Source organism: Stegodyphus dumicola, chromosome 11 (assembly GCF_044657685.1).
Source record: "Stegodyphus dumicola isolate Sdum_Otavi_A_Nest chromosome 11, ASM4465768v1".
Classification (NCBI taxonomy): Eukaryota; Metazoa; Arthropoda; class Arachnida; order Araneae; family Eresidae; genus Stegodyphus; species Stegodyphus dumicola.
The window spans coordinates 47,193,147-47,265,235 of record NC_140778.1 but is presented as its reverse complement, the minus strand read 5'-3'; the positions used below and the strand labels follow the sequence as shown (position 1 = coordinate 47,265,235).

The 72,089-nt window shown below is 34.6% G+C and overlaps 1 protein-coding gene across 2 annotated transcripts; it reads left to right on the top strand.

Annotated features, from left to right (window-relative positions):
• Positions 1 to 16,686: 16,686 nt before the first annotated feature.
• Positions 16,687 to 45,153, top strand: LOC146993936 (uncharacterized). 2 transcript variants are annotated; one of them, XR_015043929.1, is made up of 2 exons: positions 16,687 to 19,661; positions 44,749 to 45,153. XR_015043929.1 is itself a non-coding variant. In XM_085826649.1 (1 exon), the coding sequence occupies exon 1, from the start codon at positions 17,779 to 17,781 to the stop codon at positions 19,588 to 19,590; it is 1,812 nt and encodes a 603-aa protein (XP_085682775.1). In that variant the 5' UTR covers positions 16,687 to 17,778; the 3' UTR covers positions 19,591 to 20,314. The 2 variants fall into 2 exon arrangements, 1 of the variants encoding a protein (XP_085682775.1); XM_085826649.1 differs by lacking the exon at positions 44,749 to 45,153 and having other exon boundaries at positions 16,687 to 20,314.
• The last annotated feature ends 26,936 nt before the right edge of the window (positions 45,154 to 72,089 follow it).

Here is a 72,089-nt window from a genome sequence, read left to right as displayed (position 1 = left end):
TTTATGGCCTATGGTAAAATGATAATATACTGGTAAGAGCTCCTAGTAGCTAAAGCCAGCAGTAAAGATATGATCCAAGATCCAAGTCATGCTACTGAAAACCCATCTGTGAGAATGCTATACATATGCCTGGGTAAAACAATAAATTTTTTTTGTTGACATCATGGGGTGCCACGTAAATGCTTTTGGCGACATGGTGCTTTGCTTCATCAATATATTCTGATGGCTTATCGGTGGAGGGGTACAAAAAAAAATCAACTGGCAAAATATTAGGTACTGTTCTATTTTATTAGGACCGGATTAACAAATTAATGCATTGTTAGGCATGTATATGCATATATGTGTATGTGTATACACATACATTCGTAAGATTCATGATGATAGTGAAACGTGTTTCGACTTTTATTGCACCACTTAGCGAAGCTCCACAGTCTTTCTATATATTATTTATGATCAGCTGTTGTTAGGTCAAGAAAATAAAATTTATGTTCCACAGAAAAATGTCTGTTAAGCTGGTATTTACCAGTTCCTGTCTTTTATATTTTCACCAGAAGTTTGAATAAATTGTCACTCCCACTTGTAGACGGTCGACAACATTTGGCATGAGTGTGGATGGCTCTCTATTTAGAAACTGAGCGAGAAAGAATTTTCCAGGTTTTTGGCATAACTTGTCATTTATATACAGTATTGTAGAAGAATCATACCAGTTTTGGTTTTTTGTTGTATGAACAGATTTTCCACTATGTTCAAAATTATTTCAGGGCCACTTGTTCACATGTTTGGTTGGTGCATCATATGCAGAGAATACAGCTCTCTCGTAAAAATGTTTCAGTGGATAGTCAAATTTTTGTAGTATATCATTCATTTTATGCTGGTACAAAAAGTATTCTAAAACCACTAAACTGGTTGTTAAAACATATACTTTTCTTTTATTTGTAAATTTTCAAGCTGCACCTCTAAATGCTTTCACTGATGTGAAATTTTATTTAATGTCCATTGTGTATTCGAATGTGATGTAAAATACGTGCATTTCTTGAAAGAAAGATATAGCAAGCATGTTCCTTACTTCTCAGTAAATTAAGAATTTTAAGATTAAAACATAAATAAAATTTATTAACCTTCCAGCACACTCGTATGGGCAAAATTTACGACAAATTCAGTTTTGCAATGCATTTCCATCTCATTAACCCTTAGCCTGTCGAGTGATTTTCTGCGAATCCCTTTAAAACCGTTGCTAGTTTTGGACCGAACTTCCCGTAAAATGTCGCGAAAATAACCCTAAACCTCTGAAAATTGTCAAGCAGTTCTTTTGTTATTTCCCATCCCTCCCAGAATTTTACTTCAGTGATTCCGCTAAGTGAGATTGATTACTAAATATTGTTCGGTGAGCTCTCAAGAGAATTACAAAAGGCTAGACTCTCCGTGATGACCGTCTTAATGCCGCAGGGGGTACAGCTGCGAAACTTAAAAGTTTCCTTCCCTTAAACAATCTTATCTCTACATATCTTCTCTACATATAATAAAAGAAAGAGTCTGTCTGTGTGTGTGCCCTTCGTTCGCGCTGCGCGTAAGCTAATAGACCTACGGCTACGAAATTTGGTACATAGGTACATCTACAGAAGAGCCAGTGCACCTCGAAGCGATTTTTTCGAAATTCGAATTCGAATTGTTTTTTTATTTCATGTATTGTGATGAAATCGTGTCATTTTAAAACATAATGGGCTATAGGAAAGCGAGATTTTACTCTACACACTCCATTTTCACATCGTCATGAAACGTAGGCACTTAGCTATTTTACGAACTTAAAATAAATTTCGTGTTTTAATAAATCGATTAAATACGAATTTATTGAACAAAGGGAGCTTAACACGTTTTCAGTGGGATTTTTTATAAAAAAGTTTATTTTTAAAAATGTACAGATTATTTTTCTTTGATTTTTAGACACGTTAAACTTTCATCCTTGCGAATGCTTTTACAAAAAGAATTTTGGAAAAATGATACTATTTTGTATTTTTAAAAGATTTTTTAAATAAAGCTTCCGAGTACACTTCTCACATCTCACATCTTTAAAAATGTGATTTTGGCAACAATTTTCCTGTCTTATTGTTGTTGATAGATTTTTGATGAATTCATTCTTTTAGAAATATGGGTTTGGCAACAATTTTTCATCGTATTTCTTATGTCACTGTTTTTAAGAAATTGGCATATTTCATTGTCATTTTTATATAAATATAATATATATATATATATATATATATATATATATATATTTTTTTTTTTTTTTTTTTTTTTGATAAAGTTGTTCTGTGGAGTAAAATTCTGCGCGGAATTTTATGTTTTTTGAGTTGCTTTCATGTTATTTTTTGCTTATTTCACTGTTTATAAGATATTGAAAAGGTTTGCATGATTTTTGTTCTTCTACGGAAAGTTGGTTAATTTTTTAATTAGGATAATTCATATTTGTATTAAGGCATATAGCTTATTTCATTGTAATTTTTTCCCTTGAAAACATAAGATAAAATATCATTAATTATACTTTGCTTTTCAGAATTTTTTTTTTTTTTTTTTTTCATTCCTTTATTTTATTTATTGCTCATTTCACTGTTTTTAAGATATTGAAAAGTTTTGACTGATATTTTTAGGAAACAAAGTTATTAACCTCCTTTATACCATTTGAGTTCTTAAGATTTTGCAAAGGGAATTTGGTTAATTTATTTATTAGGATAATTAATATTTGTATTAAGGGACATTGCTTATTTCATTGTAATTTTGTTATACGTAATAACTTTTTTTATGAAGTTATTCTGCAGAGTAAAATCCTACGCAGTTTTTAAATTTAACGTTTGGAGTTCCCTTCAGCCATTTTTCCGGTACATTTAAAAGCCAGACGAAGGCTCGCAGCGAAGCTGATAGTTTTCAAATAAATTGGTTTTAAAATTTACCGGGTTAAATTTTAAATTATTACGCATTTTTAACCTAAGTAACCTAAATCTGTATGTCACTGATTATCACCGGAATTTCAATGCAGACTGATTAAACTGCTATCACTAAAATTATATTCTGACAAATATCTGGTGCAACTTTCATTCCTTCTGAGATATTGCTGAAACATTTCGTATTATTTCCGATTTTCTGTATTTTTGTCAGTGGCGTAGCTAGAGTTTCCAGCGCCCGGGGACAACTGAAGAATTTGCGCCCCTTTCTGTGTGCCAAGAATGAAAAACATTTCATTAAAAAATTTCGTAGCGTCAATTTGGCGCCCCTTGGATGCTGCGCCCGGGGACAGATGTCCCCTCTTGCCCCACCCTAGCTTCGCCACTGATTTTTGTCATTAATTAAAAATCTTTAAAACCTTCAGCATTTTCCTATATTCTTCAACTGCATGCAACTATTAATTATTTTAAATAATTTCTTTTTTCCTTAATTATTACGTAGTTTTAAGAGAGTAATAAACGAAATATTTGGGTGTTTTTTAAGGGTGATAATATTAATATTAAATTTGCATTTTACTTTTTCATATACATTCAAGATATTCAGAAAGGGAATTATAACTTGAAACCGTTTTCAGTGTATCATAAATTTATTGATTCAAATTAAAAATTCTTGCTTTCCTGTCCAAGAAACACTAGTAAATTTTATCTGAAATAGGAAAGATGAGACATATTAATAACAAACAAAGCAATTAATTTGGAAGTCAAAGAACAAAAATCAGCGTTATATTTTCAAATTTTCACAGGACTAGTTTCGATGGTTTTATCGAACCATCATCTTCAGCTGCAAAAGCGCAAATGAACGAGATAAGATATAATGAAAATTAGATTGTGAAAATTTGAAAATATAACGCTGATTTTTGTTGTTTGACTTCCAGTTTAATGTTTGTTCGGCTTGTTATTGTATCTTAATTAAACAAAGCAATGTTGTTACTTATTAGCTTACAATATAATTTATTCAATATGGTATTTTTGTAAAGAAAGAGTTTTGTGGTACATTTGGTAAAGTATAAATAAGCATTTCATTTAATAATTATAAAAGTTATTAATTATTTAATAATTAATCATAAGAATATGAATAATTAAATATTTTTTCTCAGATATATTTTCCGGCGATATTTTTTTCCTAGGGATCCCAGCATACATTTTTGAAGCATTATGCTCTAAATAAATGTCTTGTTTGAACATAGCATTTATTGTTGACAAATCTCCAACCAAAGGAAATACCTTACTAGGGAGGATATTCAAACAAAAATTTTTATTAAAATAAATATTTTCGTTATTTTAATACTACTAATAATATACAAACATTAGTTTAAGTTCACTATAGTTGAGTGAATAAGATTGCTGGATGTTGGTAATTTGTTGTTGGCAACCGAACAGTTTAGCTGCTTGTGGTCTTTATGATTTTCCCGATGCGTAACGTGAATTCAAGCCAATTTTATTTAGAAAGTTGCCCACGAAGGTGTTCTCTTAAAGCAGATAACCCATGACTTCTTAAAAACTGTAAAATATAATCTGTGGATATTTTCCGTTATACGATAACACGAAGAAAATGATTTCCTATACGAAACATATGATCAGCGCTGTTATTGCCCGCCGTTTAATTAAACGCATCCATCTTATTCCTTACAATTAATTTTCTTTTTTAAAGAAAGTTTGATTTCAGTAAAATGTACTTTTTACAATGTGTCATTTTATTTTGCTCGTTTTTTATGCAAACATTCAAATTCAGATACATATTGCGTAAGTTCAGAAAGCCAACTAGTCTCCAAGCGGTAAGATAGCTGAGCACTGGTAAATTCTAGCGGCTGCATGGGATGTTTAGGGGTTTTTCATAAGTACAATTGATTGTGAATTAACAGTTTGTTTCCCACAAAAAAAAATCTACCCTGAAGACTTCCTTTCCCTTAGACAAATAGGTTCTGTGTGCTTTATCATAATCCAAAATCTTAAGCGTAAAAATCTTTTATCATAGCCGATGACGACGATAAAATATTTTCTAGCTGATGTGTCAAGTTAGCATAATTGTATATTTCTAACGAAAATTGTTTGGCTCATGCTACCCTATAATGAAAAAAAAGATTCAAATCGGTTTTTAGCTTAAACACTATTTTCATTATTAATTATATCACGAATTTTATCAATAGTATTCTTAGTATTAATTGCAGGCATGTATTCAAGAATATAATATACACAAAGCTGTGTCTAATGATTACGGTTAATTTTTATATAAAATTTTATAGTATAAAAATTTAGGTTCATAGGTCAGCCATATTTGAAAGAGTACTTGTGTATTATAAGAAAAGAGAGAGAGAAATTTAAGAATCAAAAAATTTACTACGAAGCAATATAAAAAGGCAATAGAATACAAAAGAGTACAATACTATTTCATGTTTTGTGGATATACTTGAAGACAGAAACATGTTTCAGCTGGATTCGTTCATCGGAGAAAATCTTTTCATATGAAGCTATTTTTTTTCAAATCTTTCACTATACAAGTAATACAAAAGCAGTATAGGAATTTCTTTTCTTAATACCCAACCGAAGAGCTAGGGGACATACAATGATTAACATACAATGGGTGCCTTGAATTATTTTGCTTTACATGTAGTTTCCTTATATATGTAAAACAAAATAAACTTTCACCCATTACAAGATTTCAAGAAGTCTTGCAACTCAAGCTTTCAAGCTTCAAGGTATTCAAATACGAACGCTTCTCAGCAAAGCCATTTGGACCGCATCTGCTTTGTTAAAGAAAACCTTTTGGGGGTAAAATCATCCACTTCATCGGGTTTTTCAAACAAAGGAGTCAGTGGTCCTGTTACTACCTGCTGACCTAGAGAAATTTCTCAGAAACTTTTGTCCGAAAAAAACGAGTTTTATATTTTTAAGAATTTCCATTCTGACAGCAAGATTTTGTTATTTTTCATATATAGATGAAAAGAAACTAATTTGTTTTAATAAAGAAGGAAAAAATTAATAAGCTTATTTAAATTTTTTAAACAGCACCGAGTAAGGAGACGAAATTTAATTTTCTTTATAAATATTTTTTCAGACAATACTTTAGGGTTTTTCAAATTGCGAGAATAGCGCGTTAGTGCATGCATTTTCAAATCAGATTTATTTAATTTATATATATGGATATTCCGAACAAGCACACTTTCGCACACATAAACTGTATATTAGTACATGCATAAAAATGAAATAAAATTTGAAAACAAGCAATTTAAAAACTACTGTATTGAAAAATTATTGAACATTTGTTTTTACCTCATTTTTTTTTTTTTTTCGTTATATACATTTACTTCAGTTTTTTTATATGCATTTACTTAATTTTATTTTGTTATATGCATCTGTTAGTCTTTTTGAAAATTTTTTAGATTTTTTGAGTATGGCAAAGGAAACGAGATCTATCAACCGAAAGCAATGAATGTCTCCATGGACGACTTTCTAAGTAAAACGTACCCATGTTCATGTTACACATAGGGAAAATCCCAAAATTCAACCAGTTCGTTTGTTTGGGTTCGAATATGAGTCGAAATAGCGATAATCAGATATCTTAGCCAGGAGGCCAATGATTGGGTTTGACAGATTTGGAAACCTAATAAATAGTATTTAATAAATATAATATTATTAAACGAATTGGATTTATATAAAGCAAATAAAATTCTTATATCGAACACAACTAAAACTCGATATAACTTACACTCATAAACTGATGTGTAATAACACTGATAAATTAAATACTAAACGGAATATACATTAATTCTACATAGATAATTTTTTGTAATGTATTTCGCTGGGAATGTCTGGCCGCAAAATCCTGATTATATATACCCTTATTTTAAGGTTATCACATATCTGATGGTTTGACTTTTACCTCAAAACACAAAGAATCCACAAAATTCAGTAAAATTAATAACTTTATTTCCATGTTGAAAATTCTCTGAATCTTTTCAAATATAAAAGCACACGCGCCAAGCAGTTTGCTTTAAATAAATATATGCAGCAACGAGAAGATGCGCTTTTGACAGCAACTCGTTTCGAAAATTGAAAATTTTTCTAAATGTAAGAGATTTGTCGCTTAAATTAATTTTTCATTAAACAAAAAAACAAAAAACAAAAAAAAATAGAATCGTATATTATTAAGAGAATTTTATTGATAATTCAGATTCTGAAAACAAGAAAATTGTTGTTATAAAAAACAAAGGTGTGGTGTATTTAATTATGGCAAAGCACAATAGGGCTATCTGCCTAAGGGAAGGGATGCCTTCGTGGAGGACTTTCTAAGGGAAACTGGCTCATATACACGTTACACATGGGGAAAACCACGAAAACACCCATGCAGCCAGCCCGTGCGCGGGATTCGAACCTCGGACCAAACTACCAGTGTTCAGCGACTTTACCTCTCGGCCGCTGGTGGGGTATAAAAAACAAAGAAAAAATAAACAACATATTTCATTCAACGGGGGCCAACTTTGGCGCATGAAATTATCAACATAAAAATATATGAAGCATGTTATGGATAAAGATTTATTTGATTATGGCAAAGTACTCGATGGTTATTTGCCTAAGGTGAAGGATGCCTTCGTTCGAGGACTGCCTAACGGAAATTGGCTTGCATACATGTTACACATATGGAAAACTAAGAATATCATCCTGGCAACCAGCCCGTTTGCCGGGACAGAACCGTTTGCCGGGACCCCGGACAGAACCACCAGTTGTTCCGTTAGACTCCTCTCAGTCGCTGGTGGGCTGTCCGATAACGAAAAAGTTCAAAATTTCATGTTAGAGGAAAAGTGGTAGCATAGTATAATTCGAAGTTATTGCCATTTCAGTAATGTGAAGGGATTTAAAGAATGTTTAATTATTTTATTTAGCTTATGACAAACTAAATAAAATAATTAAACATTCTTGAAATCGCTTCTCTTAACATACTGGTAGTTTGACCTGCATTCAAACCCCCGTGAACAAGCTGATTGCATGGGCGTTTTTATGGTTTTAACTTTTTGTAGTGCGAGATTGTTTCCCTTAGAAAATCTGTCACGAAAGCATACCTACCCTTAGAGAGATCGCCTTCACGTGCTTAATAATCTAACAAGCCAAACCAAACACAACCCGAGCGAGGACTCGTAATCAAGGCACGTCATCATGAAAAGCTAACTAAAATTGGCTCATATTCACATTAAACATGGGCAGGAAAAATTCGCTAAAACTGCTATGCAGGCAATCCATTCGTCAGGATTTGAACCCGCTTCAAACTATTTAGTATTCAACGATTTTACCGCTACTTCATTGGCGGCCTTTTGTAGTATCTATAAGAAAAGTAATCGCAAAGACACAATCATTGCGTACCGACGGATGAATTAAGTTCGGAATTTAAAGAATAACTTTCATCCGTGCTATTGCTGTTAGCATTGACATTTGGACAGATATTAATTTATTTTAAATTCTTTTAATGTAATTAATTAATTTATATCTTTAAATAATTGATCTTCTGCCTGTAATTTTTTGTGCGGAGTATATCTAACCCGTTCGTACACTAACTGTTTTAATTAATTTACACTCCATTAATTTTAAGAGATTTTATATCGATAGATTTCTTTCCAAAAATGTTTCAAGGATTACATATTTTTTTCTTTAGATTTCAAAACATTTTGGATTTAAAATCTTAATAATAAAATTTTTAAAACAAATATTTCTAGAAATTCCTTCGGCGCATTCATTTATTCCATTTAGTTTAAGTTTCGAGTAGAATATCTTCCTTTCAACATTCATATAATTTTTATATGTCAGTTCGCCATTTCTACGGATAATAGAGCCACACATACGAGTACAAAACTCAGGCATGCTGAAAGCACAGTTTTAACATTTAAGAATGTAAAAAGAAGAATATACCATTATAATAACGCGCATTTGAAATACGAAGGCAAACAAGAAAGCTGGTTGCAACATTTTATATTTTTTCCTGACGAATCAGAAATTGTAATCATTTTTCAATACAAAAATAAAATATTTGATTCTATAACATATAGGCATGAAGGCGTCCTCCGTTACAATTCTTATTTTTTCTTGTTTCTACTAAAATTCGACAATGTACTATAACAACGTTGGATCCTGTTTGACTTTCATTTGTATAAAGTACCACAAGGCAAACAGTTGTAAAACGATTTATCTTCTTTCGCAAACTATTAGTCGGCACACAGATAATACATACCTGCTGTCTGACAAAGATACTTCACTGTAAGGACTTTTTCCTAAAGGGCTCTTTTCAAAGAGACTTCACACCCTATTAAGACCTTTGTGTCAACTGACAGCCGCCTGCAGAAAGGTAGGGGAAGGAAGACCAGATCGCGTCGTCTAAACACGTCTTAAGCAATCTTCGTGAAATTCGGGCTTCGTGTATACACGTCTTAAGCATTTTTCGTGCGATTTGAAATTCGTGTAAAGACGTCTTAAGCATTTTTAAAGAAATTCAAAAAACGTTTAAATACGTCTTAAGCAGTTAAAGGGTTATCATAAGAACGTTTACTTATATTTGAATGTGATATCATTTGTACTCGTATTTTGCAATAATAAAATTAATATTTTATTTTTTAACAAATTTATTATCAATATTCACCCTCAGGGGGCTCACTTTTGTGAGCACGGGTGTGGCAATCCCGAGGTACCCTAGCCCTTCAGGGGATCATCTTCTTGATGAGACGGGTGTCACGATCCTGGAGCCCCAGTGATCTATCCTCTTTTCCGTCTCCTCTCCTCTTGGCTGGTACTTTTTCCCTTCCCTTCTCCCTTGTGGTTTCTCTCTACGGAGTTTGGGGCTCGTCACGAGAGGCTGGAACAGACCTTGTTTCTAGTTTTCGAGTGGCGAGAAAACTGCCCACGTGTTTGCCGTGCGTGGAGACCCGTGTCGCTGGAAAGGAGGGTCCTGGTAGTTGAGGGGCGAGGTACTGTCCCCAACACACTACTTTTGCCTCTGCTTCAGCTAAACGGGAGGCACCTTAGTCGTCCTCACGGGTGTCAATCGGCTGGTCACTAGTCCTTGTGTCAGTGGCTTGGGGTCAAGCTCTCGGGAGTACCTGCTTTCGGGAAAGCCGACTGTGGGGCTTCAGTTTGCGTATAGGTCCGGCTAGCCCTAACACAGGAATCTGTGTTCCCTTGTTGGGCTCCGTGGTGGGCGGGGCCGTCGGACCCGAATCTTTTCTATTTTCAATATGGCAAATTCACATATTTTTTTATTAAAAGATTTTGAAGTCACTCGAGTCTCTCAACCTAGTTCTGAAACGTCTACTACTAAACCAATCATTCAACCTAGTTCTGAAACATCTCCTACTAAACCAGTCACTCAACCTAGTTCTGAAACATCTACTAATAAACCAATCATTCAACCTAGTTCAGAAACGTCTCCTACTAAACCAGTCACTCAACCTGTCGCTCAACCTAGTTCTGAAAATTCTGCAAAAAAATTACGGGCAGATGCAAATAAAAAAAAGCATAACAATAGTCCCCGTTTCCTAGTAATCTCTAGTCCTTCTGGCGAAATGCATAATATGTCTCCTTTCGTGATTAACAAATACATCCAGTCTCGTATTGGTGAGCCGAGAAATATAAAGCGTCTCCGCTCCGGAGACTTGCTTATTGATACAAACTCAGACACCCAGTCTGCTTCTTTACTTCAGATAACTAAACTTGGGCAAGCGAATGTCAATGTAACACCACATAAGTCACTGAAGTATTGTCGGGGTGTAATCTCAGAATTCGACCTTCTGTATGTTTCTGAAGAAGAGATCGCTTCTGAGTTATCCGAACAAAATATCTGCGGTGTAAGGCGGATCAAGATGCGTAAAGAAGGTAAGTTGATAGACACGAAACACGTGATCCTTACCTTCAACACGCCTGATCTGCCTAAGAATATTAAGGCCGGATATCTAAATATTCCTGTAAGACCTTATATTCCAAACCCTATGCGATGTTTCCAATGCCAGCGTTTCGGCCATTCTAAGACGTCTTGTCGTGGCAGCCTCACATGCGCCCGATGCTCACAGATTGGCCACGATTCCGAAAATTGTACCGCTGCGCCTTCATGTATAAATTGCAAGGGTCAGCACCCAGCATTTTCACGCCTGTGCCCAAAATGGAAATCCGAAAAAGAAGTACAGACTCTTAAAGTTACCAGGAACATCTCGTATGCTGAAGCCAGTAAACTAGTTCAAAGCACACAGCTCCAATCAAACAAATCTTATGCCAGTGCAGTTAAAACAACACGTAGCATTGCCACCCAATTTTAGCCAATATTAGCTTTCTATGAAAATACCTCAGCAACTTCACAAGGGCTCATTCATATTAAAATTTGTATTTCACAGGATAAAAATTTGTTATTTAAATTTAGTGTGGGTGCAATATATTTTTCAAAACTATTCAGAACAAAGTTATATACACATTAAAAATTCTGAACATGCAAAAACTATAAAAAAAAATCTTCCAGTGGATCTTTTGTTTAATTTTAATACATGATAGTTTTTCCATCCAAAGATTATGTAAATAATTTATATTTAAACCAGATTCCTTTCAGATATATAATAAAATAATACAAGTTGTCACATTTATTACAAAATGTTCATAATTTTAAATTCGTTAATAATTCATTTAAATAATAAATAGAGAAACAAATATTAATTTTTTCTAATACAATGATGAAATTAAAGTCAAAACATTAATTATTAGATGAAATGTATTGCAAATATTAACAAAATTAATTTAAAACTCAAATCTCATATATTTCTCAGTAATTTAAAATAAACACAAGAGTATATTCGAAAGCTAAGATGTTAAAATGTTAATATTTGGTATGTATTTAGTTAGCATCTATAGTATTTTCAGAAAAATTTTTCTACTTCTGAAACTCATATTGCACATGTATGTTTCAGTTTATGCGCAGAAACACAGATCGTATTTTATTCTCGAGTGTCAAGATGTAGAAACACCTTTTTACTCGACTTCTGATAAAGATCGGGAGGGGGCAGAAATAGAAGGGTGAAAGGAGTGTGGGAGGCAAAGAGAGTGAGGTCCGCACTAGCGGCGGCGAAGAAAGCGGAGGTGTCAAGTTCAGTGTCGTTATAAGATGTAGTCGCGGGTGGTAAAACCGCAGAGTCAGTTTTACGTGAATGAGTCAATTAAGGTTGTGAATCCTATGTGGGGAGGATATGACAAGGGTAGCGATGTTTTTCTCTGGGACGCGGGGAGTGTCTGAGAGTGCTAATAAGGCTATTACTGTGGGTTTGAACTGAATAAAAGAAGTTGACCGCTAATCGTTTAATATACTCTTGAATAAGTTCCATTCGAAGGTCTCTGTGGATGTAGATGTTGGGAATATACCAAGGAGCATTGATATTTTCTCGTAAAATTTTATTTTGTAGAATTTGTAACTGTTTAATATTGGTTTTAGCTGCATGTCCCCAGATCGGTGCTGCATAAAGAAGAGCTGGGCGCAGTATGGAGCGATAAAGAATTAATTTGTTTGTAGTAGATAAGTTGCTTTTTCTACCAAGAAGAGGTCGCATAGTAGCTGTGGTGATTTAAAATTTTTGTACTACGGACCGGAAATGGGTTCTTAAGGTAAGTTTTTGGTCAAGGGTGACTCCAAGGTATTTGGTTTCATTAATCCAGTCGATTTCTTCGTCAAATATTTCAGGGGGTGGTGGATAGTATTTCATGTTTCCTTTACGGAAAATTATCGCCTTAGTTTTATCAGTGTTAATTTTAATCCTCCAAAGGGTAAGTCATTTTTCCAGTTTTATGAGATAGCTTTGGAGTTGGTTTCTTACGGCGATAACAGTGCAGGCTTTAGTAAGTATGGCAGTGTCATCGGCAAAGAGTGCAAGATGAACAGAAGGGTCTTTAGGGATATCTTGTGTATAAATATTAAAAAGGTACGGCGAAAGTGCCGACCCCTGTGGGACACCAGCATTGATTACTCTGGTGGTAGAGTATGCAGTACCGATTTTGATTCTGAATGTTCTGTTGCTGAGAAAAGAGGCTATTAAGCGAATAAAATGATCTGGAAAATTGAGAGTGATTAGTTTGTAAATAAGTCCTCGATGCCATACCCTGTCAAAAGCTTTCGCGATATCGAGAAATATAGCACCGGTCGGAAGCTTGCAGTTGTAGCCTTCAGTCATAATGTTGATAACTCTAAGAAGTTGGTGGCAAGTGCTATTATGATTACGAAAACCGAATTGTTCTTCTGGGAGAAAATTCATGGAAGGGTGAATTTTTTGGATGTGGAAAAGTAGGATTTTCTCAGTAACTTTAGACAGGTCGCTAAGTAAACTGATAGGGCGGTAGTTCTGTGGGAGAGTTGCATTTTGTTGCGGTTTAGCAAGAACAATTATTATAGCTTGCTTCCATGAGTTAGGAAAATGAGCGAATTTGATAATGTTGTTGATAATTTTAGTTAGGGGCAGGTAAGAGAGTTGATCGGAAGATGCTTCAGTGCTTTGGTCGAGATGCCATCGTGCCCTGGGGCTTTCTTCGTTTGTAAGGCGCTGATGGTGTTGGCAACGATGGTTGGGATAGTCAGGAAAGTGAAGTTGTACGGAGCAGGGGTGTTAAGGAAGTTATTGACCACCTGGTTGACCCGTTCAATATGGTTATTGTCGTACGGAGTGGGATTAAGAGTGAATGTATTTTCCATATAGTCCGCAAAAGATTTAGCTTTATCTTCTTCTGTATATGAAGTTCCACTAGGTCCATGGATAGGTGGAATAGGTTTATAAGGTTTCTTGAATTTGCGAGAAATGTCAAATAGGGAATTGTTCTCTAGAGCAAGGTTATTTAGGAAATTGGTCCATTTTTGGTTTTTGAAGTTCTTGATTCGTCTGTTGATTTCTTTTTGCATAGAGTTTAGTTCGTGTTTGAGCTGGGGATCCCTGGTGGTTTGCCATCTTTTGCGGATCCGGTTTTTCTCCTATTTCATATATCGGCAGGCAGAGGAAGGAAATGCTTGTTCACATGAAAAGTATTGGTGGCTTCCTTTAAAGCAGAATTGATGCTGTTGGTAAATTTTGAGACTTCGTGTTCTAAATCTCCTGTGTTGTTGATGCATGGGTTACCTTGTATGGAGTTATTCAGAATTTCAGAGTATTTGATCCAATTTGTAACTCTTATACTTCTGTCAAGTGAGGGGAGGTATTTATTAATGGGGATTTCAAATACAATGGGGTTGTGGTCGGAAGACAGGGCTGAAATTACAGAGATATTGCATCTGTTAGTAATGTTATTTGAGATGAAGAAGTCAATTGTGGTGGCGCTATTGTACCCGTGGTGGCGCTCGTCTGGAGCATGAATGTTATAATTATTTGATTGAATGAGCTTAAATATATCATTTCCTTTTTTGTTAGCAGGTTCTCGGTTCCAACAGGGCTGTTTGGCGTTGAAGTCCCCTCCGACAATGGTAGAAGTATTAGAATTAAGGAGGTGAATCAATTCTTGTGCGCTGGGATTATTATTTGGTGGGATATATATATTCGAAATTTTTAATTTTTTATGTTCTATTACAATTTCTATTGTTTTACTTTCGAAACTGGTACTGGAATTAGGAATTTGAGCGTGTTTTATGCTCCTTTTAACAAATGTGATGATGCCACCGCCTCTTCCTGTCTCACGATCAGTACGGTAGGTGTTATAATTAGCATAAAGTACTTTGAGTGCTGGTTTAAGGTGAGTCTCTTGTATGAGTATTACGTCAGGTTCAATTTCAATAATGAGGTTCGATAATTCATCTTTTTTATGGTAAAGACCGCTAGCGTTCCAAGAGAGGATTTTTATGTTGCATCTGTTCTTGGATTTATTAGCATTAAAGATGATTTCCTATTTTTTCAATGATTTCGACTACTGCGATTATTTTATCAAGAGGGTTAGAATTTCGTTTTGAATGGAGGTTTGAGCGATATTTTCGTTACTGTTTGATGTCAGCGGAGGAAAGTTTTGTTTTCTCTTAGTCCAGGGATTGGTTGCTGGTGGAGGACTGGGTTGGAACTGAACTTGTTTGTTTTTTGGTCTGGCTGGGCAATTTGAAAAGGGTGCTGGGTGAGGACCTTTGCAGTGATAACATATGGCTGGCTGGTCGCGACTACGGATGCATTCTATAGGTTTGTAATTGCCTCCGCAACGGACGCAAACCCAGTCTCTGGTGCAGAGCAGGGAACTGTGAAAAAATCCCTGGCATCTATAGCATTGTGGAGGGCCAGGTTTCTTGCGTAATGATTCTATTGTTACGTTCATATAACCTATGCGTTTGATTTTGAATACTTCCTTATTTTCTTCTGATTTTGGTATATGTACTAAGAAAAGCGGCATTGGTTTGTTTTCTTTTCTGTTTCTTAATAGTGTTATATAGTTAACTTTAAATCCTTTGTCAAGAAATTCTTGAGTGATGGTTTGGGGATCTGTGGTGATGGGTAAGCCTCTTATTATGACTTTTAAAACTTTATCTTCGGGCAGTAAGTAGGTGTGGGCTTTAAGCTTAGTTTCTTCGACTATTTTGCGAATGAATCGATGTGAGTCAGAGTCTGCAGGCTGTATTTCAAGACGGCGTCCTTTTAAGGTGCCAGTTATCTCTTTTCCGGTTTGCTTGTTTAAGTTTTTTATGAATTCATCCGCTTTTGGTACGTCATCTACGACAATAATTGGCATTTTATCAATTCTGCTTGTTTTGGGGCTGGAGTTTGGTTTTCTATTTGCGGGAATGGTGTCACTTTTGTTTGGTTGGTCTTTTGGGGTGGTAGTGAGCTGAGTGGCTGATTCATCTTCGTTGTCCAAATGCATGTCGTCTATTTGGTTCTCTAATTGTTTATATCGATTGCTGGTTTTGAGGGAAGGCTCCTCATCGGAGTCAGAATCCGTTTGTCTATGACGCAATTTTCTTTTTCTTTGTTTTTTGAAACCACTAGTGGATTGAAGTATGTCGCAGAAGTTTTTAATCTCTTCAAATTGCTTAGCGAGCTTTTCGTTAGAGGGTTGTAATTCGTTTATTTTTGCATTGGCCATCTCGTTTTCCTGCATACGCAGTTGATTAATGGCTTTAACAAGGAGAAAGTTTAGTTCTTTTTGATCACTAGCGGACAAAATCACATTTGTGTCGTTACGGATATCTTGGATATCTTCCACCAAGTATCTGGTAGTTTCGACGTCATTGGATAAAGTAATTTTGTGACTTAATATTTGGAGAGGGTTGGGTTCATCGAGATGTCTCATGTGAGGATTTTCTGAGTTTGGAGGTGAGTTATCCATGTTTATGTTATTAGTTACAGTTATGTTTGTTGTGTCATATTGATTAATCATGTGAGGTAAATAAGTTGGAAAAAGGCCTAACTATCAGCACGGTAAATAAAGAAAATCAGAAGAAAGAATAAAATACGACCTGTTTTATCCAGCGAAGGGTGCAGCAGTGGTAAAGGCGACGCTTTTGCGAGGCGAAAGCCGAAGAAACAACCTAGAGCCCGTGAGGCGAGGTACAGTAGCGGGGGTGGTAGCAACGCAAGGAAACGGAGAGCGAAGCGATAAGACGTCTATCTCGAACGCTGTCCCACCTCGGAATGAACGCAGAAATTTACTGAGCGTTTTGGGGCGTATCTTTGATGTGACATCATGTTACACGTAGCCCGGTGTCACGTGACCTCCCTGCGCGTTTGGGGATTTAGCGCCGACCTTCAGGAACGTGCACGAACTCAGTTAATACACAATAATTTAATATGTTCGTTATAGTGTAGATTTTTTATGGCAACAGTGATTTTTTTTTATATATTGCTTTGAGTGTGGTAACGCGCGGAATGTAACCTTTCTGATATGTTTAGAATGCTAAATGAGTTAAGTTCTTTGTTAATTAAAAAGGTTTTATCTGCGAATTATATTACCATTCCTCCGAAGTTAGTCAAGAAATTGATTAATTTCAAACAGGATCCGTCGCCTTAATCATCTTATTGCTGACATTGTCAAATCCAGAGCTTTTTCTGTTTTTCCTCTTCTCCATATAGCTAACAACCTCTGACGGCATAATTAAGGGGGTGTTGTTTGTGTTTGTTCTTGAATTGAATTGCGTAATGAGGGAAGAAACTGAGTGTTTTGTTTGATCGTGATAAATGTTGTGTGTGCGAAATTAAGAAGCACATTGAAATGAAGTTAGTTTCTGTAAAGCACTTTTGAATAAACAACTGTTAAACACTAACTAACAGATCTATAAGAATCAAAACTTTATATCTTAATAATAAAGGGTATATGATATCTATCCCTTAAATTCACTGGTAAGTACGTAAATGTTGTTGAAGAAGAAATCGTATTTCTGTGAAATGTAATAAATTGATTTTTTTTCTGAACCATTCCTGTTAGTCAGATGGAGCTAATGCAGTACGGATTTTACCCAATACAGTAGATATGTCCCATGTTAATAATTTTATCAACATAATTACATGTGACATTGAGCACTAGTGGATAATAGTGAGAAGTTTTGGACAAAATTCAGTTACCCATCCCATTTTACATCCGTGCAGAGCTTAAAATCTTCCTGATCTATGTAGCCCATTGTATGAAATCAAAGCTTACAGTTCGGTCATTCAGACAAAAGTCCAGTTTAAAGAAGTATATCCTTGTCTCGTGTGTGAAGTATGTAAGAAATCGTTTGAGAAAAGCTGATTTAAAGATGCTGATGCATATTTGTGCAGGAAAGAAACCTCATATGTGTGAAGGATGTAAAAAGGTGTTTGTTCAGAAGGGTCATATAAATTAGCATATGCTTATTCACACAGGAGAGAAACGTCATATATGTGAAGTACGTAAGAAGATGTTTACTCAGGCTGATTTAAACAACCATAATGTTATTCACACAGGACAGAAAGCTCACATTTGTGAAGTATGTAATAAGATGTTTACTTCAAAGGGTAATTTAAACATGCATATGCTTATTCACACAGGAGAGAAGCCTTATATGTGTGAAGTATGTAAGAAATCGTTTAGTCAAAAAGGTAATTTAAAGATGCATTTGCGTGTTCACACGGGAGAGAAGCCTTATATGTGTGAAGTATGTCGAAAATCATTTAATCGCGAACGTAATTTAAATATCCATATTATGAGCATTCACACTAGAGAGAAGCCATATGTGTGTGAAGTATGTAAGAAGACGTTTAGTTTAAAGGCTATTTTAAACAGCCATATGCTTATTCATGCAGCAGAGAAACCTCATGTGTGTGAAGTATGTCAGAGGATGTTTACTCGAAAGAGTAGATTAAACATGCATATGTGTATTCACACAGGAGGGAAGCCTTATATATGTGAAGTACGTAAGAAGATGTTTACTCAGAAGGCTGATTTAAACAACCATAATGTTATTCACACAGGACAGAAAGCTCATATTTGTGAAATATGTAATAAGATGTTTACTGGAAAGAGTAATTTAAACATGCATATGCGTATTCACACAGGAGAGAAGCCTTATATGTGTGAATTATGTAAGAAATCGTTTAATCAAAAAGGTAATTTAAAGATGCATTTGCGTGCTCACACGGGAGAGAAGCCTCATGTGTGTGAAGTATGTAAGAAATCATTTAAACAAAAGGATAAATTAAATAGCCATATGCATATTCACACAGGAGAGAAGCCTCATACATGTAAAGTATGTAAGAAATCATTTAATCGAAAGCATAAATTAAACATCCATATTAAGCATATTCACACGAGAGAGAAGCCGCATGTGTGTGAAGTATGTAAAAAAGCATTTAGTGGAAAGGATTGTTTAAACAAGCACATGCGTATTCACACAGCAGAGAAACCTCATACATGTGAAGTATGTAAGAAGATTTTTACTCAAAAGTGTACTTTAAACATGCATATGCTTATTCACACAGGAGAGAGACCTCATATGTGTGAAGTATGTAAGAAGGCATTTATTGATAAGGGTTATTTAAACAGGCACATGCGTATTCACACAGGAGAGAAACCTCATAAGTGTGAAGTATGTGAGAAGACATTTACTGAAAAAAGTACTTTAACCAGCCATATGCTTATTCACACAGGAGAGAAACCTCATATGTGTGAAATATGTAAGAAAACATTTAGTGAAAAGAGTAGTTTAATGAAACATATTCGTATTCACACAGGAGAGAAACCTCATATGTGTGAAATATGTAAGAAAACATTTAGTGAAAAGAGTAGTTTAATGAAACATATTCGTATTCACACAGGAGAGAAACCTCATATGTGTGAAGTATGTAAGAAGAGATTTACTCAAAAGAGTACTTTAATCAACCATATGCTTATTCACACAGGAGAAAAACCTCATATGTGTGAAGTATGTAAGAAGAGATTTACTCAAAAGAGTATTTTAATCAACCATATGCTTATTCACACAGGAGAGAAACCTCATATGTGTGAAGTATGTAAGAAGACATTTAGTGATAGGCGTAATTTTATCAAGCATCTGCGCATTCACACAGGAGAGAAACCTTATATGTGTGAAGTATGTAAGAAGATGTTTACTGAGAAGGCTCATTTAAACAAGCATATACTTATTCACACTGGAAAGAAAACTTTTGTGAAAGGTGCATAAAAATTGATTTATTCATCATCATAAAGAGGATTTAAGTATGGATATAGCAAAAGGCAAATGTTATGAGTTATGTAAGTAACTTGTCATTTAGCGCAATGAAGAGTTTTAAGAAATATTGCTTTATTTACACACAAGAAAAACCTCTCTTTTTAGCATCTGTGCATCCTTTGAATTAATTATGTCATTTAGCGCAATGAAGACTTTTAAGAAATATTGCTTTATTTACACACAAGAAAAACCTCTCTTTTTAGCATCTGTGCATACTTTGAATTAATTATATGTGTTTTATGTTAAACTTGTCTGTTTCTGAATTTAATGCAGATATGAATTACAATTCTGCATTACTGACAGAAATGCTTTTCTTACTCCTGTCATGAAAAATGTATCATGTATTTCCACTCATGGTGAACAAGTACTTACCCCCCATGCCGATCTGGCTCCAGTATCAAATGTATGAGTGTATAAACATTCACAAATCCAGTGCAGGGTTCCACAGCAATGTTAAAATGGTGAAATTATGATTCAAGTATTTTCAGTTAAATCTTGAGCATACAAAGTAGAGCATTCCTATGTATGTAATGCATATACAAAAGAAGGAAACATTAATTCTGTGCAAATAAGAAATCCATTATATTGAATATTTATTTAAAAACTGTTTTTATGTTTTTTCTTGATGTTATGGTGAAAGAAAACTAAAACAATAAATTTTTATTTTCCGCTTTCATATCTTAAGGTGAAATTATTTTCCATTTTGGCAACTTGGGAATATTTTTGTTCCATAAAATAAAATAATTGTTTTAAAGCAGATGTTCTGAAAAATAAACCAGATAATAAAAGCATTTAATCCATAGCATTTTTGTTTGGTGCTATGGATGTTCCAGAAGTACTGAGCAAAAGCAAAAAAGTTACTATATTTCTTTTTGAATTAATTTCATTACGTTGCTAATTTGGTAGATGGTTGCACGCATTTTGGCGAGTGATACGACTTATGGTAAACCCATTGCTAGACAATTTGTTTATGGTAACCGATACTTTGTTGACATTTTATTTTAAAAATAATGCATTATATTATTCATAAATTCCGTGTTTTAAATATTATTTATGACTTCAAAATAATAAAAATGAATTTAATTTTGCATTTTTATTTGAAATAAAAATTTTATTGTTTATGATATTTTATGGAATTTTATGTTGTGAATGATGTAATGAATGATGTCACAAAATATTTTTAAAGTAATTGGTTTTAATATCTATAAATTTAATCTAATGTTTTAAACATTGGTTGATCTTTAGATTATGGTAACTTGGCGATTTTTTGGTGAAAATTTGTCGACTAACTCTCCTACAGCAACCCTCTATTTTTTTTTTCCCGCCGCCATTTTGTCTTCGCGAAGTAAAGACATGTTTCTTTTCTTTTTATCTACTGAACACTTCTTCCAACAATCTACTAGCCGAATTACACTTATGCTAGAAATTTTATCTAACAAAACTCCTTAATCATGACAAATATTCACTGCAAAATTGGGAAAAAGTGCACAATACCATGCTCCTTACGCGTTTTTCAAAATAATACATACACATAAACCATGTACCCGTCGACTCATTTTTACTTAAAAAAACATCCCAGAATTACACAAAAATGGCATTGTGCACACTCTTCACTATATCCATGTACACTGCTTTTTTCTCATAAATTTGAAAAATTTCACGAAAATTCATGACAATTTTCTGAATCTTTAAACCTGGTAAAAAGAACATATATGAAATTATGTAATAACGAAAAAGTATATACCCTTTCCAAATATGAAAATTTCCATGTATAAAATAAATAAAATATCTAAAAACTTTTACCTCTAAATTATCTATTATATTATAAACGTCACCAACGAATTCATACCGCAAACATTACAAATACTTAGCGTCAAATATTTAAATTATTTTCATGCACGTTTACTTCAACTAAAACGTATACCAAATTCCTACAAACATAAAATTCACAAAATAACTATCATTTAATTAAAATATAATTAAATTCAAAAACACTACTTAAAATATAAATAAGCACATACATTAAATTAATAAAAATTAGCTTACAATCCTAATTACTTTAAACTAAATCATTGCTAATAACAATTTTCCCAATAATACCAAATTACTTTACTTCTACCTTACATTTAGAACAATGCATAAAAATAATATCCTCAAATAATTAAAAATACTAACTTACCTAATCTTCTTCAGAATCTTGCTGACATGGTGGATACACTTTTATTATGGATTCAATAAAATTATTGAACGATTTTTTTCTGTGAATTTTTCCTCCACACTTCCTCTGCTAAATAAAAAGCAAAATTCTCTTTATCACAATGCCTCGGAATGTCGCTTTTTATAGCACTCCACGTGCCCTCTATTTTATTGGTATGTGCACCTGTTTCCGGATCTTTAAAATAATATTTGTGGTTCACAGCAAGATGTTTAAAACCTTCATCTTCCAAACATTCATACGATTTCCAGCAATCTGAAATAATTATAGTACCTGGTAGAATATATTCTTTTATAAAACTTAATAAACAATCTTTACTTCTATCTCGCACATCCTTAAAAAAACATTTATTACTACCCCTTTCAATCCCACCAAACACCCATTTTCCTTCCACTCTCCTACCTGTCTGATACTTCCGCTTCCCAAACTTACTCTCATCAATTTCCACAATAACATTCATACCACCAAGCATACCCATATCATTTTCGCAAAATTCCACGCACACTTCCCTACAAAAAGAATTCCAATCAGCTGCAGTCCTACTGCTAATTTCTAAATCTGAAATCCAATAGTCAACTGGCAATCTATTCACCCAATAATAAGAAATCAATAAAATCTCACCCATACTCAAACGACTTTCAGCAAACCACGTACCCTTCCTTACACTCCGTTTCACAAAATGTCCATTTTCACCAGATTTCTTGCACCGCCATTCAAACTTATCAGTAATATTCTTCCTTTCACACAATCTCATTTCATTTCCACATTTTGGACATTCATACTTATTCGCAATTAAACCTACACTCATGCACCATTCAACCAATTCTTTTGAATTATCACAGAAACGCATTAAAAATCTAGAATTCACTTTAGACAGCGCCATACAATCCCAAAATTATTCAACCCTACTTCACACAACGCACAATGAAGCATAATACAAAATAATATACAGCCACAGATATTTTTCCAAATTTTCCTTTTCTGATTAAAGAACCGTAATTCGTCCATTAATATCACATGACATATCCCATGATCTCTCATTTCCCTCACACAAAATAATGCGTAATCGGAACAGTACTGCTCACATTATTACCAAAGTCCCAGGTAGTAATCTTTATCACCTCCAAAATGTCGCCAAACTACCAGTTACCATATTCTAAAGATCAGCCTAAACATTATTTATGGCTGTTAAATATTAAAATAAAATTTAATTTTGCATTTTTTTAAAATATGATTTTATTATGAATGATTATTTAAATAATTTTAATTCAATGCGTGATGTAATCAGCTCCCTGATTGGTTACTGAATATTTGTGCATTACCGCGCCATTTTAAAATTTTATTATTCATCTCTTCAACTTCCTCACATTTCAAAGCGAATGGATGTGTCCGTTTCGAATATGAATGTTGTTATTGGTAATTACCAAGAATTATTGGTATCGGAATAAAAAAATTGCCGTTTGAGACCTTATTTTGGCCAAACTTGCTTTCCTAATCAAAGATTTATTTATAAATTGTTAACAGCATCAGAGGAAATTTATTTTAAATTTTTGTAGAAAACCTGGCTAATTGCTTCTTCAATGAAGTGTGAGAGACGTGGATCACACAGATGAAGATCATTAGCGGACCGTTTTTTTTTTTTTTTATGGTACTTATTAATATACAACAGGTTATAAAATATAAGTACATAATTTTCTTTTACTTCATAATTGCATACTTCAATTTTTATTAAAAAATTAATACAATGTTTTCAAAAATTCCTGAGATATTTATTGCCACGTATGTTTTAATGTTAAATAATTAAATCCTATAAAACTTATTTTAAAGTATTTAAGTAATATTTTAATTTTTTTAAATGTTGATATGATGTTTTTAATTCAATATTCAATTTAAGTAATATTTTAATCCAATTAAATGTTGCGCAATGTTTTTAAAGCGGTGTTTTTATTCTATTATATGAAAGTAATAATTTAACCTTACTTTAGCATTTTATAGTCTTGGTAAATGTATTTATTTACATTTGCCAGCCATCTTAAAAAACAACATTTTCAACAAAAATTAATCCATTATTTTTAACAATATTTATTTATTTTTTTTTAAGATTCGAATACTTTACTATATACATAAAAACAGCATTTTTCAAGATGGCTCACGATTGTAAAAACCGCGCCAACAATTGTGCCGATGTAAATCGCCAAAAATCCGTGCAACTGTCTACCAAAGTAGCACCTTCATCTCTCTTCTTTAATATTTTTTCATGGTAAGTGCTTTATCCCAGGTAATTATTTCTGAGTATTTAAATGTGTATCTGGTTTCTCTGTAAAATTCAGTTTACACTTTCCTGAGTTTTTTTTTTTTTTTTTCCCTTTTTAAAATTCAAAAATTTTCTGTTTTTTTTTTTTTTTTGGCTCACACAGAGGTTGTAGGAATGCTTTTTCGCTAATCTTTGAAATATGGTAACAAGTAGTTTGGCGACATTTTGGTAAGGCGATAAAGGTTACTAGCTAGGACTTTAGCAGTGTACATGGATATAGTCAAGAGTGTGCGCAATGCCATTTTTGTGTATTTGTAGGATGTATTTTTAAGTGAAAATAGGTTGATGTGTACATGGATGATACCGTGTATGTGCAATTCGTAAAAACGCGTCAAGCAGTGGGCGGTTCTGCACTTTGTCCCAATTTCGCACCTAATCTTCGTCATGATTAAGCACTTTTGTTCCATAAAAGTTCTAGCATAAGCGTAATTCGGCTAGCAGATTGTTGGAAATGTTGAGGAAAAAGACATGCCTTTATTTCGTGAAAACAAAATGACGTCCAAACAAAAACTAGCAGGTTGCCAAAAAATCGCCAAGTTAACCATAATCCAAAGATTAACCTGCTTTTTCTTCTGGATTTAAGAGCTTGAAGGAAGCACTTCCGCAGGGAACCCGGTAAATGTAAACATAGCCAACTTTGGCGATAACAGTTCAAACCTGGTAACCCAGCGGATTCACCCTATTTGCTTGTTCGAAGGTTGCAACCATTCCTCTTACGCTCATTCTGTTGAATTACCACAATCATTTAAATTTGCCGATTTAAATTATTCTTCACTTATTTATTTATTTATTTATTTATTTATTTATTTTGTATTTTCACGTAATTTTTTATGGACTTTTAACAATAAATAGATAGAAATATTTATATGTAATAAAGAAAGTTTTGAGTGGTGCAGAACCATGAGGTTTCCAACCCCTAAAATATTTGGCACAGCTTTAGTATTAGTCCTTTTTGGCGAGAAATTTTATTGCCGACATTTTGGTGCAATAAATGAAAAATTATGATAACCTTGTTATTTATGGTAACCCTAAATACTGAGCTGAAAAACATGCCGCCATTTCTGTCCACGTAACTTTAACAAATTTGGTAGCTATCAGAGCTTTGATGGCAGGAGGATAAACTGCATGTTTTCCTTAAAAGTTACTTTCATGTTAGAAAAGCACAACATTTAAAATATTTTTTAAAAATCCAAAATTTGATAGTTAAAACTGATGCTTTTAATATTACATCACATGAGTCTCGACATTTTTTCATATGTCAACTATGCATATTTTAAACTCCATCCCCCTTAAAGAAAAAAAAACACATTTTTAGTAGCATAAGGTAAACTCTTGGTGTTTCCTTTGCTAAGGAACCACATGCAAATTTAGATTATATTTTTATTAAGGTATATTCTTATTCTATTATAAAATTTGAATGTACTGAACAGAAGGCACACTTTGTGCTTAACACTTTGCAGCATGGTGGGTCAATATATGTCCCACCTAATTAATATTTATTTTCTCAGTTAGCAATTTTTGTTAGAAATTTTCTAATCTTTTAAAAATATTCTATTTTAGTTATTATTTTCCTCAGTAGATGTCACTACAATACCAGGGCTTAAGTTTATAAGCAAAAAATATTCAAAATAGGATCACAAGAGTGATATCCATGTATCTCGCATTTTTCAATATTTTAAAAATTTTGGTATACAATTTATGATATGTATGATTCTTTTTAATATTCAAAGGTATTTTATTTTCAAAAATCTGAATTGGATTCAATATTTTATAACATTAATTCTGCAGTTGAAATAAGTGAGTTAAAATTTATCCCACCACACACTTGAATTTCCGCTCAATAGATGGCAGCACTCACGATTATTTTTTCTTTTCTTTTTTGCATCTACTTTTTTCGTGATTGCACTCACTTTTACATCCGTTGTATGCTCTGATGTGCTAAAATGTCTAGAAAAAAATTAACACCTCAGGAAGCTTTAACCGCTTCGAGCCGGGTAGCGAAAACGCGCGCTTATCACGGAGGCCGCCAGTGTCTACCGCGAGCGTCTCTCCAGGGCGGGGGGCTTTTTTGCTACTAAGCCTAAATCCATGAAATTTCCGAAGTATCAACGCATTGTTTAATAATGCTCTATGGAGTATTTAAACGGCTTATGCTTTATAGATATTTATATATATATATATACTTTAATTACCTTATTTCTGGTTTAAATGCATATTTTACACATTTTATTTTAATTACTCACCCTTTTATGACTTTTAACATTTATCTGAAAACTAAATATATTACTTAAAATTCTCTTTTCGTATGAAAAATTTAAAAACAGGGATCTACACACAGTCCTACGTTACTTTCCTTGAACTCGTAATAACTCATTTGCTGTTTTGGAGGATTTTTCCGGGAATGTGAACAAACGAAGCATCGTGGTCTCATTTTCTTACCAGTATCTTCTGAACAAAGTTTTGCAAAATGTCTTTCAGTTAATCTTTCAGAATCAATATCTGGAATATTTTGCATCATTTCTGCTATTTCATGCTCTGTGAAACATTTTCCACGCTTCGACATTGAAACGGTAAAAAAAGAAAGAATTCACGTCTAACAAGATCTAATTATTTTCTAAAATCTGAACTGTAAATGGAAATACTCAACGCTTTAGCGCATATAAAACTTCTACTTACAATAAACAACTACCACGTGCGAATAAAGTGCGATTTAAAGAGACGTCATAAATCACGCCATTCGGAAACATTTAGTTCCCCGTTTGTTTATATAATCAAAAACACGTGTATGTGAGTCATGCTTCTCTCATTTCAAGTAGAAGGTCTAATGCATATGTATCTGAAACCATATGGACATACAGTGCCATCTTGTGGCAGAAATTATAGTTTGAAAAACGTTTCAAGGTACTGGCACAAATACGTGACAGTCGGTAGAGAATGCAACAATGCTCTGGCACGCCTGCGTGTCGGCCGGTAGATAAGTGTGTTCGTTGCTGGCACGTAGACGTGACAGTCTGCGCGAAGGGGTTAAATCTTTTTGCTGAATTACCATCCGATTGCGACTCAAATGCTTCAGATGTCAGTTCTGATTCAGATGAAATTGAAATCCAGAAGAGAATAACTGAGGTTAAAGTTATTGCTGAAGAAGAAAGGGAAGTAGTTATAATTTGTTTCGCTTTTTAAAGACACAGACCCATCTATGCATGTGGCACTGTAAATATGAATCGTAAGTATCTACCCACAAATATATGTCAAGAGAATATATAGACTTTTCAGTTAGCGATGATTCAATTTATTGCATAAAATGGAAGGATAAAAGATCCGTTTCTATCCTGTCTTGCTTGGAAAAGGCAACTGAAATTAAAGAAATTAATAGGAAAGAACGAGATGGAAAGACCAAAAAAAGTACTGTGCCCAAACAGCATTATTTCATACAATAAGAACATGGGATATATCGACTGATTGATAAACTGAAAGGACTATATGAAATATACCGCAAAAGCAAAAAATGGTGGCACATGATTTTTTTTTTACTTTTTAGATGCGAGTATAGTAAACACATTTATTCTATTTAAGTTTGTTAGCGAACCCAATCATGATGTAAACACAATGAAAGATTTTCTTCTTTCAGTTATAGAAGGTCTAATGGCACTTGCAGGCAAGAAAGAGCTGAAAAGAAAACTGAAATCCTCAGTTCAAATAAAAACTAAAACCCGTTCGTACAACCAGAAAAGAGACTAAAAAATGTAAGTCATACGCCAAAGAGAAAGAGTGCATATTGCAGCACATCGAAAAAAGAACGACAAACATTTTGGATGTGTGAAACATGTGAAGTGCCTCTATGTTTACAAAAGAATGAAACAACATGGTTTTCAAAGTTTCATGAAAAATGACTTTTTTTCAATTTTAATCATATATAAATGTTTTTGAATCAAGTGCCAATATTAATATTTTATTTAGTATCATATGTATGTGTATCAAATTTTAATCTTAAAATATTTTCTTTTGTGCCTAAAATTTAAAAATATTAAATATATATATGCAAAATGTGCAGTCATGCATATATGCAATAAGTACAAAATACATTTTAGTGTGTTTATTATGAATATTTTAGAATGCACGCTTTATTTTGTTTATTCATTCCACATATGATTTTTTTTTCCTGCTATACACCAATATGCTATAAAACATGTGCTAGTTGCATGGTCAAACGGTATCCCACCTTCCCCCGTAAAAAATAAAAGCGCAGAATTTTTTTCAAGCCTTAAAGGCACTTAAGTAAGTCCATCTGACTTATTCTAAGACATTTTTTTAAAGATTAAAATATATTTTAAATATGCGTGTCGCAAAGGGTTAACAAGTGGCAAGATAACTTATGATAACAATTAAGTTCAAATGTAAAATTTAAATTCAAATAAATTTGTAGCCAAATGCTACAATTTAATGCACAGTTGGTTCAAAACTTAACCGGCATGGAATTCAACTATCAGCAATTATAATGCCGGACTGAAGACTACAAATCTTATCTAGTAACGTAGCCTCGAAAGGCAAAACACAGTTTGTTTTACAAACTAAAAACTTCATTTGGATTTTGGTAGGAAAACGGATGGGGAAGTTGACAGTAAAGATCCCAAACATAAAAAAACTCTGGTCACAAAATAATAGGACATTACATTATACTTTGTTCCCTGATTAATTATTCATTACATGAAAAATAGTGTAATGCATTTTTGTTTGCATTATATACAAATTATTTATTTTATTTAACATATTAACCATATTTTTCGACCTATAGATACAACACTTCTTCACTTCAGAAGTAAGAGTGAGTGAGTGAGTTTTTTGGTGCAAAAACCAATGGTGATTATGATGCGCCAAACAAATTGTGGGATGACCTAATTTAGAAATGAAAAACTTATTAATAAAATTGTTAAAAAGCTACATGTACCAAATCCAGAGGATGGAGTCATATAAATAACCTGATAAAAACACACATTAGAATACAAAACAAAATCTGCTGAACAGATTACATTAAATAATAAAAGCCAGTCTCTTTCAAATAATAAAATAAATTACAATTGACCTCTCTTCCGATTAAACGGTCGAGAGGTAAGTCACAGCTATTAAAATATTTCTGACGAAGACTGTTAAAACAGGGACACTCAATTAAAATATGATGAACAGATAGACAAACATTACAATATGAACAAACAGGTTCATTCTCAGCTTTTAAAAGGTAGTTATGCGTCACTCTAGTGTGACCAATTCTGAGGCAAGTCAAAAAAACTTCCTCCTTACGATTTCTAGTTAATTCCCAATGCTCAATTCTAGGCTTTACATGTCTTAACTTGTTTTGAAGCTGAACATCCCAAAGTTGCTGCCATTTTTTTTCGGATCTTCTCTTTGACTACACAACAGATGTCTCCAAAAGGGGTGAGGCGACTGGGCAGATCAACAGCACATTTCGCTGTGATATCTGCCAGCTCATTCCCTTTTATTCCCACATGGCCGGGAACCCAGCAGTACAGGAAATAATATCCACGACTCGTTAAGTTTATATGTAACTTCGGAATATCCACTATGACTGGATTTTGAGTATGGGAAAAAGCTTCTAATGATTTAAGCGCACTACAAGAGTCTGTATAAACTATAAACTTTTTGTGGCAGAGCCTTCAGATGTACAAAAGACTATAATATATCGCAGTTAATTCGGACTTCAGAAGTAAGAATTAGAATTAAGAAAATATGAAGAGAGAACAGTATTTAAATAAATATATATGCTGGCTAGCAGAAGGATGCTTTCAAAGGACATTTTAAGAGAAACTGGCTCAGATTCACAATACATGTAAGAAAAACTACAAAAACTCCCATATAGCAGCCTGGAATACCACTGTTCAGTGGCTTATCACTCCAAATCATCAGGTATGATGATTGTTGTTGTGTATGATTACCATTGGTACAAAATTTGCTCATTATGATAATTTAATTTTAGCTTTTAAATTATAATCATAAATTACTTGTAATAAATTGAGTGATTAAAAAATACACACTTCTTAATATTTTTACCATTTACAATATTTAATCATAAAAAGTATTTCTAACACCGGTACAAAATTTACTTGTTATAATTTAATTTGATTTCCTTCACTTTGAAATATTTTTTTATGTTCTTTTAAAAACAGAATCTAAGAAACTAAAGTAACATATACTAGTTTGAAATGCATTTATTAACCTTTTGTAAATTTCATTATTCATAACATAAAAATTAACCTTTTGTAAATTTAAAATATTAGCTAAATACTATTATAATATAATATAAATATTAACTAATTCATTAAAGTGAATATTTAGTAATTTAAAATATTAACCTTCTGTACATTTCATTACTCATAACATAATAACTGCCATAAATTCATTTACGGTAGTGTTTCAAGAATTTATCATAGCAGTACTAGAAATGTTGAAAATTAGAGAAAGACTGTTTATTCTAATCAAGATCTTATTTTTAAAGATTGTTATTTAGTCTAGTTGACAATCCGCCATTTTTTTTTTTTTTTTTTTTTTTTTTTTTTTTTTTTTTCGTTTTTCAAAGCCCGGTCTACATTGGCGACCTAAGTTTGTCGCCAAATCAAAAAATCGCCGAAAGGACCAATACTAAAGCTATTTTCTCTTTTGTTTTTTGATTTTATACTTTCACAATTTCTTTAGAAACTGCATTGTTAAAACTGGAATTTTTGAATTTTATAATACAGAATGATATTCAAAGACAGATCTGAATTTTACTATTTTTTTCCATTAAATAGATAACTTTGCCAAGAAAAAGGGTCATTATTACATGATTATTTTACTTCCTTTAGGCTTTATATTTTGTTTTATGTGCTAACTTTAATTCAATACAAATTCATTTTCGTGTATCACGTTTAACCTGTTAATTTTGAATTTTCACTTATGTTAATATTGTTTGCTCAGCTAACTTGAATTTCTTACTTATTCTTTAATTATTTTGATTATAGACACTAAATACCACGTTTACGCGGCTTACTTCCATGCGTTTAAATATCTCATAATCGTTCCCCGATCATCCTCGCCGTCGATCAACCGTTGGTGAACTTGGCAAACTGCAACGGTGCCAACGGGTTCTTTGCGGATGAAAACCCAACTTGAATCCTTAGAAGGATTTGAAGGCATTATTTATAAACATACCATTCCATAAAAACGTGACAAAATTAAAATTTCTTCATAGTATTATATAATGGACATATCTTGGAGGAAATCTGTGCTGACTATCTCATTTTTTGGAGAATGTTTCAAAAAACATTGAAAACAAAATTAGTTTAATTTTCGGGGAAAGTGCAGAATCACCCACTGCTGGACACGTATTTAAGAACTGCACATACTCGGTGTCCTTCTACACATCGCCCTATAGTCACTTTAAAAAAATCCCAGAATTGCACAAAAATGGCATTGCGCACTCCCGTGACTTTTTTCACTTAAAAAGTCAAAGAAAATTGACAAAAATCCAATTCTTCTCAGCAGCACCAAACAAATAAGTGGGCGATTCTGCACTTTACCCAATTTTCTACTTTTGATTCTCAAAGTGGTTCTCATAACATACTTATCTTTGCTTTTTATTCTCTTCTTTTCCTTGGGTACAAGCATGGGATATTGTGAAAATGGCTCTAATCTGATTATGGACAGTTATCTGTACAAAAGAATTTTGCTGTTGATAAAGATAAGATTAAGATATGTCTTTTAAAATGTCTCAATGCACCATACAGAGTGTCGACTCGAGGCAGTTTTCTATCTGACACAACTCATATGGGTCAAAAATTCTGCTGCTCAGTGTTTCCTCAACATGTAAAATTTTTGGCGCCCTCTAAAGTCTGTTGCCCAGCGCCTGCCCTAAATTTAAAAATTTTCTTGCTCGGTGCTTAATTCTAAAATAAATTATAATGAGTGATAATAATACATTCCTCTGTCTTTCCGCTTTACTTGCTGCCCGTGGTTGCTGTTCACTGTAAAGCTAAATTTCTTCAGAGGATATGACTGCGGTTGATTTCCATAACAAATATACCCCTTACACCAGCATAATCATCTCTGATGATAATAGGCTGACATATTTATGCTTTGCAAGTGTGCTGGCACTCCTAATGCCGCGTGCTGTATTATTTTTATAATTTTTTTAACTAAAAACTCTAGAAATTCAATATTATGATCCTAGAGACAAATAATATATGAATTTAAAAAAATCTACTCTTGCCCATTGTTCTGTGGGTAGTGGTTGCACTGTGAAACCACTGCGTGTCTAGAACTTTAAAACTTTACTGAGGTAGTAGGATAAAAAAAACTTACCATTCTCCGTGCGCGTTCCAATAAATGACGAAATTTACGAATTTAAAAAAAAAAATGTATGTAAGAATTGCATTATATATAATTTTTTTTACATGATTTTACAAATCATCAAAAAAATTTAACTTTTATGTAATTTTTCTAAAGCAGTAAAGATATAAGTACCTACATATTAAGAGTGTTTGTCTAAATGGATTAAAAAAAAAACTCAGTAAAAACAAGATTAAAAAGGAATAAAAAAATTTCAAAGAACAAATTTTTTTTGTGACTTTGTTCAAAGCATGTTTTGTCTTTTTGGTACACGCATAGACCCACATTGCACGTTTCGCACATGTATCTTCTATGGGGTTTCTTCCTTGTGCTACAAAATGCCTGAATCTAAATTTCACTGGTATATGTCCAGCCTTATTTAGTTTCCTTTCATCTAGCACATGAAATTTATGTTTTTTTATGTTAATGTGGGGGGAGCTTGGTCTTTTTGGCTTTGGTACGGATCATTCGTTTCCCATTCATACTTACTTTATTCATATTTTGTCCCAAAATATTCAGAAAATATTTTTAATTTAAATAAAACTTTGCGATTTCTATTTTTAATTATAGCAAAGTATACTTACATTAAATTTAAATCACAGAAAGTAATTTATAAAATCGCAATACTAGCTTGGGGAGCAAGAGCGCTGAGGTCAGAGAAAAGTCTCTGGAAAAGAAAGACCTTTTTACTGGGCAGGTGTATGTATTGTTTAGTATTAAAATAACTGTGGTTTCAAAATCCGGTACTATTTGGTTTCGAGGGCCGTAAAAAACCGCCAATGCTGCCAAAAATAATTGCGGCAAGAAAGGAAGTATACTAGTAAATAACTATTGATGTTTTGATTGTAGATTTAATTTTTAGGCTGATGTTTTAATTTAGATGAAAGTTAATTTCATATAATACTTTTTTATTATTATAATTTATATGAAAAAGGCTAAACATGACTGAGTGGAAGCATAAGAGTAACTATTTCAGATCATTATTATAATTCATATAAAAATTGCTAAACATAACTGAATGGATGCCTGCATTGCTATTTCACTACCAATTTATTGCTAAAGCATAATTTCATCTCGTTGGTTGTTCAAACGTAATTTTCTATAATGAATGAGGCCTTTTCTTTGAAAATATTCTCGGTAAAGTGCAGAATCGCTCACTTATTTGTTTGCTGCTTTTTACAAGGGTAAAAACAATTGGATTTTTGTCAATTCTCTTTTACTTTTTAAGTGAAAATAGGTCGATGTGCTCATGGATACCGTGTATGTGCAATTCTTAAAAACGCGTCAAACAGTGTGTGATTCTGCACTTTACTCAAAATTTTATTGCCGACTTTTCATCGTGGGCAATTCCCAAATTGTTAAATCCATAGGATAAAAAAAAAAGGATTTAAAATTTAAACTATTTCAATGGCGTCTTAAGAAATATACAACTTATGCAATCTGAAATCAATGCATACGCTAGATTTGGCACGCTGTTAAATGGGCGCATTTGCTACATTTGGCGCTTTTGCGCATACATTTTCGCTGCAATTTTTTACGGCTCTCAAAACCAAATAGTACCCAAAATCCCTTATCTATATCCGGGTAAAAATAAACATTCCTATTTGAGAAGCAAGCAAAAATGCCATTGTGGAGAGCAGTAGTTTCAAAGTGCGGCCACCGAGCCTCTAGAGCATTGTGGCACAATGCTGTAGTGCAGGGATGGGCAAACTACGGCCCACAGGCCAACCCCGGCCCGCCGGATTGTTCCACCCGGCCCGTGCATAGAATTTAATTTGCCGCTTCGAGGCAAATTAAAAGAAATATGTATTTATGTATTTTATACAATCTCCTTTTCTAATTTCTTTAAATATTGTTTTTTGTTCCTTTTTTTTTTTCAAAGGGTTGTTGATCTTTTTACTTTCTATTTTTGTTCTAAAAACACAAATTGGCGTAAATAGCAAGCGCAGACAGCTTTCAATTGGTAAAGAGTTAAAAATGGAAGTTCTTTGTTAATTATAGCTGTAGACTGGCGCCAACAAGTGTTTTTACTTTCTCGGGAAGCAGACATATGGCAATCCAATATAGGTGAATCAGACCTCTTAGAAAAAACTTAATCTTAACATAATTATCTTAAAACTTAATCTGTGTGCTGGGCAACTAACTAACAACGACTTGTCTCATTTCCCGAAGTTAACAAATAAAGAGAAGCTTAAGAATTATGAAGATGTCTTGAAAAAAGTGCATTTTGAGTTCGAACGAAGATTCAAGATTTCAGTGCCATTCAACCAGAATTGGATAATTTTACCATGCCTTTGAAAGTAAATTGTGAAGCAGTGAGGTCAGATTTGCAGCTTGAATTAATTGAGTTGCAATCTAACAATCGTCTCAAGCAGTTTTTTCTAAATATGCCAAGAATTTTATACGAGGGCCATCCAGGAAGTAGATTACGTTTCCGTCTGTGTCCGCTAGGGGCGGGGCTAGCGCGGCCATCTTGGGGTCAGAGCGTTGCGCAGCTCAGTCTGCATCTAGCCGTGCTAGTGAGAGGTTCGTGCTGTGCTCCGTTCAGATACTGTGACGGTTTGAAATGTCTGCGTTAATTGAAAATCTTGCGAGCTGAGAGGTGCGCTCAGTAATAAGGTTTCTGACTGCAAAAAACTGTAAACCGATAGAAATCTATCGGCAGCTTCGTGAAGTGTATGGGGACAACATTATCACTGAAGGTGGAGTGCGTCAGTGGGTCATAAGATTTCAAAATGGCCGAACCAATGTTCACGACGAAGATCGAAGTGGGAGACCCAGCATAGTGACCGCCGAACTTCTCGAAAAAGTCGATGCTAAAGTCCGTGAAAATCGAAATTTCACAATAACGGAACTTTCTTTGAGTTTTCCACAAATTTCGCGAAGTTTGTTGCACGAAATCATCAGCGAAAAGCTTGGTTACCACAAGTTTTGTGCAAGATGGAAGGCAAGAAGAGGTAACGAAGTGGTTGAAGGCGCAGGCGGCCGAATTTTTCGACGAAGGAATTTCCAAGCTCGTACATCGCTACGATAAATGCCTTAATTTGTATGGTGACTATGTAGAAAAGTAGTATTTGAGTGTGGCTTTCATCTGTATATAATAAAATTTGTTTCCTATACTTTGTTTATTTTTTTATTCCAAAACGTAATCTACTTTCTGGATAGCCCTCGTAAACCATTATCGAAAGTAAGCTTCCCAAATTTAATATCTCACGCCCAGAAAATCAGTGCTATATTTGCTTCATCTTATATACAGTGGATGGACAAAAATATGGAAACACCTTTTTAAATGCATGTTTGAAAAGAAAGATTGATTTTAATTAAATATGTAGGTGGCGCTGGCGTTTTTGACTACTGACGCCACCTATACAACTTCGTAAATGTGCTAAACAGTTCAGTTGTTGTCGGAGTACTGTTATGTGAGGTTGTCATTGCATTATGTCAGAGTTGACAGACTTCGAACGTGGGCAAATTGTTGGAGCACGTATGGTAGGTGCTTCCGTAAGCAAGGTAGCCGAGGTGTTTAGTGTTTCAAGAGGTACTGTATCGAAGATTTATTCCGCATATTTGAAAAGCGGAAAAACATCATCTGCTAAATCACAGCGCGGACGAAAGTGTGTCCTGAGCGATCGTGACAGACGATCATTAAGGGCAATTGTGACCAAAAATAAGAAGACCACAGCTGCAAAAGTTACTGCTGATATGAATGTTGTGTTACCGAACCCTGTGAGTACCAAAACAATTAGAAGGGAGCTTCATAAACAGGGAACTGCTGGCCGTGCTGCAAATGAGAAGCCACTCATCAGTGATGCTAATGCCCGTAACAGGAAAAGGTGGTGTTTAAGTCATAAAGCCTGGACTATAGAGCAGTGGAAGCGAGTAATATGGTCTGACGAGTCTTCTTTCACATTGTTTCCCACTTGTGGCCGAGTTTACGTCTGGAGAACGCCATCTCAAGCCTATAATACAGACTGCTTGTTGCCAAGAGTGAAACATGGCGGGGGTTCTGTTATGGTTTGGGCAGCCATATCGTGGTTCTCTGCTAGCCCCATGATAACTGTGTCAGGGCACATGACTGCCAAGACTTATGTGAACATTTTGGCCGATCAAGTTCATCCCATGGTACAAACTTTGTTCCCCGATGGTGATGGTGTCTTCCAAGACGACAAAGTCCGTGTTCACACAGCTCACATTGTTCAGGACTGGTTTTCTGAGCACGAGGATGAGTTGTCCCATCTCCCCTGGCCACCATAGTCACCAGACCTGAATATTGTCGAACCTTTGTGGTCTACATTGGAACGGAAAGTGCATTCTCGTTATCCACCGCCAACATCGTTATCTGAACTTGCTGCCGTTTTGCAGGAAGAATGGTATAATATTCCCTTGGCAAACATACAGGAACTGTATTTATTCATTCCGAGAAGACTGCAAGCTGTTTTGGATGCCAACGGGTTTCCTACACCATATTAAGCAAAGAAACATGTTTTTTAAAGGTGTTTCCATATTTTTGTCTAACCCCTGCATGTGAACAATTGTGTTCAACTATGAACCTTAGAAAGAATTATTTCAGAAGTAGACTGACAGATGAGCACTTATCCTCGTTCCTTATAACCAGCACATCTCACTTCGAAACTCAATATAAGGAACTTTTAAAAGTGAAATCGCAATTTCATTCATCTCATTAGCATTGCTTAAATTGTAATACTTGTATATTGTTTTTAAAGTTTTAGAAAATTTTTATCTTGGCCCGCCAAACTTTTTGTTTTCGATTTTTGGCCCGCGACCGAAAAAGTTCGCCCATCCCTGCTCTAGTGGCACAATGGTCGCGCTCTGAAACCACAATGTAAATGCCATACATATAGAGGTATTTTTTTATATATTCAGTTTAATTATTGCTATTTTTTATAGTTTATGATAGAAATCATGATGTACAATAAATAACTTTTGAAATTTAAAAATTTTTATATAAATAAAAGGAAGATATTTTGTCTCATTGAAAACAAATTTTAAAAGGCATCCGATTTGAAGTACTAAGACCTAAAACGTTTGATTCTGCAGTCATTTTGTGTTATTTAGAGGTAAAAGATCAGTAATCAATTGATTTTCCCTCAAAAATTTCGGAAAGAAGAGCAGAAAAAAAATTCGAAAATTGGTGGTTTCGGGGAGCGAACACCGAGTGTTAAAGGGTTAACTGTTAATATTCTTGGTGCACGGGATTTGGCTGCTGGAAATTGACTGACACTTTGTCTTCCCTCCCAAACTCTCCAGTGGCTCAATAACAATCATACACTCTCAGATTATGTCAACTGTTATTTTGCAATCACTTATTGATATAAAAATTTTTAATTAATGGTAATATTTTCAGAAACTTATAATAATTTTGTCTTAAACATTACTGCTTTTAGCAGGCCCGTGCCAAGCATAATTGGTGCCGTTGTGCAAATGTCTAGCGAGCATCTTTATGCAGTGACAATATTAAAGGCAAATTGCTTATGGTTAACACTTAAACTGAAGCATCATTAACATACTAATATTAAAAACCCCCAAAATTACATTTTATCTTTTAATTTATCTAATTATGCAAACATTTTGTGCTTTGTTAAAACCCACACTGAAACATATTTATTGAACAATTATACATATAATTAAGTTATAAAAAGCTGACTAAGGGGTATAATGGTTATCGTTGCTGCCTGCTAATCCAAAGAGCCCGGGTTCAAATCCCGGACAAGGCAAGGATGTTTGTGAATTTATAGTGTCTATGCGGCACAGGGGCACTCTAAATATGCAGTGAGCCGAAAGTCCTCTCGAGGGGTTGATGGAAGGGGAAGAGGGGTATGAGACCCTCAAACACGTCTCCTGCCCCCATGGTGCTCTCCATCAAAATTGAGGGTGAAACCGAGCTAAATCTGTAGTTCAGACAATCTCAACAACAACATGTTACACAAAAGTAATGCTGCAAGCGAAGCGAAATAATACACTAAGTGCATTGGATACCAAATATATTGCTGAACCCTATTTATTACCTTAAAATTAAAAACAAATTAATTTACATATCTAATAAGTTTGCACTAAATAAATTGTTGTTTGCAGCGCAGTTTGAGACAAAGTTCAAACTGTGATTACGACAGGGCACAAAAGATGCTGTAGGGCTGGTATCTAGGGAAACATCCAAAATTATTTTCTGCACACCGCTATGTTGTTGACAGTGGTGTAGCTTAGAGTTTCAACCGGCAATTTATTATCGGTTTGATTTTGATCAGTTAATGCTTTTTGCAGTTTTTGATATAAGTTGAGCTGATCTTGTAAATGTATGTGAACAAAATATGCGATGCCGGTGCATATGTAAGGCTAGAGGCCTGTGCCATAGATATGTTCGACAAATTGCTTAGTTCTTATTTTGTGTCTACTATTGCAATCGCAGTAATTTAATCGCATTTATCTTTTTTTTTTTTTTTTTTTTTTTTTTTTTTTTTTTTTTTTTTTTCATAATTGCTTGAATTGCTACATAGAAAAAAATGCAAGTGCAGTTACATATTATGTTAAATTTAGATTTCCTTTTTAATTCAGAAAAGTGACGATTTGAGCATGATTATTTGAAAAAAAAAAACATTTTTACATGAACCGTTTGTTTATTAAACTAAAAGTTATTATCTTTTAAGAAGAAAGGTTTGGCATATTTATCGAGTACCACTGAATTTTAAATATACCTATTTGAGATTCAAAGTGAAGTAAAAATATACAAGGTATTCTAAAATAAAAAATTGGCTTTTTACGATTTTTAGTGATACGGAAACCCGAAGGAAAATGTTTTGGTATTTCATTAAGTCCTAAATAGATACTTTAAATTTGATTTGTTTACTTTAACAAACAAAAGATTACCACCACTTCCTTGAATTATTTGGTATTGATCTAATATATCATATATTTTCCAAAAAATGGTTTAAGATATAATTAGTTTTTTCAGAAATAAGGTAAAATATGTCAAACGGTGTCTTTCTGAGTGTTTTGAAGAAGTGTTTTATGCAATACTTATTTTCTACTTTTATTTTTACTTCCACTTTTTCTGTTTTCATTTTCCCCCAGATGTCAGAAAAAATTGTCTGGCTATCAAAATTTAATGAAGAAAAAGAAAATGTGAGGAAGGCCAGAACTAAAAAATTACTCAGTTTTTGCAAAATCCAGAGAATATCCAAGCTAATGCTACTAGCACTAGTTGTCCATCAATGTGTCAGTTTCCACTGAAATTACCAGAAGAATCTAATAATCAGAAGGAATTAGAAAGTGTTTTCACCCAAGAAATTACCTTTAACTTCAATGCAGCCGGCCGAAAAAAACAGAAGAAATACTAGTAAACTCTACAATTTCTGCAACAGATATGCATCAGCCTGTGCCTGATGATTCCGGATTATCTCCAAGTCCATTATTGAAATGCCAAGTTCAAGCCTTATTAGAAAATGGTCCTGGATATTATGAAAACCTGGTTTCCAGTTTCAGTTTCCCAAAATATAAAAATCGACATAATTTTTTTAGACGTATATTTGTTGAATCTTGGTAAACAACAGAATAGTTAAAAAGGATTGTTCCTAAATTCTGCTGAAAAAATTTCTATTTATTGTTTTTGTTGCAAAATTTCTAACAGTTTCAGCAACATAAAATTGTGTACTTCTGAATTTAATAACTGGAACCACTTAAATGAGCACTTAAAACTTAATGAAAAAAATAAAACGCATTTCCGGAATCTCCATCTTTGGTCGGATTTCTTAGAACAATTAAGAAAGAATAAGCCTGTCGTTTCGGAATTTAAGAATTTATTAAGAAAAGAGATTAAGCATTGGCATGATGTTATTGAAAGAATTATCTATACCATTCAGTTTTTAGCCAATTTTAAATAGCCAAACAAAACTTAGCCTTCCTTGGTTCCAGTAACAAATTATTCGAAAGAAATGATAATTTTTAAAGTATATAGAAATGATCAAAAAATCTGACTCTATCATGTCTACATATTAATAAAACTCGAAAAATATGCCTCATTACCTTGGAGATAAAATTCAAAATGAAACAATTAGCTTATCAGGGGATAATATAAAGCAGATTATTTTAAATAAGGTTAAACAGGCAAAGTATTTTTCGAATTTACTTGATTGTACCCCTGATGCCAGCTATCAAGAGCAGATATCAATTTGTAGGAGAAATTTTAATTTAGAAAATATACACATGAGTACTGAAGAAAGGTTTTTAGTGTTTTGTGTTACAATAGATATGACTGGTGAAGGACTTTAGAGGGAAATGGTTTAGATATTAGTAATTAATGAGGCCAGGAATACGACAATGGTCAAAACATGGGAGGTAAACAGTTTTCGAGTAATTATACTCAAATCGTTGCTTTTCCAATTAAAAATGTTAACCTAAATTTAACATAATATGTAACTATACATACCTTTTTTTATGTAGAATAACAATAAGCAATCACAAAAAAGATAAATATTTAACAAATTACTACGATTGACCCAGTAAACACAAAATAAGGATTAAGCCATTTTTCAAATGCATCTACACTTACACACGCATCGGCATCACATATTTTCACGTTCAAATAAGACAGAAGAGACCACCAGAGACGAACTCCTCTTCTGGTTATAACTTGCGGTCAAATAAGACAGCGTGCTAGGAGGAAGAGGCACTCAGACCTGGCAAGCTCAAGGCTGACTTAACACAGTTAAACACTCCAGGCCCTAGAGGCGATTCAAGAAGCCACCAACCTATCGGTCGAGCCGACAAGCTAAGACAGCTGAGTTGACAGGAATACTCAGCAACTCACATTCCATGTCTCCGACCTGGAAGGATGGTAAAACATCTGCTATCAACAGGAGCCCCAACCCCAGACAGCAGAACAAAGTCATTTAAACACTGACAGTCAGACCAGAGCACCAATCCAGCCTGCTAACACTACGTCATGGTATAAAGATGTCAGCTTTAGACGCCCCCAGGGAGAGACCTAGGAAGGAAATGAATATGCAGTTTTGAGGCTCCAGGCACTCACTGGAAACCTCAGTTTAAAAACTCGCTGAATTTGTCAACTCCACCGAAGGGGGTGTCTCACCCCGGCAACCATCAATATCTGGCGATACAGCTCCATGACAACCAACGGAACGGACAAAACAATACCATATGGTCCCTGCTGAGCCTGAAACAGCCATTGCCAGCGATGGCACCAGTCCTGTGGAACTGATTTTAAACACCTGTGGCCGTGACTGCCTAGGTACAGAACCTAATCAATAGCTTCCCAGGTTTTAACCTGAGTCGACCCCCCCTCCCCCGAAGGGCGTTCAAATAAGACAGGAGGCAGGTGACCACTGGGTGAGCAGCTGTGCCATCATGAAGACTTTCAGCTTTATTTCTCACTCAGTGGGACCATGTTTATTTAAATTTCATAATCTGTGCAATATATTAAATTTGGATATATACATTAAATTATTATGCATAAATATATACATTAAATAAAGTTATGAGAAAATTTTGATATATATATATATATATATATATATATATATATATACGTAAAAATTAATGTAATACTAGCTGCAGAGATGAATTTTTTGAGTTCATAAGTGTTTATGAACAGTTCATAGGAATTTGAATTCATAAAGATATTAAGTACATAAGCTCAATTAGTACATTGGAATTAGAGTTCTTAGGAATTTATTGAGATACACTGCTGGCCATTAAAATTGCAACGCCAGGAAGGAATGAACTGACGAACGCCAAAGTCACATGAAAGGAAGAAGAGGTTGGCATATGCAAATAATTAGTATTTCAGAGCATTTAGACGACCCAGGAGGGAGGAACGACATCTGTAGTACTGCATAAAAGAAAAATTGCATAGTGGATTTCTCATTTGGAAAGTGCTTTGTAAGGTTGGAGTTTGCTCATAATATTGTGTTATGCCTCAAATAAGAAGAGGAAATGCTTACCAGGAAGTTCCAAAATTCAATAGAGGCAGGGTCGTTGCTAATCAAAAGTGTAGATTATCGTTCCGTGATATCTGGTCAGCATCCAACCACTGTCATGCGAATATGGAATCAATGGGTTGCTGAGGGTCATACTGAATGGCATGCAGGATCTCAACGCCCTCCCATGACTAAAGCGAGAGAGGACAGACATATTGTGATGTCAGCCCTGCAAAATTGTACGACCACATCACAGAGCATTAGTCAAGAAGTGGGCATGCTTGCAGCACGCCCAGTATCAGCTCACAAGGTGCGTCGACGTTTGCAGCAGGGTGACCATTACTTCAGCTTCCCTTGACAATGCAGCATAGAGAGGGACGGCGACTCTGATGCTTCAGACGAAAAAGCTGGGTACAGGAGTGGCACAATGTCGCCTTTTCCAATGAGTCCCTGTTCTACGTGCATATTTTGATGGCCATATACGTGTGTGGAGTGTCGTAGGAGACTGCACGTCGCCTGCTTGCATTCGATAACTGCATAGGAGCCCTGCACCTGGTGTGATGGTTCGAGCAGCCATTGGGTACATGACATGCACGTCTCTAGTTTGGATCGACAGTAATTTGAACGCTGATGGGTACATTTCTGACATGTTACATCCAATGGTTGTGCCTTATCTTCAACACTCCCGAAAGTCATGTCCCAACAAGATAATGCAACACTACATGTTGCACGTCGTGTTTTGACCTTCCTAGATACGCAGGGTATTCGATCGCTGCCCTGGCGTGCACGGTGTCCAGTTCTCTCACCCATTGAAAACATCTGGTCATGGGTCATTGAGAGACTAGCCCGCCACCACCTCTCCAGCTAATAGGGTTGATGAATTGTGGCATAGACTTGAAGTAACATGGAATGAGTTGCCCGTTTCTGTAATCCAATCCCAGTTTGATTTTATGCCTGATGGGGTAAGGGCTGTTTTACCTGCCAGGGGTGGCACGTGTTTCTACTAAATTCACACCCCTCTAGACCTCCAAAATGCATACAAATTTAATCACTTTGTCTTCATGCCGTTCTGTTTGCGTGCAATAAATATCTTTTTCTTATTTGCTTTACTTCATGGTGTTGCAATTTTAATGGCCAGTAGTGTATTTAAAAGAGTTAAAAGTTCATATGTTTCTTTTTGATGCCTTGAGTATCAATAAAACAACACAAAAACAAGTTCAAATAAGACAAGAATTTTCCTGTTCAGACAGGCAGCGAAGACTGACTGCTTGTTTTGATGATCGCCCAGCGCCTTTCTGACTCTACACAACATATTTGCACTGCCTTTGTTACAATTGAAGTGGTTATCGCATCTAGAGACGGTCCCCCACTAGACGGGAGTTTTCTGAGAAACGAGATTCTAGTAGCATTTATTTGGGAGTTTCCCTGGAAGAAGCAACTTCGCTGGAACTGAAGTCCTGGCTGCATGGGATGTTTTGAAATTTCTCTGAAAATGTTCTGTGTGCAGCTCTGTTCCGCTTAGAGATCAACCAATCAGACGAAAGTTCTGCTTCTGAAAGATCACATGATCCTAATCTGAGCAATAATCGGACATTCAAGTCTGTTTCGTAAGTGAAAATGATAACCTAACTATATAGGTATGGTGAAATGAGGGTTCTGAGAAATATCCCTTTCGAAGTCCCGTCTCACGTAGTGGAAGCATATGTGATAGGGATTTAAGAAAGTGGTAATTTCGTACAACATCCTCTCCACTTATTGTTACTGTGATTGCATAATCGGTAAGGAATGAAAATTTGTATCAGTCAGTTGTTTCTCACTCAGGCAGTGTCTTTTTGTAGGAAATTTTGCACTTTATTAGCCATAAATATAATATCACTGAATACGTGTAGTTCAACTCAGTTACGAATTCCAGTACATGTAGTGACCACATAGATGTTTTTATGGTTATGCAGTAATTTTTTTTAAACCTTAGAATGTACATAATTAAAAAAAAATTTTGATATGAATATTTTCAGATTTCAAGGTATTTATTGGTATGATGCATGCATGTAGAAATGTTTTCATGTTCTCTTCGTTTATATTACATATTGCATTACATAAAATTTTAATTTACTTTTTGTCTGGTATATTGAAAATTTTTGTCTTTGACAAACAACAGGCTTTAACATATACAAGAGAATTAGAAGCTTGCATAAACACTGAATTGCTTCTAAATTAAAATTACCTGGGCAATAACAAATTCCTATTTTTTTCAGTTTTGATAGTGGCTTACACATAAAATATTTGACAAATTATACTGGACAACCCAACTTCAGGATCCTTCTGCTTGGCTGATGGTGGACTTCCACGAAGAAGAAAAAAGTACTATCTCTTCCACTGCATGACCAATTTTCTTTCCAAAGATATATGTATCAAACCTATGCTTCCAATGGAATAAATATATTTTTGTCATCAGCTCCAAAATGTAATGTCTTGTAAAACTTTTTGCTCCAGTACAGAAAGAATGAAATAAAATGAGAGACTGCAAAATTTTATTAATGGTATTTACTCTGAAAAAGAAAATCTGTTGTATCTTGTAAAAAGGAGAAAAAAAAAAATTACCAATAGCCAATAGCCAACATTTTCATATGCATATTTCTGTAGAAAACTGTAACATCTGTTGTTTTATAATAAAAAGCCTCAAAAAGAAATATACCCATGGCCTACTTTAAAATACTTTTATCGAAATATTTTCATTGAAAATATGAACTTTCCTGAAACAAGTAAGGAACCTTACTTAATATGCTTTAACCTTATATATCCTTGAGCTATGAATGTTTCTTTCTGTAGAAAATTATTCAGAACATATGGCCCTGCAAAAAAGATTAATTAAAAATCTCATTCTTCTAAAAGAATTTAGAATAGCTTCTAGGATTGGTGCAATGCTCTCAAATGGCACTTTTTAAACTAGTATAACCCTTTTTCGCTATCCAGGTATTAAATATAAAATAAAGGTTTAAACATTAATACATTTTCATTAAATGTTTATTTCTTTGCGCAACAATATACAAAAAGAAGCAGTTTTAGGATTTGCTTCAAATATACAAAAATATGTGAAAGAAAATCGTGTCTTAGCCAGATCGTGCATTACAAATAAAGCCCTGGTGCTGTATTTGATACTGCTGGCCATAAAGGATGTACAGCATTTTTTAGTATTTAATAATATTTGCGCTTAATATGCATTAAAGCTGAAAAATTATTCCACATAAGTATGTGGTGCTGAATTGCAGGAGATCATTCAGAAATTGTAAAAAATTCAGTTCTAGCTCTAATCCCGAATACCGTCAAGGATTTTTGCGGACACTCATGTTTTAAATTCTAATCACTAAAGAACTCAGTAAGTTCCTTTTGGTCTTCTTATATTGGAAATGTTTAATTTTATTAATGTTGGTCAAAATATTATTTTTTAATACAAGGTATCAGTTTGAAATTAAAATTTGATAAAAAAAATATTTGCAAATTTGTGTTCCTAGTGTTTTTAAGTGATCTGCAATAATTTTTGCAATTACTTTTTTTTTTTTGGTAATACAATTGTCAACTGTTTAAAAAATATAAATGAATCATTTTCCATACTGTTTTTCCAAATATTGATCAATTTAATAAAACCTTAAATTTTATTCAATTTAAATATATTGCTAACTTTTCTTTAAAGAGCCAAGTTAAAATCATGTATTATCAAAAATTATCTGACAAAATGCATAAATTTTATAGTGGTAATTCATTTTTAAAAACAGGAGCAAGATCAGATTTTTATTACAATAATTTTAAGTTATATTTGAATGTCTTTACATAGATTTGAATAGGAACAGTTGTTAAGGGCACTGCTTAATAAAGTTGATAATGTTGTGTCTCTCGATAGATCAGGTGATGTGTAAAAGTTGCATGTATATTAACAGCAGCTTTAACATGTTATTAAAGCCATTGCTTATGCCCTTCATCACTTTTGCCTAATTTGTGCATTTTTGAGAGCAACTTTTCCATGCTAAACTTTTAATTTAAAAAAAATCATCAACTTTGCTATACAGTCAAAAGTCGTTAATCCGGACTTTTCTGCATGCCATCTTACGCGATTTAAACTGATGATCTATAATCCGGAAAAATCGATAATCCGGACTCGTCGGGACTTCGACGATTCCGAATTATCGATTTTTCCGGATTATAGATCATCAGTTTAAATCGCGTAAGATGGCATGCAGAAATTCTAAAATTAAAAATATGAAACCGTAATTTATGAAATAAAGAATAATTATGATCTAAAGGGTATCAAAATTTACAAAAAAAAAGCTTCATATTTATTTGTTTACTTTATTAAACATTTCTTTCAATGTAAGTTGTTTAAGTTGCTTCGTTTTATGTGATAATACTTTCTCTTTAATTCTATAAACAGACATAATTTTTTGTTCACTTACAAAGTTCCGCTGTTCAAGTCCCGTTAATTGCTGTGCCGAGAATACCGACTAACTTGTCAATCGAAAATTTTCGTTTTCACTAACCTCTCTGTCACATTCTTCATGTCTTTATCCATTTTTTTCAGCAATTCCACTTTTTGTTTGATGGACATCGAAACATACTTTCGTTTTGTACGATCGTTTGGGAGCTCCAGAATCAAAAATTCTATTTGACATAATCGAAAGTTCAAGTTTACTTTTACAGTATTGCTCTTACAGGCTGCAAAAAATAATAAGCCGGATCCAATTCGAAAATTAAGGAACAACGCAATCATCAACATTAACTTAAATAGATAATTAGATAATTTTAGCTTACACCGTCCGTTATACATAAAACGCGCACGCGAAAATGTATTCTGCGCTTGCGCACACGCAAATGCGCAGTCGTAAGAGGTCTTACGCGCACGCGTAAACGCCTATACGCATGTGTCAACGCGGCGCATGCGCAGAAAGTTTTTAGCTTTGAGGTCCGGATTATAGATCATTCCGAATTATGGGTGTCCGAATTAACGACTTTTGACTGTATATGTCTTCCTCGTTTGTGTGTTTTTCGTAAGAACTAGAAAATAACAATTCTTCATTGATCTGTTCTGTGCAAATATATCTTACATATAATATCAGCTGAACTATTTTTGAAGTATCAGATGTTTCTTCCTGATTAACTGCAAATTCGGGCTTTCTTTTAGTAATAAACTTCTGAACCTGGTTTACGTTTGATCCCAACGAAACGAGCTTGCTACATGTTTATTTTTCGGGGTTACTGCCATGTGTAACATGAAAACAAGCCATTTTCTCTCGACCTTTACAAAGGCAGATAGATCTCGTACCTTTGCTATATTCAAAATAACCTTGCCTTCTAGTGGTCTGTGACATATTATTTTTAGCACACAGATATAAGACATTCTTTGATGCAAGTAAATAATTTTTTTTTTTTTTTGCTAACAATCAATGTTTTCAAAGTATTGTTTCTTTGTTCGAAGATTTTAAGAGTTGTTTGAAATATGCTTTTGTTTATTGAGCTATGAGTGATGCTCGCATTCAAGGTCCCTTTTCAATTTTGATGATTTCATACCGTCCACCTTGGCATGCCTGTGTGGCACAAAATGCAATATACTGTATGTGTGTAGCAGATTTTTTTCTGGAATGACTTTATGCTAAAGCTCTAATGTGATATCACTGTTATTATGCTCTAAGGTGGTATTTTTCAATATGTAACATTAATTTACTGCTCATCTTATACGTTATACAGTATTACAATTTTATAGTTATACAGCTGAGAATATGTAATATATTGAAAGGATTGCAATTATGATTCATGTATTTGAAATAAATATTCACAACCTCAAGGTTTTGCTTAGTGGCCTAATATAGGGTTATGACCCAGAGTTTCAGAAGAACTGCTCTCAGAAAATCTAATTTGTGGGTGGTATTATTGACAATGTATCATAATATACTGGCCACTTTGTATGCAAATTAGAGTTGTGATACTAATAATGGCTTATTTTGAATGTTACTTCTTTAATATAGTAATTAAAACTCCATCATGTAAGTAAATGCCCATTGAAAGCTAATTTAAATGTTAAATTAGCACCCACAAAATTAGCACCGCAATCATTTATCCAGCATACTTTGACTTTTAAAAGGAAGTGGATCTCACTAGGAAATGGATATCTACAGTCAAAAGTCGTTAATTCGGACACCCATAATCCGGAATGATCTATAATCCGGATATCAAAGCTAAAAACTTTCTGCGCATGCGCCGCGTTGGCACATGCGCACAGGCGTTTTACGCGTGCGCGTGAGACCTTGACTACTGCGCATATGCGTGTGCGCAAGTGCAGAATACGTTTTCGCCTGCGCGTTTAATGTATAACGGACGGTGTAAGCTAAAATTATCTAAATATCTATTTCAGTTAATGTTAATGATTGCGTTGTTCCTTAATCTTCGAATTGGATCCCGCTTATTATTTTTTGCAGACTGTAAGAGCAATTTTATAAAAGTAAACTTTAACTTTCGATTATGTCAAATAGAATTTCCGATGCTGGAACTTCCAAAGGATCTACAAAACGAAAGTATGTTTCGATGTCCAACAAACAAAAAGTGGAATTGCTGCAAAAAATGGCTAAAGACGTGAAGAATGTGACAGAGAGGTTTGTGAAAATGAAAAAATTTCGATTGACAAGTTAGTCGGTATTCTCGGCACAGCAATTAACGGGACTTGAACAGAGGAACTTTGTAACTGAACAAGAAATTATGTCTTTTTATAGAATTAAAGAGAAAGTATTATCACATAAAATGAAGCAACTTAAACAACTTACATTGAGAGAAATGTTTAATAAAGTAAACAAATGAATACTAAGCTTTTTTTGTAAATTTTGATACCCTCTAGATCATAATTGTTCTTTATTTCATAAATTACGGTTTCATATTTTTAATTTTAGAATTTCTGCATGCCATCTTACGCGATTTAATCTGATGATCTATAATCCGGAAAAATCGATAATCCGGAATCGCCGAAATCCCGACGAGTCCGGATTAACGACTTTTGACTGTATTTAAAAGTTCCACATTCGACAAGAAAAATAAACAAATTGATTTGAAATCTCATGCTTATTTTGGTTTGCCTTATACATAAACATATTCAGTTTATCCTAATTTAAATTATGTATATGGTATCACAGTTATAATACCTAATCATGTATAATTATTTATCAATATTTATACTCCAAGAAATATGAGCTACAAATTTTATACAGCTAGGAAATTATACATATAATGCATTAGAATGAATTTTTAATGCTATTCGTTCAACAGCAGTTGTTTATCTTACCGTAAAACATTTAACTTATACTGTAAGGATCTTAAGTTTTACTAACGTTTATTTTATTTTCAATCTTTACTATCACTTCTTATTTTCTACTTCCGGCCAGAATTAAAAGCGTTAACTTATTTATGCAAAATTTGTCTGGCGAACGCCAAGTACTTAAGTTGTGGCTTTTTGCCAAGCGAGAGAGAGAAGGAGTTAGACGAAGCAGGCCGCTTGCCTTAGAAGTTTTACTCAGTTGCTGGTTGCCTTCCAGGCCAGAGGTTTAATCCTCTTGATAATTTTAAACGTATTGTAGTGTTAACAGTTCTCTGTACTACATACGGTTTCCTGTTAATATAAGGACAATCTTCCACGTTTATTATTTCAAAGTTAAGTTAGAGTTTAGTTCTATTTTTATATTCTTACGTTCAGACCACAAGTAGTGGGTCTTTGTATTCCGAAGAACGGAAATTATTGTAAAGAGAGAAAAATAAAGGGTTTTGTATACCCTTCTTGTGTATCCTGTCTACTTCCCACAGTTATTGAACATAGCTTTAGTAAGCTCTCTGTTCCGAGTCAGGTCCTTGCATGTTCCCAAAGAAAGTAAGACGGAACATTGAACCTGATAGTGGCGCCCAACGAAGAAGAATAACCATGGCCGAGTTTCAAGAAGAACCTGTGCTGCCTGCAGAAGCGGCTCAGAATCCAGAAATGCCAGCTGCCGCCCTGGAAGGATTTGGTTACATCGTCCAGACCATGCGCGCTTCGATGAAACCAGAAGCAACATTTAATGGAAACTCACCGGTAACCAGTTTTTTGGAAAAATTGCATGACCACTTCATGCTCTACCCCGTGCACGAATTTCAAAAAGTTACCTTAGCTACCAGCGCTTTGAGGGGCCAAGCGCTTAACTGGTTCAAATGTATAGGCAGAAGTCTCTTGGGTCAAGCAGGAAGTCCCACCTATACTTTCGAGAATTTCAAGACTGCCCTAGTAAAAGCTTTCCCTGTCGTAAGGGATCGTGCGAAATTAGAAACGGAACTTTTCAGCATATATCAACAAAGAATCGAAAATCTCTCAAGCTTTATTTTAAGAAAAATTCACGTCTTCAAACTCTTGTATGGAAACCGTCCAGATCCTGAGATAATTCAAGTGATTTTGCCGAGGTTACTGCCCCAAGTGCAAGACTTTATTGAATTAAGAAATCCGACTACACTGTAAAAGTTATTTGAGCTAGCAATCCAGTTTGAAAGTAGAAGAACGGCGGACATTGAAAGAAGACGCCAATATCAAGAGCGAAACCAATTTGGTGTGCCAAGACTACAGCAAACTCAAGCACACGGCTACGGAAGCAAAGCGAATTAGTGGGCAAGGAAACCCGAGCATTCAAAAACAGCCGGCGAACGTCGACAGTTCAATAGCAATCCAGGAAAAAAGTCTCAAGGCCAGTGGAAAAAGAAGGAAAGCACGGAAATGAAAAATAATTTTAACTAAAACGGATTTCTGCTGACGGGAGGGTGCGGAAATCCGAAGGCCACGAAAACCCCTCTTCCTTCAAGTTAAATACAGTAATGGTGAAAAATTTGACTCTTCCGAAGATTGAAGTGTTGGTGAATAACATCCCAGCCACCGCACTCCTGGATACAGGCGCGCAGTGTTCCTGTGTGGCAGAAGATTTTTTTAGGAAGTATTTTCGTAAATATCGTATATATAATTCGGATAATACGACAGTGTTAGCGGCGCAAGGAGAAAGATGTAAGTGTATAGGTAAATTACCGCTGTATGTCCGTATCAAGGACGAACAAGTAAAGGTTATGTTTTTCATAGTAAAGAATCTGCAAGCACATATTATCTTAGGAATAGATTTTCTTTCAGAGGCACAAGCAACGCTAGATTTTAATGAAGCGTCCCTTAAGCTGACAATGAAACCAGTTCGTGAAGAAAAGGCTGAACCGCCGACGTTAAACCTTGACCACCTGCCTAATGAAGAGCAACGAAGAATCCGACAAGTGGTAAGTGAATTTGCTTCGTTATTTAGTGATATTCTAGGATTTACTCAGGTTACTAACCATAGTAGACACCGGAGATTCAATGCCAGTTCGCCACAAAGCATACCGGTATGATAAGAATAAGGAAAAAATTATAGAATGGCAAATCACCGATATGCTACGTAAAAAGATCATAACGCCCATCTCAAGTAGTTAGCCCGGTGGTTTTATGTAAGAAAAATAATGACTGTCCATTGACACATCCAAAAAGGTGGAGATTCGCAATTGACTACCGTAAATTAAACTCCATAACTAAATATCCGGTATATCCGTTACCTATTATTGAAGAAATTCTAAGGAACATAACATCCACCAAATATATGACGACTTTAGGCTTAACGACTGGTTATTTTCAAATAGGGGTTAGGTCTGAGGACGTGCCTAAGACTGCTTTTATAACCAAGTCTGGCATTTATGCATTTCTGCGTATGTCGTTTGGCCTTTCAGGGGCACCGGCAACATTTCAGCGATGTATGGACATTGTGTTAAGGCCTGTTCTTGGAAAGTCCACATTTATCTATTTAGACGATATCATTATTACTAGTGATAATCTCGACCAACATGTACAGGATTTAAGACAGGTGTTTTCTTTATTAAATGAGGCCGGTCTAAAAGTCAATGTCGAAAAGTGCAAATTTGCAGCCCCTGAATTAAAATATTTATGTTACAAAATATCTCAGAAAGGAATCGAGACACACGAATCAAAAATAATCGCTGTACAAAAGTATCCGACTCCAAACACGGCGAAGAAGCTCTCTTCTTTTCTAGGACTTTGTTTATATTATAGGTCCTTTATAAAAGATTTTGCAGCTATTGCTGAACCATTGTTAAAACTAAAAAGGAAAAAGGCAAGATTCTCGTGGACGGCCGAAGCCAATAGTGCTTTCGAAAAATTAAAACAAGCATTAACGCAAGCCCCTGTGTTGAAATTTCCTGAAAAGGATGAGAATTTAGAAATTTCAGCGGATGCTTCGGATTATGCGGTAGGAGCGGTACTTTCGCAAAATCAGCAGCCCGTGGCATTTTTTAGCCGAACCATAAATCAAACACAAAGTAACTATTCTGAGACCGACAGAGAGGCACTTGCAGTTCTGTTAGCAGTGCAAAAGTTCCGAGTCTATTTTGGAAAGGCGCCAATAACAGTGTACTCTGATCATGCGGCGGTAACTAGATTGTACTCAGGGAAAAACTTATCCCCAAGGTTAATAAGATGGGCACTCAAGCTACAAGAATATAATCTGGTAATCAAGCATACCCCCGGAAAGGAAAATATCGTAGCAGATGCCCTATCCAGAATTAAAATAGATGAAGAAGGTAATACTGTAAAGGTGGCAATGCTCACAGCATGTACAATAAATTCCCGAGAAACTGTAATAACCGAACTGGGTAAGGATCCTGAGTTTGGAAGCATTTATGAGTATTTAAAGGATCCTGAAAATTTTAGCCACCAAGATATTGTGGCGATAAGAAATAGGGCGGCCCATTACGAACTAATAGATGGTCTATTATTTTATACAAAAACTACGAATTCCAACAACGAATTTCGACCTGCTATCCCAGCTGAAATATCCTGCTGAATATCCTGAAATATCCTGCAGGAGCTCCATGACAGCCCTTTAGCTTCTCATGCTGGTATTCGAAAAACTATCCAACGCGTACGCGAGGCAGTCTATTTTCCTGAACTGTAAAAGTTAACAAGGGCGTATGTCCAGTCCTGCCCAACATGTCAAGCAGTTCATTATATTTATTTCCGCCCGGCCGGGTTTCTAAATAGTATTAAATCCGAATTTCCAAATGAAATAACTGGCATCGATTTATTGGGCCCTTTCCCAAAAAGTCAGTTAAATAAAAGTCGCTATCTCCTTGTTATGGTTGATCATTTTAGTAAGTGGACCTAAATTGTTCCCTTAGAACGAGCCTCCGCGAAATTAGTTACTGATTCTATTTTAAATAAATATATTTTAAAATACGGGGCGCCCCTAAAAGTTATATCGGATAATGGTCCTCAATTTGTAAGTAATGTATTTGAAGACATGTGCCAAAAACTGGGCATACGTCATTTAAAAATGGTCCCGTATCGGCCGCAATCAAATATAGCGGAACGGTTCAATAGAAATATAGTGAAAATTATCCGTAGTTATGTTAAAAATTTTCATAAAAGCTGGGATAACTATGTCAATGAATTTGCTTTCGCCCTTAGGACCGCAAAACATGATACAACGGGCAAAACTCCTGCTGAGTTATTTTTAGGCAGAAAGATTATAACGCCGTTAGATAAATTATTTTATGTGCAACAAAGAGCCCCAGAATTTAAAATGGGTGATATAGAAAAACTAATTAAAGAAGCAAAAAAGAATACTGAAGTAGCACAGTTAAACAAAAGCTGTATTATGACTTGAAACGACGGGGAGTAACTTATAATTTGTGTGTGTGTGTGATTGTTGCAAAGCCTCGAGGGCTATCTGCCTAAAGGGAGGGATGCCTTTCGTGGAGGACTTTCTAAGGGAAACTGGCTCGTATACACGTTACACATGGGGAAAACCACGAAAACGCCCATGCAGCCAGCCCGTTCGCGGGATTCGAACCTCGGACCGAACTACCAGTGTTCAGCGACTTTACCGCTCGGCCGCTGGGAGTAACTTATAAAGTAGGGGATGAAGTGCTAAAAATTAAGCATTCACTTTCTTCAACACCAGAAGATAAAACTGCCAAATTTTTTCCACAATTTGAAGGACCATATGTCATAGAAAAAATAACTCACGCTGTAGTAGTGTTAAAAGCCAGGAATGGTGAAACCTGCTCCGCAAACATTGATCAAATCAAACCCTACTATGATCGTAATAAAATGCAAATATTTACAGATCTTTTGCAGGATCCGGCACGGCAAACACGGCAGGCACAAGCTCCAGAGGTGGAACAACGACAAGTACAAGCGCAAGCCATTAAGAGGCAGGAGCAAGTGAAAAGAAATTTTCCTCGCGGGAAAATTAAAGGTAACAAGAAAAAGAAGCCGTTCCACCGTCCAGAAAAGAGAGCTCACGAACACCCCCAGAATGAAGAAGCGAGAAGGACGACGGATGGAAAGAGAGCCAGGAGAAATGACGGCAACTATAACCCGGCTCTAAAACGGAAGATCTAGTCATCCGACAGGACTCTCCGCAGCAAATGTCGCCGAACTGCGGAAGGGCCACCAGGGGCGGAGGAAAATTTACAAGGAAAATTTGAACGGCCAGCAACGAGGTCCAAGCAGGAACGCGAAAGAAGTTTCCCGGTTCCGCCAAGACCAGCTGCCATCAAACGGCCAAGACCACAGGCAGAGGCGAAAAAGAAGATATTCAAGGGTGACCGAACTGGAGAAAAAAGAAAGCTTCTAGAGGAAGGCACTGAAGGGCGAGCCCGCACAAGAAGGAGGATAAATCAAACGAGAATCTGTGCTACCTTCCAGGACTGGGCTCAGAAAAGAAGGTCCGAATATCACAAAGATAAGTAAAATTTTATGTTACTTTGCAAACTTAAGTTAATCTTTCATTCTTACTGCAAGTGGCAGATTTCAAGAAGTTTTACCTCATGCGAGGTCTACCTTTATCGCCAAAAAGGCGAGAAACGAGTTGTTACCGATTTTGGTATTATGTTTTTCAATTACTCGCGCGTAAAACTAAAGTTGATGTATAATAGGAATATGTAAAGACTTAAATGTTGTAAAAGTTATTGTATAAATTTTATTTAAAACATTCTGGCAAGAAAGAAGTTTTAGTCTGAAAGACTTTTTGAAATGTAGTATTTCAATGTAGAAGAATTGGCACTTGCTTTGAAAAGAATAGAAGTTAACAATGTACTACTAATGTATGTTTTCAAATGCGTAAAATTAACGGCATGTTAATATGTTCTTATATACAATGTGAACTGTTATTTTAAATGTTAAGAAATACCGTGATATGGTAAAAGTGAAAGTAATGTTAAATTTTTTTTAATTCTGTGACTGTAAAAAGACTAAATTATGGTGAATATGTGTTAAAGGTTGAATGAATGTAATTAGGCTCTCTGACGCTACACTTCAGAGTTAGCCACTTTCAGAATAGTACCTCAGGGTTTAGAGTTGAAGTTAGGGTGTGTTACGAGGTCTTGGTATGTTGAATTTTAACAAGTTAGTGTTTTGATTGTAGGAGGAAGTGTTGAACACGTATACATAAACACATTCGTGTTTGTGTTCTTTTACAACACATGTCAGAGAGCACGGGGAGAGATAATTAAAATAGTCATGAATGAAATAAGAATGTTAAGAGAAATATGCATGTTACTTGCCATTTCATTGTGTAACATTTCATTAAACTAGTTTTCCTTCCAGATCTCTGGAAGGAACCAGATTTGAATAAAAAGCTCCTGTTTAGATGCAGTACAGATGAAAAAATTGCGTGTCCTTGGAGCTGCTATTGTAAAAACAAATTTCTTTTTTTAAAAATTTCTAAATTCTAGTGAGAGATGTTTGTAAAAGATTGGCCTCGCGTTAGATTCTAGAGCTAAAAGTTTTCAACAAGGTCGTTTTAGACCTCAGTTTCAAACTAATTAACTCTGGTGGGAAGTATGTAAGGATCTTAAGTTTTACTAACGTTTATTTTATTTTAAATCTTTACTATCACTTCTTATTTTCTACTTCAGGCCAGAATTAAAAGCGTTAACTTTTTTATGCAAAATTTGTCTGGCGAACGCCAAGTACTTAAGTTGTGGCTTTTTGCCAAGCGAGAGAGAGGAAGGAGTTAGACGAAGCAGGCCGCTTGCCTTAGAAGTTTTACTCAGTTGCTGGTTGCCTTCCAGGCCAGAGGTTTAGTCCTCGTGATAATTTTAAACGTATTGTAGTGTTAACAGTTCTCTGTACTACATACGGCTTCCTGTTAATATAAGGACAATCTTCCACGTTTATTATTTCAAAGTTAAGTTAGAGTTTAGTTCTATTTTTATATTCTTGCGTTTAGACCACAAGTAGTGGGTCTTTGTATTCCGAAGTACGGAAATTATAAGAGAGAAAAATAAAGGGTTTTGTATACCCTTCTTGTGTATCGTGTCTACTTCCCACAGTTATTGAACATAGCTTTAGTAAGCTCTCTGTTCCGAGTCAGATCCTTGCATGTTCCCAAAGAAAGTAAGACGGAACATTGAACCTGATAATACAAACTGCTTGTTTACATTAGCAAATTTCTGAAGCCAAGAAATAGGTATGAATTTGAGGGCTCTATTAATAAATATAAGCTGAATGGGAATTTGAATGAGTTAGTGTAAACCTGGGAAATGAATGTTTTTACTCTTAAAGCTTTAATGACTGACACTGCAGTTTTGAAACTTTGTTTCTTCTGTAAAGTCGTTTTGCTTTAACGTTTTTGTAAATTCTAAGTAAAGCTTCGATTTTACTGAGGGGGGGGGAGTAGTTTCTCTGACATTAAAAATTTTCATAAAAATAGGTAAACGTACGAGTGCTATTTTTGCAAAATTTGTTCTCTCAAGTTATTCTCATTTCTTCTTCTTGTTTTAAGTTTGAGTTGATCCGATTGAAAGTGCAAGGAATCAAATGATATTACAAAGACAGCCAAATATTCTAGCAACAAAAGTTAGTAAAATGGCGTCGAAAGGTAAGGTTATTATTTTGTCTTTGTTGGTATAAATATGCATTTTAAAATTTCATGAAATCATGTCTGCCAAAGTGTTTTTATGAATATATGGAGATTTTCATAGAAAGTAGTATTTTCTGTATGAGATTCCACAAAACAAAAGTTAACGAAGACAGTGGTTTTAAACATTGAATGGAATATAAATTAGAATATATGAACGAGTTAGATGAAAATGATGTTTTCGATCCTTCTTATTAGGAAACAGTCATCAAAATAAAACTGGTATAGTAGTGGTTCCATGAAACCCAGTCGTGCGTGATCAGGAATCCATTCATAATGTCATGTTAGTTTATAGTTTGACAATACCAAAAGATGCATAATAATAAATCATGGTTATTTTCAGCTAACAAATGGCAAAATGTATTGAATTCATTAAAAAAAAAAAGGTTTTACAAAAATTTCTGAACCATCTTAAAAAAAGAAATTGCTTGGAGTAATTGTTTTCCAGCAACACTGCTTGTCAAAAAAAAAAAAAAAAATGGAAATAATTTTAGAAAAAATAAATCATTTAGAGGCTGTAGAAGGATTTTTCCAACTGTTTTATTAGAAGCTTTTGGAACATGTTGTCTAAGAAAGTATAAAATGTATTAACCAGAAAAATCGGCAAAATTGTTACATTTCTGTTCCCATGTTGAAGCCTTGTACTGAGTTTCTACTTTACAGTGGCAATGTAGGTCTTCATTAAGAAAGACCTAACTAGTCACTAGATGAAGCTATCTGCTGTCCATTAGTATGTGCACCAATGACAAATTCTGCATAACTAATATCAAATGGAATTTGAATTCAGCTGAAAATAATGCATTAGATAAAAGTGAAAAATTCTTCAAATACTCGTCCTTATTTAAATATTTATATGTCAATTTCATGCAGAACGAGATTTTTTTCAACACATCTTTTTATCGACAAGCAAATGATACTTTATTTTTGTAGACATTTGTGCAAACTGTTTTTTAAAAGAAAATCCCTTCGATCAGTTGGGAAATTTGGTGTTTGTGTTCTATAGAAAATTACATATTTTATTTTGATATACCTATTTACTCAGGAAAATCTGTGAAGAATCCGATTGATTGTGGACGGAGATGCTGTATCACATCTTTTAAATGTGGTGAAAGTTCCTTTGAATCATTATGTATATTTCAACAACTATTTTATGTTACAGACGTTATTGTTGGAATTGGATGGATTTTATGCCATTCAAATAATTCATGAGAACAAGTTAGGAAATTGTCTCGTTGTGCCTGTAAGCAAAATGATAAAAGAACATGGGACATATAACGCCATATGTGATATGGAGCATGGCATTTCCAGTTGTTTGACAGAACGGCAGTTGTGCAGTAACTACGCCAACTGACTTTGATACAATTGATCTGCTTTCAGTGGCTAAGAGATATTCAGAGGAAGAAAAGTGCCTTTTAAAGCAAACTACAAGAAATATATGGTTGTCTTTGGGCTTATGGAAAATTGAGATGCGCTTGACAACAATGTATAAAGCTCAAGCAAAAGGTAAGGAATGGTTGTGGAGTAGTTTAACATATTCACAGAATTAAATTAAATGCTTGGAAACTTGATAAAATTGCCATAGACCTTAAAAATTCTCAGATTTCGAAAGAAGTGTTGCTCTGGAATTGGTGGAAACAAGGAAAGAATATTCTGAAAGTCCACAGCCTTCAACTTCATATGCTCATTGTGTTTGCTGACCACTTTTCTTTCACATTTGAGCCTGAAGCAAAACAAGAAAGAACCCTACAAATCACGTTATAAAAGGCAAATTAAACAACCAGAAGAAAAAATGCAAACACCATGATAGTCAAATGATAACTGTTTGTAATAAATGAAATGTGCCTTTGTATAGCAAATGTTTCAAAGATTTCGATGTAATCCAAACGTAAATGGTTTCAACTGACGTTGCTCAGCACGATTGCCAGAATTTGGCACATTCTTATAATTTGTGACGTCCAATAAGATGGTTGTGAAAATACAAATGTAGCAAAAATGGTGTTATCTTTTGTATATATAATTATATGGAAAATGTGATTCAACTCAACTCAATGACAGTTATGCCGCAGGGGCGCCTAAGAGTGCTTGTACAAGACGTGGTAGGAGGCGTTTCGGACTTAAAAAAAGAAGCGTCGGATTCCAGACATCACAAGCAGCGATAAATTCAGATTAGCTCAAAGAGTAGGAGAGGCGTTACGAGAGAGGTGCATGTGTGATCATGATGAGTGGTGGAAAAATCACAGTACGCACATGACATGTTTATTTGATCTGGATAAGGTACATAAGAATACATCATTACAATACAAAATATGAGATAAATACAAAATTACTAATACGAGATAAATACGGAAGTAAGCAAACTATTTACATATGTACAGCGATGTTGCCTAGGAAATGTGCAAAATTACGTAAAGAAATTTGAGTCACGGGTGAGGTGGGCCGCGAATGGTCGGAGCTTGTAATCCTCAGGAAGAATTAAATAATCAAACACCTTGAATATTTGGAGGTGAGGGCAGTTTATAGCCTTATCATAGAAGTAACTGTTTGTCTTGTGAAGGAACTCCTCCACATTTTCAATCTTTAAATTCCTATGCAGGGTGTCATTCGACACATAATAGTGCGCGTTGGTAATAAGTCGCAATAACTTGTTCTCGATGACCAGCAGTCTCTTTAAATCCTTTTTTGTCAAAGTAGCCCAAGCAGGGGAAGCGTACGTGAATATCGGGCGTACTATTGCCGTGTAGATGTGCCCTTTCCGAGTTAAATTCAGCTTTGAAGTTTTGCCTATTAAAGGAACAAGACAATTAATTGCCGTAAAAGCTTTTCTTCTTGTATTATTAAAATGATCGCTCCAGGTGAATCTTGTGTTGAGTGTGACCCCCAAATAGGTAGCCTTTCTGACAATTGGAACGTCATCGTTGAAGATTTTTATAGTCATATTAAGTGGGGTTCTTGACTGTTTCTTTTTCATTACAATGAGCTGCGACTTCTGTCCGTTAATGGAAATCCTCCATTGGGTACACCACTGTTCTATAATAGGTATCATGTCTTGTAACTGTTTAATTGCGAACCCTCAGTTGATGGCCTTTACGGCCAGAACCTTGTCATCGGCATAGCATCCAAGATGAACAGCGCAAACCTTGGGGAAGTCCGACACGTAAAAAAGGTAAAGTATTAGCCCTAAAAATCGAACCCTGTGCAACTCCTGCATTTAGGCGTCTAGAATCAGAATTACCATTACTAATGTTGACGAAGAATTTTCTGTCTTTTATAAAAGAGTATATTTAAAGAATCAGGTCCCTGTCAACGTCGAGATTAATGAGCTTTTGTATTAGCCCCTCATGCCAGACGCGGTCAAAAGCTTTTGCCCCGTCTAGCATGAGTTAGGCGACAGTTTGATTATTATAAAACTCACAGCATGACCAGCTGTCTAGTCGTGGAGAAATTTTTCCTAAAGTCAAACTGTTTCGGCGATAGTTTACTCATTTAAGGCTCGATCCTATTCAAAATAACCTTTTCAAATATTTTTCACAATCTTGGAGGAGGCTTATTGGCCTGCAGCCATCATGTTTTGTAACATCTTTGCCCTGTTTCGGTAGTAAGATGACTTGCCCTGTTTCGGTAGTAAGACCAGAACTCATTATTAGGTTCACTAAAACTAGGAATTTTGTCGTTCCAACATTCCTCTTTATGATTTTTAATACTCTCTTTAATTTTTCTGTTAAGTTTGTTCATTTCTTTTTTAATTCTAGGGTTTCAGGAGACGTTCCAGCGTTTGCGTAATCTATTTCATTGCTTGATCATTTCTCTGATAGTGAGTGAAAGTCTATCCAAGTTCCTATCCATGGGAACTTTGTGAGTTGCCTTATTATAGGCGCTAAGAATACTATTATTGATGGCGTCTTATAGCATTATCAATGTTCTGTATAGTCCGTAGTTTCTTAATATCTGGAGAATTTTCTAACAAGGAGTCATAGTAAAGTTTATGATCTGAAAATGGTATTTTACATTGTAAATCTTATTATATATGCGGCTTAAGTATTTGTCGCCGATAATTTATTGGTTGCTTGCGGAACTGTACTGGCCAATGGGGTGAAGTTGCTACGGCACAGGGTTGTTGTTTCAATTGAGACGTAGATAATTTCCTGTAAAACTTGCCTTTGCTATGACCATCGATAAGTCTCCGCTTAAGCGTGTGGCATTTTTTCACCTGAGCTTGCATTTGGACACGGTCAACTTTATGTTGCCTGTTCAAGAGTTCGTGAAAGAACGGATGTAAAATTAAAAATAGTAGATGTCTCTCTGTAAGGCGAGCTTAAAAATGATGGAAAGATCTACACAAGAAATGTTGCGAACAAAGAGATCTTTGACATGTGGATTAACATTTTATTATTTAAATCACCTTTATTTATTGAGCTAGTGGTGGCGAAAATATACCGCCAGTGGTTTCCTTCATTGCACTCTACTTTAAGCAATTAAGCAAGTAGAAGGGGGAAACCCCGTGGGGTAGTAAACAAAGGGGCGTCCTTGCCGCCTTCCCTGGGTAATTCAGCTTGAATTAGCAGACACCTTTGCACAAATCATTTTGATTACAATTTATAATATCTAGAACAGCGGTCATTTCGTATGACCGCCGGGCTTTCTAGTTATATATAAATAAATAATAGGATGGAATACATGAGTTTAGATAATCTACTTATAAAAAGAAAGTATCTGTCTGTGTGCGTCTTTCGTTCGTGCTTTTTGCGAGTAAGCTAATAGACCCAGGGCTACGAAATTAGGTACATAGGTGCATCTAGACGAAAGCCAGTGCACCTCGAAGTGATTTCTTCAAAATTCGAATGAGCTTTTTATATTTTATTTTATGTTTTTTGATGAAATTCTGTCAAATCGATAAATCTCTCTCATTATATTGGCATCAATGGCATGCAGTCATTGTTACTGATAACAGCACTGTTGCTACTCGGAAAAATAAGAGCGATAATTCTGTGCAGTTTTAAATTTAATGTTTCTCTTAATGTTAATCTAATGGATGTTAGGCATTTGCCGAGAGAAGGCGACGGAAACTTGGTTAATTTATTTATTAGGATAATCAATATTTGTGTAAAGGGCTATTGCTTATTTCATTATCATATTTTATGTGCAATGCATTTTCATTATTATTATTATTATTATTTGATAAAGTTATTCTGCAGACTAAAATTCTGTGAGGTTTTTAAATTTAATTTTTGGTGCTTCCTTTAGGGCATTTTTCTGCTTTAAGTTTTTCATTCCCGTAAGTCCCCCAAAGTGGGTTTTTTTTTTTTTTTTTTTTTTTTTTTTTTTTTTTTTTTAGGAATATGTAAATTAGATCAGAGGTTTTCATCCATTTAACTAACGGGTACTACCTAAACAAAAATTAAAATCTTTTAGTACCTCCACTACATATTACAGCAATTATTATTCAATTTCTCAATAGAAATATTAAAGAGATATATATTTTGCCATTTGCACAACCTATTGGCTATTTATGTTAAATACTTACACTATAACTACTTTAATATCGTTATTAATCTCTCGTGCATTTGAAATAGATGAATAATAAATAATGTACAGGTTACTGGCAATATTGAAACGCAGGTTCGAGAGCCGCATGCATTTTCTCTCACGAAGCATATAATTATTTTTTTAATACGTTGATATACATTTTCTTTTCTTGTTTGTATATCGCCTTTTTTTTTCTTTCTTGAGTGAAAAATAAAAGATATTGCTGTGTTCCATCATTGGAGTTTACTTCAAATTGTTATAAAGAAGTATCACAGCCTTAATTATTTTGGAGCCACCGGCCGAGATCAAATAATCGTGCGTATTTTTATTTTATTAGTTCATCACTGAGCGTAATATTAGTGATACCGGATTGTTACTTCTTGTTAATATTGAATTGCCTTATGTTATTAGTTCATCAATGAGCTATCTGTTTCTAAAATTAGTGATACCAGATTATTACTTTCTGTTGATAATGAATTGTCTTATTTTATTACCGTATTGGATATTACTTTTAATATTCATTTTAGTTGTCTAAATTAATTAAAGTATTTGATTTGAGCGTTTTTTGAAGAAGTATAAAGAACACAGTGTTCGTTAGTTTTAAACTTTGAAATAATGTCTTATTTAGGAAGAGTTCATAAGGAAGATTTTCAAAATCTTGCGGCTGAACATTGAGTTTATGTCACTGCAGATTTTAAAATAGTCGATTTAAATCAGAAAACTGTTGAAAGCAGAGATTATGATGAAATATTTGTCAAAGGAGTCTTAGACATAATAATAGAAGAACGGAGGAGACAGGAAGAAGAAGAAGAGCGAAGAAGAAAATAACAGTATGAATTAGAGAGATTAAGACTTGAAGCAGAGATAAAGGTCTCAAACCGTCGGACAGTTCCGGCCGAAAACGAAACTGCTTCACCTTATGCAGAAATTCGATGATAAGAAAGGAGATATCAGTCTATATTTGCTATTGTTTGAAAGGCAAGCAGAATGGGCTCAAATTGATAAAGAAGAATTTTTAGCTCATTTATTAGGACTACTTCCTTAAGAAGTAACACAGTTAATAGCTAGAGAACCCTCCGATAAAGCTAATGACTATGAACACGTGAAGAATTTATTGTTAATACGGTTTAAGCTAAGCCCGGAAAAGTTTAGGCAGAAATTTATTAAATATCAAAAGAGTATCGAATCCACATGGGTGGATTTCAACTGTGAAATAGAAAATTATTGCAAAGAATGGCTACCTGGTCTAGGAGTTGCGGCTTTTGATCAGTTGCTAGATTTGATGGTGCTTGACCAACTTAAACGTCGAGTTCCTCCTGAAATTCGAGATCATTTTCTTGATAAGTGGGTAAAGATGATTTCATCTAAAAAGTTGGCTGAAAAACTTGATGCCTATGAAAACGTTCGCAGAAACTTTCAAAAAAGGCCTGTAGTGAATGGGCAGAAAGAAAGATATAATGTACTAACTCAAAGTAGAGTGAGTTCAGATAATAAAAATAAAACTGAAAAAAAAATTGTCATCAGGGTTTAATTCGCAGAGCTGGTTCCATAGATCTAGAATTTCACGTCCAGATGATAAATATGAAACACGAAAGACGCTACAATGTTATCAGTGTGGATCCTATCCACATTTAATACCCCAATGTCCAAAACTTAAGAAGAATAATACTAAATCTCCTGCTAATCTTAACAGAATTAGTGCAAAGACAAAGGATAAATTTCTATTATCTTATACTAGTATGGGTTACGTAAATGGTCATAAAATTCTTATATTGAGGGTATTCAGGTGCTAGTATTGATATAGTTTGTTGCAAATACATCACGCCACGCCGGAAATGCTGACAGATGAAAATGTGTGGGTGCAACAACCATTAGATTTAGATCCAACCTGTTTACCATCGGCTAAGATAGAACTAAATTGCGCTCTTTGGCGAGTAATAACTAAGGCTGCCATTATTAGAAATGAACTCGACAAAGAAGATATTTATTAGGCAATCGAACGTTTGCACTGTTGAATAAACAAGGAAAGGAGCCTGATAGTTGTCCTAACCAGGTTAATGCTGTCCCTACTGGAGCTCAAAGAAAAAGAGAAATAGCTGAAGAGAAGATCTTGGAACCGATTAAGGAAGAAAATAAAGCATCCAAAGATGTCTTTGAAGAAGAAGTTAAATTACCTGAACTAAATACGGAAGATGAAATTCTCATTAAATGGGTAAACATTGACTCAAAAGAAGTTGCACAACTTCAGCTTACTGATAAGGAACTGTCTAGAATCACCCAAGAAGTTAAAGAAGGTACATGCAAAAATGAGAACTATATTCTGACAAGAAAAGAGCTTTTAGTTAAAAAAAGGACGGATAAAATGGACTTTGAAAGACAGCTTGTAGTTATACCTGAAAAATTCAAGCCGTCAATTATAAATATGTGTCACGAAGGAACTTCTGGTCATTTGGGTGTCGAAAAGACCAAAGACACAGACTTGCTAGATATTTTTATTGGACGAGGTGTCACAAAGAAACCGAAGATTTTGTAAAAACCTGTGATACTTGTGAGCGCGCTGGAAAACGAAATGACAAAAAGAAGGCTCCAATGACGTTAGTACCAGTCATTTCTGAAATATTCACTAAACTATATGTCGATGCTGTTGGTCTGCTACCTATTTCAAAGACTGGAAAAAATGTACTATTACAGACAGCTCTGTGTATGTCGTATGCTGTTACGGTGACATACATTTCTTCGTCATCTGTGATTGATGCTTTCTTACGGATTTTCAGTCGTATGGGTTTCCCAAAAGTCATCCAAACAAATCGGGGGACTTCTTAAAAAAGTATTTCTTAAAAAATACATAACCTAAAAAGGTATTTCTAAAAATAGAGAAAACAAACAGCAGACCAAAAATACGATGCTTTTTAATGGAATTACAAACTATAGCTATTTTTGAACGACAGTATCGCGAAGCACGATCTCCTTATGACGACAACACTCACTGTTGCCAGAACTTATCTAAACTATATATTATATTATTATTATTTTTATTAACATACTTTAATACTTCCCCTTGTAAAAAAAATAATAATAATAAATTAAAAGAAAAAAAGTCACAAAAGTCCCATCTTATCACAAAGAATTAACAGTCTCGGTTTAAATAAAGGTTTAGTCATTATGTCAGCAACTTGCGCCTCTGTAGGTACCTGCTGCACAATGATTTCCTTTTCTAGAACTTTCTCTCGTATGAAAAGGTGCTTGATATCAATGTGTTTTGTGCGTCGATGAAACTCCGGGTTTTGTGACAGTTTCACTGCAGCGGCGTTGAATTACTGGAGTTTCACGTAACTTGGTTACATCACTAAATAGTCGCTTTAACCAAATTACTTCTCTAGAACATTCACTAGCTGCAATTACTTCTGCTTCAGTCGTCGAAATTGCAACAACTGTTTGCCTTTGGCTAATCCATAATATAGCTCCACCACTATATAATATCACTACTCCACTCGTTGATTTTCCTGTTTCTTGACAGCCTCCAAAATCTGCATCACTATAGCATTCTAGAATTCCTGGTTTGTATTTATTCTTGTATGTAACACCTTTAGTTAGAGAACCTGCTATGTATCTGAATACACGTTTCACATTTGTCCAATCATCTTTCGAAGGATTTTCTAGGTAACGTGATAGAATGCCAACACAGTAAGCTAAATCTGGTCTTGTGCATAACATAAGATACATTAAAGCTCCTACAGTTTCTCTATAAGGAAAAATTTCTCTGTTTGATTTATCTTCCTTTTTCTTTTCAGTTAGACCTTCCTTCAGGATAGGAGTTGACACTGGCTTGCAATCTTCCATCCCAAATTTTTGAAGAATTTTTCTTGCATAAGCTTGCTGACTAATTTTAATCCAATCTTCAAGATGTTTAATTTCAAGTCCAAGAAAGTATACTGCTGGTTTAGTTGTGATTCTGAATCTCGACTTCAATTCTCTGAGAAATTTTTCAGATTCTTGTAGATCTGTTGATGCTACTAAACTATCATCTACATATAAACATACGATTAGCTTCTTGCCGTTATTGTTTCTTATATATAAGCATGGGTCAGCTTCACTTGTCTTGAAGCCCAGCTGTGACACAAAATCTCCAAAATATTTATTCCAGCAGCGTGATGATTGTTTAAGTCCATACAAACTGCGTTTCAACTTACAGACCTTCTTCGAACCGTCACTATATCCTTCTGGTTCCTGCATGTACATAGATTCTTCAAGTTTTCCATATAAGAATGCTGAACCGACATCAAACTGAGAAAGATGCATTTTCTCATTGGCTGCGATGCTCAAAACTGAACGAATAGTTCCTAACTTTGTTACCGGACTAAACGTTTGATCATAATCAACTCCAAAACGTTGAGTACATCCTTTGGCAACAAGCCTAGCCTTGAATTTATCAATAGATCCATTAGGATTCCTTTTGATCTTATAAACCCACTTCCATGGTATAGCTTTAGCATCTTTTGGTAATTTTTTTAAACTCCATGTTTCATTCTCTATCAATGATTTCATCTCTGAATCCATAGCTTCTTTCCAATTAACACTTTGCTTACAGTTGATCGCTTCTTCATAAGATTCAGGTTCTTCAGAATCAATAATAAAAGCTTCACTTATCATTATATAATCTTCAAAACGCTTTGGCTTTCTCAAGTCAGCTCTGTCTCTTAGGAATCTTGACTGTGCATTATTTTGCAAATTAATATCTTCACATTCTTCTCTTTCAGAATGTTCTTCTGATATATTTCCAGATATTTCTTTGTTGTATTCTTTTTCTGAATTATCTTCTTCACAAAGAAACTTTTCTGACTTATCTTTTTCTGAATTTTGTTGATGTTCAGTGCCAGAAATTAGGCTATCTTGATCTTGAATATTTAACTGCACCCTTTCTTGACAATTTGGGAGCTTTTCGTTAAATATAACATCCCGTGAACAGATCACACTATTGGTTTCTTTGATCCATAGTCGGTATCTTTCGTCTCCATCATAACCAATTAAATAAGCTTTTGTAGCCTTATTATCCATTTTCCTTCTTCTTTGTTTAGGAATATGGGCATAACACACAGATCCTACTATACGAAGATGCTTAATTCGAGGTTTCTTTTTAAACCATAGCTCATAAGGACTCATGCCTTCTACTGATGATTTGCCAGTTCTGTTTAGTACATATATGGCAGTGTTGACTAGTTCAGCCCATATTGCTGCAGGAAAATGAGCTTCAGAATTTGATTACTTAAATGTTCTTGCCATTTCGATTATTGTACGTATGTCTCTTTCACTAGAGCCATTTTGTTCAGGAGAATAAGGTGCTGTTAGTCTTTGAGTTATACCTTCAGAATGCAAAATAGCACGCACTTTGTCATTGTCAAACTCTCCTCCATTATCGCTGAGAAATTCTTTGACTGAATGTCCTAAAATTTTAGCGTGTGCAAGCATGTGTTGTAACATATTTACAACAGCAGATTTTTCCTTGATAAAATACCCATAACGAAACTGTGTGTAGCTATCTTTAAATACAACTAAGTATCTTTTCTTCTGGAAACATTCATCAAAAGGTCCACAGACATCAGCTGAAATTAATTCACCAGGCTTGCTGGCTGGCTTTCTTATGCCAAATGGTAAACGGTGTGCTTTGCCAAAAATGCATGGTTCACACAATTTTCTTTCAAATGGGATTTTAATTCCTAATTCTTTCTCAAGCATGTTCTTAATGTGACGTTTATCTTGATGTCCCCATCTCTGATGATATAGCTCTAACAAGGAATTGTCTGCTTCAGCAGCATGCACTTCTATAATTTTATCAGGCATAATAGGTTCGATAGCTGCCTTGTATGAAGTACCATATACTTTGCGACTTCCAAAAAGCACTACTTGACCATTAACCTTTAACCAGCATTCTGTAACTGTTGAAATAAATTTACTATTCGGATTTCTATCTTGAGCAGCAAGTAAAGAAAATAAATTTCTGTTTATCTCAAGGACATACCAAACATCTTTAAGGTAAATTCTTTGGATTTTACTACCAATAGTTGTTTTGACACCTACTGTACCTTTACCAAGAGCAACTAAAGTTTCTTTTCCAGCAGCCTTGATGCTACAGAGACTATCAAACTTCATAAAGTCAATAAAGTATGTGAAACAATTCATGATATGTCTTGTACCTTCACTATCAATCCAAAAAGATGTTCGATCAGTCTTAGCCTCTTCGTCAATGGACATCAGTATTACACTGCCTGTATTTCCTTCATTGGTTTTCGTCAACCTATTCTTGGGTGGTCGTCCATCGGCAATCCACTGTTTACAATCTTTTACCCAGTGTCCTTTCTTTTTGCAATAATTGCAAATATCTTCTTTTCTTGGTTTTCTTCTGAATTTGCCTTTTTTTATATTGCTTTTGTTTTTCAGATTTTGACATTACTAATGACACTTGTTCATTTGTATTGCCTTTCTCATGACTTTTAAATTCTCTTTCATGAGAGCAAAGCTGTGCTGTTAACTCATCAACTGTTCTTTTGTCTTCACCCAAGAGTAACCAACTTGACTTAAACAAATGGTATTGTTCTGGTAAGACATCTAAAATCTTGCAATTGAGTAGCATGTCTGGTAACTTATTTTCATTTTTCTTTTCAAGTCCTGAATTCAACTCATTCCACAAGTTTTTTAATTTGGAAAGATGAGCCGCCATATTATCATTTTCATTCCTCTTGAATTGAAAAAATTGCATGCATATATTATACAATTGATTTTCTGATGATGCTTCAAATAACTTATGTAATTCCAACCACACTTCTCTAGCAGTCTGAAATCTCATAACTTTTTGCAGAGTTTCTTCCGTCATGGATTTCGTTAATACCATCATAGCACTAGTGTTTGCATTTTGAAACTTCTTAACAGCTTCATTATATTTCTCTTGTTGAGCAATCGGAGCATCTACAGGAAGAATTTCTGGTTTCACTATAGTTCCTTCTACAATTTCTAAAGCACCAGGATGATAATTTAAAACAAATTTTATCCTGTATTTCCATATAAGCCAATCGCTTTCACCTGATAAAGGCTTTACTTGGACCTTAGATAATTCCATACTTTGATTTCTGAACAACTTTCGATTGCTATAACGAAAACAAAACACTTACTTGATTAGGCTTAACGAGTTCCGTTTCTTCGAGAAAACATCAATTCAAAACATTTGACGCAATATGGGAGCTTGCTTGACCCATAACCTAAAAAAGTATTTCTTAAAAAATACATAACCTAAAAAGATATTTCTAAAAATAGAGAAAAAAAATAGCAGAGCAAAAATACGATGCTTTTTAATGGAATTACAAACTATAGCTATTTTTGAACGACAGTATCGCGAAGCACGATCTCCTGATGACGACAACACTCACTGTTGCCAGAACTTATCTAAACTATATATTATATTATTATTATTTTTATTAACATACTTTAATACTTCTTTCGTCAGTGCTTTGACAGTGGAATTTTTGGAGCGTGTTTCAGCATTAAACATGTAAGAAGCTCTGTGTATCATCCGCAGAATAATCCCGTTGAACGATTCCGTAGAAGGCTAAAAAGTATGTTAAAGAGTAGTATGTATAGGAGCGACTTCTGATTGGGAGAACTATCTACCATCAGTTATTTTTGCTCTCGGAACAGTCACACACAAGAGCACTGGTTTTCCACCAGCAGAACTGGTTCATGGCAAAAACCTACGAACGCCAGTCACTTTACTTTATGAGCAGTGGCTAGAACCGACTGAAGAAATTAAGTTACGTTTTCGAACTTATTAATCGAATGCCAAGAAGTTCCGGCTTTGTGTGAAAACTCCGTTTCATGCCCTCTGTCATGTAACAGCGAGTGTGTTTCAGGATGTCACGACAATATAAATACCGCAACCGACGTGTTAGATTGCACTTGGCTTAATTTTACCCTGTTCCACGGATTGACACGGGAAGTTTGCCTCATATCCTTCTAGGAAACACAAAGACGGAACATTCAGATACGTAGAACTTCTTTTCTTTAAACTATATCAAATATCTGTCACTAAAATAAATTTAAATTCATTTATTTATTATGTTCATTATTATTATGCTCAATTTATTATATTCTGGTATTAAATACTTAGTAATTGCTTTAAATCATGTGGCTCCTTTTTTGGTAACTATTCCATAGGGACGCTATCCTTATCAGTAGCGTCGCCTATTAGCACTACCTATCGGGGCCCCTCTGAGGAATTTCTGGAGAGGAGAAAAAAGGCGATTTTTGACAGTTAAATTAATAAATATATAAAATGTTTAATTAAAAATATTAATTAATATTAAAATTGAAATAAACTCTGTAATTTATTTTCTTATTTATTTTTACTTATATGCCTCGCACTGTAAGAATTTATGGTTTGGTCTGATACTGTTAAAATGCATTAATATGTTGGATACCGCAATGGATGATGTTACTTTGGTTAATATATAATTTTGTCTAATGTTACGTGTCTTTCGTTGCTGTGTCTCAAGGTAGAGGCAAACATACAGCCTTGTTTACCATGTTAAAAAAATTTACATTAATTATACTCCTGTATATACAGATGGATCGAAAGCAATCGGTCATGTCCAAATGTCTTTCGTAAATGAAAATCATATGGTGGGAAGACGACTTAATCTTAATTGTTCAGTCTTGACATCTGAACTGACTGCAATTTATCATGCCCTTTTATCTATATCTAGACGTTGCCGGAGAAGGTTTGTTATCTATTCTGACTCATACAGTGCTTTGAAGGCTTTAGAAACATTCTCTGACACACAGAATCCGCTTATAGTTTAAATTTTAAAGTTGAATAAAATCCTAAGTAATTGTGGATTCGAAATTCTTTACTGCTGGATTCCTGGACACGTAGGAATAAAAGGTAATAAGTTGGAGATATCACAGCCAAAGCTGCTGTCGAGGAATCTAGTCAACTCATTCATCTCAGAGATATCAGCCAAACCATCAAGCAGAAAATTTTAGATAATTGGCAAGAAATCTGGGATGCACAATTAAATAATAAG

Coding starts and splice junctions, on each gene's coding strand:
- LOC146993936 (XM_085826649.1), top strand. CDS start 17,779: ATGCTTATTCACACAGGAGAGAAACGTCATATATGTGAAGTACGTAAG.